Source organism: Gopherus flavomarginatus, chromosome 12, assembly GCF_025201925.1.
Source record: "Gopherus flavomarginatus isolate rGopFla2 chromosome 12, rGopFla2.mat.asm, whole genome shotgun sequence".
Classification (NCBI taxonomy): Eukaryota; Metazoa; Chordata; order Testudines; family Testudinidae; genus Gopherus; species Gopherus flavomarginatus.
In genome coordinates, this window is record NC_066628.1 from 21,883,364 (window position 1) to 21,955,268 (window position 71,905).

The 71,905-nt window shown below is 45.0% G+C and overlaps 3 protein-coding genes and 1 pseudogene across 3 annotated transcripts; all 4 read right to left on the bottom strand.

Annotated features, from left to right (window-relative positions):
• Window positions 1-20,335: 20,335 nt before the first annotated feature.
• Window positions 20,336-22,080, bottom strand: LOC127032560 (olfactory receptor 6F1-like; annotated as a pseudogene).
• On the bottom strand, window positions 20,480-36,322 carry LOC127032154 (olfactory receptor 6M1-like). The gene is made up of 4 exons (XM_050919164.1): window positions 36,118-36,322; window positions 34,280-34,555; window positions 21,105-21,285; window positions 20,480-20,912 (listed from the first exon to the last, which is right to left on the bottom strand). The coding sequence occupies exons 1-4, from the start codon at window positions 36,320-36,322 to the stop codon at window positions 20,480-20,482; spliced, it is 1,095 nt and encodes a 364-aa protein (XP_050775121.1).
• Window positions 36,323-40,362: 4,040 nt separating this feature from the next.
• On the bottom strand, window positions 40,363-41,322 carry LOC127033071 (olfactory receptor 14A16-like). The gene has a single exon (XM_050920877.1). It carries the CDS (start codon window positions 41,320-41,322, stop codon window positions 40,363-40,365), a length of 960 nt encoding a protein of 319 aa, XP_050776834.1.
• A 22,773-nt stretch (window positions 41,323-64,095) lies between these two features.
• On the bottom strand, window positions 64,096-65,052 carry LOC127032500 (olfactory receptor 14A16-like). Its single transcript, XM_050919811.1, has one exon. The coding sequence runs from the start codon at window positions 65,050-65,052 to the stop codon at window positions 64,096-64,098; it is 957 nt and encodes a 318-aa protein (XP_050775768.1).
• Window positions 65,053-71,905: the final 6,853 nt, after the last annotated feature.

The following is a 71,905-nucleotide window of genomic DNA, read 5'->3' on the forward strand; positions in this document are numbered from 1 at the left end:
ACACAGACGTAGACACACTGAGTGTCAAAATTGTATGGGCTTAGGCATACAGAATCATTGAAAATGGAGAAAAAGGGAGATTTCTTGTACTACCCTGACACTTAGAGGCCTCAGTCTCCTAGATGCTTCACAAGCACACAGAGAGAGACAGCCTCTGTCACATAGATTGTATAATCCCAACACACAATGGAGGGGAGGGGAAACTGAGGCACAGAGAGGAGAAGTGGCTTGTGCTAGGTCACAGGCCAAGATACCAGGTCTCCTGAGTACCAGACCTGTGCCCTGGATCACAGCCATAGAATATCAGGGTTGGAAGGGACCTAAGGAGGTCATTGAATCTAACCCTCTGCTAAAAGCAGGACAAATGCTCAGATTTTTAGCCTAGGTCCCCAAATGGCCCCCTCAAAGATTGAACTCACAACCCTGGGTTTAGCAGGCTAATGCTCAAACCACTAAGTTATCCCTCTCCCCATTGCTGTATGCACTACTACCTCTCTGTAAGTGTGATCACTTCAGTGTCTGGGAACATTTATGAAAGTACAATAAAGACAGAAAGTAATGTTGGCCTCTGGGCCTCTGATCCTGCGCTGTGCAGGGCTCCAGGGAGTGAGGGCCTGAAATCCCTTAAGAATAGGCATGGATAAATATCCTTCCAAAAGCACCAGAGTTAGCCACACTCAGCTCGTCTGCAGAAAGCAACAGGTCTTAATATTTTTCCAGCAGGTCAGCCTCAGTGTGAGGAGAGAACAGTTTCTCCTAATACAGTGGTAGATAGATAGATTAGATAGATAACTGAAAGGAGTCTGGAATTGGAGGAGAGAAGAGCTGAGAGGATTTCACATGCACTGGCACAGTAAGTCTGCTGTTGCAATGAAATGTATGTGGGGCTTCCAGAGGTGCCTTTTAAGGAAAAATTGGTAAATAGTTGTAAATGGACAATATGTATTTTTTTCAGATTTTCAGTCTTATTTCAATTTGGACATAGCTCATGCTGGATGGTGCAGTTGGTCTCAGGATCAGGTGAAAAGCCAAAAGGGAGGAAAATATTGGGGGTGGAAAGGGAAAGGGAACCAGAGCAGGATTTCACATGTATCAGTCAGTGGTCCAGCAGTGATGTCCAGGCATGCACACTGGTGACCTGTGGGCTGGGTGCATGATGAATTGATGATCCTCACAGCACATGAGCAAAGGACAGAGTCTCCCGAGTGAAGGGGAAGCCTGTTGAGATTTCACTTTAGAATCTCACAGGAGTCTGCTCCCTCTTTTACACTCCCCTGATCATTTTAAGGACTACAAAAGGGGGTGATGGGTAGACTAGCCCATCCGCTCATTATATTGTCCACCAATTAGACCTAGTTTGGTCCAATTAGACCTAGTTTGGTCTATGACTTCAATGAATTATAATGCAGTCTGTAATTGCACAATCACATATTGTTTTTTTCCACTGGACCCCTGGCTCATTCAGTGCACAGGATGGACTTAGTGAGCAACTATTCAGTACTTTGCTTTCTCCTCATTCTTCACCATTTACCCCCAAGACTTATTCACTGCACACTGTTCTACCCTGCTCTGAAGACAAAAAAGCCCATTTTATCTTAGGATTTTCTACAGTGCTGATCACTGTAATATCTGAGTGTTTCGTGAAAGGTCTGGGCAAGAATGAGCATGTGCATTTCATGGGATAGGCTTTGATGTCAAAATTTATTTTCATTCCAAATTGTAATGAAAAATTGAATTTCAAAATTTCCCATGAAATGATTTTTTTTAAATTTGGGAGTCAATTCGAACATTACATTTCAATAAAATTGAAGCATTTTGTTTCAATTTTGACTATATTTTATGTTGTTTTAAGTTATTTTTTTAGTTTATATTTTTTAAGAAAAAATATTTTCTTTTATAAAATGTCTCCTCATGCCAAATGTCAAGTCCCTGCTCCAAAGCATAGTCTCACTAGAGCTTAACATGAACAAAACAATATATTTTCCCCTGGTTCATTCTTGGAAATGTCTCAACTGTTTTGAGGCAGACACCTGGCATAGAAAATATCAGCCCCAATGGTTGAAGTTTGGTAAAGTTATAAGCAACAGAAAATACAGCCTTGTAATGGGAACATTAATAAGAGGTTGTGTTATCAACCCATCTAGAATAGCATCAGTCAGTACACAAATGCCAGATAATAACTTTGTGCACCCTAATGACTTTGACAGGGGTATGCATTGGTTGACCCTAAATGTGAGTTTTCCAGAATGAGAAATCATTAGTCCTGCATGAGGCCCAAATGTCATTTATCTTCTTCCTAGCCAACGCAATTTTTAATTTCTTATGGAAAAAAACCGATGATGCTAAATCCTGCAGTTCGTACTCATGACAGACCATCATTGGGATCAATGGCAGTGAAATACAGTACAAATAAAGAGAGCCCAACTACATGGTGTCCTGATCCTCACTGGATCTTGATCTTGCAACAGTTCTACTACAAATGCTATTACTGCTAATAAAAATTCTGTCCCGTGTTGCCACATTTTTAAACAGAGATACAGCATGGTGTACTGATTATGGTGGCTGGAGTCAAGGTTCTTGGGTTCTGTTCCCAACTCTCACCTGAGAGTTGCTCTAGTAATTATGGAAGGGTAAAGCACCAAGATTCCTGGGTTCTATTCCCAGCTCTGGGAGAGGAGTGGGGTCTAGTGGGAGACAGTCATAACTCTGGGGTTCTTTTATTCTGTTTTTGGTTTTGAGTGATGGGTCATGACTAGAACAGGCAACTGTGTTTCGAGACTCTTCCTGGGTTGTGTTCCTGATTCTATAGCTGGGTCATCATGTGACCATGAGTGAGCCCTTTCACCTCTGAGGGAAATGCTACTCCCATTCACAGCAGTGTAAATGCAGAGTAATTCCACTGCTTTCAATGAAATTGCTCCAGATTTACACTGGTGTGCCGGAGAGCAGAATCTAACTCTCTGGTCTGCAGTTTCCCTTGTGTAAAATGAGGATAAGATTTACCTAACTTTATACATCTTTGAATGAAAAAGTTATACAAAGATCAAAAAAGTAATTGGCCTTGAGTATAATCCCATTCAGTCAATGGGACTGATTATCCTCTCACTCAGCCAGTTTAAATCAGGAGTAACTCCATTGTAGTCAATGGGACTTATTCTCCTCTCTCTCACTCAGAGTAATGTAAATCAAGAGTAACTATACTGCAGTCAGTGGGGCTGATTCCCTCACCCTCATTCCCAGATTACATCAGTCTTCACAAGATAAGGATGTGATCTTAACTCAAGGAAATTACAGTGGTTTACACAAAAGGAGAGATATTTTACTAGTCTAATCCTGACCATTGTCCTTCCCTCTACAGACAGTTCATAATGTACTGAGAAAGAAAATGTCCAACCGAACCACCGTGACCACGTTTCTTCTCCTGGGATTCTCTGATGTTCCAGAGGTGCAGATTTTATACTTCATACTTTTCTTAGTAATTTACCTTGCAGCACTGATGGAGAATCTTCTTATCATTACAGCCATAGCACTTGACCACCATCTTCACACTCCCATGTACTTCTTCTTGATGAATCTATCTGTCATAGACCTTGGTTCCATCTCTGTCAACATCCCCAAATCAATGGCTAATTCCATAACCCACACTAGGTCAATTTCCTATGCTGGATGTGTTGCCCAAGTTTTTTTCCTTGTCTTCTTGTTAGGAGCAAATTTTTTTCCTTCTCACTGACATGGCATATGATCGATATGTTGCTATCTGCCAACCACTGCACTATGAGAGAGTGATGAACAGGAGAGCTTGTGGCCAAATGGCAGCCAGTGCTTGGATCTGTGGTAGTCTCAATTCTGCACTGCACACTGGGAACACATTTATGTTAACCTTCTGTGGAGGCAACATGGTGGATCAGTTCTTCTGCGAAATCCCGAAGCTACTAAAGCTCACCTGCTCTGAATCATATCTCAGTGAAGTTCAGGTTCTCACCTTTAGTGCATGCTTAGGCTTAAGCTGGTTTGTTTTAATAACTTTTTCTTATGTTCAGATCTTCAAAACAGTGCTGAGAATCTCCTCTGAGCAAGGACGCCATAAAGCCTTCTCCACCTGTCTTCCTCACCTCATTGTGATCTCTTTATTTGTTTTCACTTGCAACTTTGCCTACCTGAAACCCACCTCTAGTTCTACTTCGGGTCTGGATCTCGTGGTGGCTCTTCTCTACTCCATGTTACCACCAATGATGAATCCAATTATCTATAGCATGAGGAACAAGGACATCAAAGCTGCATTGAGGAGACTGACTGGGTGGACGTTATTCACCAAGGATTAATTGTCTGTCTGTAAATTTCCTTTTGCTTTGTTTCTCCTGATCCATGTCAGTTATTTCCATGACAACACAATTTATACACAGAGGGTACAGTTTGTACTCTTGGCTGCACCAATTCAAATCCAAATTAACTCCATGGATATCAACACACTTGGGCTGATTTACACCCGCAGAAGTTCTTGCTTAATAATAGAGTTAAACTGGTGTGAATTTTGTGGGATGGAAGAATTGGGCTTTAATTCTGTTCCAAAGCACAGCCTAGAGGGGAGGAATAGCTCAGTGGTTTGAGCATTGGCCTGCTAAACCCAGGGTTATGAGTTCAGTTCTCAAGAGGGTCCTTTAGGGATCTGAGGCAAAATCAGTACTTGGTCCTGTAGTGAAGACAAAGGGCTGGGCTCAATGACCCTTCGGAGTCCTTTCCAGTTCTAGATGGATATATCTCTATTATTAAACTGCTTTGCCACTTATACCCATTTCAGAGTCACTTAAAAACACAGAGCTTCTTTCCCTTATGTGCATAAATCAGGAGTGGTGTCAATGGAGTCTGACCTCTGCAAACCACTATAGTGCCATTGACTTTGATAAAAGTTAACAAATTTACACTACCTGGAGATCTGGCCTCTTGAGTTCAATGGAACTACATCCATTTACAGCAGGTTGGGACTGGGCTCATGAGTCCAATTGACACTAGCTGTGGATCTAACATCCACATTTTAATATCAAGGAGCTCGATCTATTTAGCTTAACAAAGAGATGCTTAAGAGGTGACTTGATCACAGTCCACAAGTACACACACAGGGAATAAATATTTGAAAATGAGCTCTTCAGTCTAGCTGAGAGGGTTGTACCAGGATCCAATGGCTGGAAGTTGAAGACAAATTCAGACTGGAAATAAGGCATACAATTTTAAACTTTATTTTTATTGTTTTTGTATAAAATACAAGCACGTAACAAAACAAAACATATAAATGCATGTACAAGATGGAAATACAATATGCATAACAAAATTCAATGTTCATTATTTGTAAAACCTGGAAAAAACATAACAAAACGAAACAAAAACCCTTATCTCATAGAGATCATGCATCAATTATTAAAGTGACTAAATAGATAAATATTAAATGAGTCATTTACTTCCATTAATGCAGTTGTAGAGAGCTCACCAGGATAGTCTGTGTATGATGGAGAAATTGCAGATTTCTGTTTTCTCAAAATAACTCTTTTGGACACTAAAATAGTTACTGAAATCCATTTCTGAATGTTAACTGGTAATACCAACGCATCCACCACCCCTAAAATACACAAACTTGGAGAAGGAAAGACAGCAATACATTTTTTGAGAGAACACTGAATATGGTGTTCAGAACACATGCATTGTTGAATAGGTAGAGACGATGTGTGAAAGGTTGGCATGTGGTTGTTTGTATCTCCAGCATTCACTGTGTGTTGCCAATCTCAGCTAAAACAAATGTTCTGGAGTTCAGACGTATCTGTTTACTATCTTGTTCTGGAAGAATTACAAGGATAAAAAACTTGAGCCAGATATCCTCCCAGGCTTCTGTTGATGATAAGTCTAAGTTCTTTTTCCCATTTTTCTTTGAGACTCCAATTTACAGGGTAATGCAAAACATTAAGCCATGCTGTGGTGGGGTTGTTCTCACCACTGCAGCGTCTCCTACTGGTTGTCTCCGGGAATTAGCTCAGTCCAGTGGAGCGCCCTCTCCTGGTGGTGTCCTGCCTGATGTCTTGCCCTTGGTTAGCGACGGAGCCCACGTCGCTCACCAGCTCACGGTGTCCTCTTCAGGACCACTTCCCTTTGGCAGTGCCCCTTAGTCCATCCACACCCCCATCCTGGAGGGGGGGTTGATCAGCAGTCTCTGCACCCCAGCCACCATGTTCAACCATACACCCACAAAGTCTAATCCCTCCTGTCAGGGATCTGGCATAGTCTGTGATGGCTGCTCCCCATGGCCAATGGCTGGGTGTACTGAAAGGGGGAAGGGGGGGACCCAGGTCTGCCCTCTACTCTGGGTTCCGCCCCAGGGACCCTCTGGCAACAGCCTCACCGTCCTCCTTCTCTTCCCTGGTCTGTCCACTTCCATGAGTCACTTCCCCTATGCCCCTTGCACCTACTAGACCCTTCCCTTCAGGGCCTGCAGCCTGGCAGGCTATGGGCTAGAGCTCCCTTCTTCTCCCCGAACCAGACCAGCACTGTGCTGTCCACAGTGCTAGTCTCCCACCTCTGGAGACTGACCTTCTCCTGTTGAAGGCCTGGGACAGACTGACTATCCTCTCCCTGAGCAGCCTTTTATAGGGCTGAGCCTGGCCCTGATTAGCTGTCTCCAATCAGGGCCCCGACTGGCTCCCAATAAGCCCTTCTCTAAATGGCTGCCCATCTGCACAGGTGCACTGGCCTTCTGCAGCCCACGCTGTTGGGGAGTAGGGTAGCTGCCCCGCTACATACCCATAAGTAATTCCTACAAATTGACTTTTTTCCCCATGTTTCTTAACATGCTCTTCTAGAGGTGAAAGAATTGACACAGACCGATTGTCCCCGATCCTTGCCTGAATCCTTCATCATAGTCACTGAAGGAAAGAACTGTGAGACAGTAGTAGCTGATATTTGTTACACTTGTAATCAAAGGCCAGTCTATCATCTTATATTATATCTTCAATTTTTGTTAATCTTTTTTCTATCCAAATTGTCTTAAGTTTGGAATTGACCTTGATCCTGAGGTATGGAGTATCCCATAGTGGTACAAAAAGAGAATTAGTAAGATCAGATGCTATAATCATCTTAATGCGTTGCAGGATGCCCCATGTAGAAGCAAAGATTGGACTTTTCCCTAAGGGTGCAGTTAGCCTAAGGTATTGTGACAAAGTTCCTCCTCTATCTTGGTGGGTCCTGTGCTTATTGGCAGATTTGCTCACTTCAGTGATCTTCCCCACAGTCTGGATCAACTCCTCCTGTTTCTGATCAGGAGTTAGGAGGGTTGAGGGGAACCCGGGTTCGCCCTCTACTCTGGGCTCCAGCCCAGGGCCCTGTGGATTGCCGCTGTCTATAGTACTTCCTGTAACAGCTGCATAACAGCTACAACTCCCTGGGCTACTTCCCCATGGTCTCCTCCAAATACGTTCTTTATCCTTACCACAGGATCTTCCTCCTGGTGTCTGATAACATTTGTACTCCTTAGTCCTCCAGCAGCACACCCTCTCACTCTCAGCTCCTTGTGCTTCTTGCTCCCAGCTCCTCACACTCTCTGGCTCCCCCCTCCCTGACTGGAGTGAGCTCCTTTTTAAACGCAGGTGCCCTGATTAGCCTGCCTTGATTGGCTGCAGGTGTTCTAATCAGCCTATCTGCCTTAAATGGTTCTAGCAGGTTCCTGATTACTCTGGTACATCCCCTGCTCTGGTCACTCAGGGAACAGAAAACTACTCATCCAGTGACCAGTATATTTGCCCTCTAATGGACTCCTGTACCCCATTGGCCTGGGTCTGTCACAGTATATAAAAGAAGTGAGGGATCCAAATGGCATGACTAAGCTTTTTCTGATCTCAAACCAGGCCGGTGTGTATACAGAGCTACTGGAGGAGATCCAACTTACAATAGGACGCATTTGAAATGCTAGGTAATATAGATACAAATCTGGCAACCCCATACCTCCAGTTACCCAGGATTTTTTAAGGATCTTCTGTGACAAGTAAGACTGGTTTTTTATCTCATCTAAATTGCGTGGTAAGCCTATTTATTCAAGCAAAGAGCAAGAGAGAGACTTTGAAAGACAATAAGCAAATGATATAAGTAATTGTTGGCAAGACATTCATTTTGGATATTTCTATTCTCCCCAGCAAGGCTAGAGGGAGGAGATGCCATCTCTCTATAAACTTGGAAATTTCTTTAATATATAGTCCACATTTGTAGAAACAATTTTGGGAAGATTAGGACAAATTTTAACAACTAAATAAGTTATTTCCTTACATATTTGAAATTAAACATGCCAACACTGAGAAGAATCTGGTCTTTGGATATATCCATTGCTGTGACTTATTCCAGTTAATGCAAAAACCAGAGATTTTTCCAAAAATATCAACTACATTCAATAATGATGGGATTGATGAGATGGATTCTTCACTGGTACAAAAATATCAGCGTATATGCGGATTTTGTATTCTTACCTGTTTATAATCACACCTTCAATGGCTTAGTGCTGATGTATGTACATTGCCAATGGTTGAAGAGAGAGAGATTAAAAAGGAGGGGTGTCCTTCTTTCTAGTTGAAATGTGGGAGAAAAAATTCCATAAGTTACACAGCATGGAATGGACTCTGTGTCCTTCGTTCTGAAATGTTCTGAAAACAGAGCTTTTTCATTCTTTCTTTTCTTTCCTTCTTGGAAAAAAACTTATTTTTTCTCTCTAAAGACATCAGATCTGATTTGTACTAAATAAGAGGGGAAACTGTTTTATTTTGGAAAGTGTAGAGTCTGCATTATTTACAAGACTACAATTATTCTGCAAGAAAGAAAGAAGGTGAAACTGATCCGAAACTGACTATAAACACAAGAGAAATTGCTTAACCTGCTTTTATATTGTAGTGTGAGAACAATGCAGAACCATAGGCTGGCATTGTCAAAGAACCCGGAGGGAATTGGGCACCCACATACATTGCATTTCAGTGGGATTTGTTCATCTAACTCCTTTAGACTCGTGAAAATCCTAGCTTAAAACCCCCTAGTGCAAACAATGAAAAGAAAATCAGAAAGCAAAACTTGTTCTGTTCAGGGAATCTAAACTAGTATTAATTTGAATGTTAGGAATAATAATAACAAGAAAACATTCTGATTTCCATTTGTAAACCTTCTGCCCCTCTGAACTGGCAGCAACAAGGGCCAGGTTCAGTATCCAGGGTTCCGTTTCAATAACATCATGCATAACCGGCTCAAGCCCCCATCCAGTGACCTGGGACACTTACATACCACACACCCCTGCGCTCCTCTGGGAGGCAATACTTCCCTTCTTGCAAGCACAGAGTCTGAGTGTAGCAAAATCTTTTTAATAAAGAAAGGAAACAATGCGGCATCCCACTGGAGAAACACCACAAACAGGATTATAACACAAACCATAAACAAACAAAAAAAAACCCCACCCCCAGGTACATTTGGCAATGTCCTTTTCCCCTTAGAGTCTTAAGTCCAATCACCCCAAAGTCCAACAACCCAAAAGTCTCTGGTCAGTGCCACCCCAGAATTCAAGAGTTTATCTGCAGAGTTTTAGCCCCTCCCAGCCTTGGTGGAAAGGGGAGGGAAGTCCACACAGGGTGTTAAGGGGCAACTTACATGGGCCAGGGCCAACTGCTCCTCCTCTCCATGGAGTTCTGCTGCAGTCTTCACCACAACCAGCTCCACCACATCAGCTGTGCCTCTCCTCCAGCTGTCCCTGCAAACCACTTCACTCCACTCACTGTTCCATGGGCTGCTCCAACACACTGCAAACTGCTCTGCCAGCTGCTTAACAATAGGTCTTCAGGCTCCCCCACTAGTTAACACAGCACTCTGTGACCTCAATTCAGCTCTTTCAGTGATTTCAGCTCTTAGTAGGGGAGCCCTGGTGCTGGTGCACCATTGGCCCAACATGAATTCAGCTCAGCAGTCTCTAAATAGACTCCTAGTAGAATCAAAATTAGCTCTACTCTTTAACACTGGAGAGAGAAGGATGTGCAATTGGTGTTGCGGGCCTTCAAAGGACACCCATACCATCAAGTACACACACCAGTCCCCCACCTCTCTCAATTCATGGGGTTTTGGAACCCATGTCCCATGTTTAGCAAGTACAACCCAACTGAAGTTGAGTCATTTCTGTCACAAAGCAGCTTGCAAGGATTTCACTTTAGTCACTGTACCTTTTAATTTCTGTTTAACTAACCCCCTCATTTTTACATGGTTCCCCTTTTTGAAATTAAATGCCACAGCATTGGGTTGTTGAGGTGTTCTTCCCAGCACAGGGATGTTAAATGTTTTTATACTATGGTCAGTATTCCCAAGCAGTCCTGTTATAGTTAACTCTTGGACCAGCTCCTGCGCTACTCTCAGGACTAAATCTAGAGTTGCCTCTCCCCTTGTGGGTTTCCCTACCAGCTGCTCCAAGAAGCAGTCATTTAAAGTATTGAGAAATTTTGTCTCTGCATTTTGTCCCAAGGTGACATGTTCCCAGTCAGAATGAAATGAGATGTAGCTTGCCCAAAATAACTATTTAAGAACTGTGGCCCAGATTCTCAGGATATTTAAGCATTTAACTCCCATTGAAATCACTGGGAATTAGGTACCTAAATACCTTTGAGGCTCTGGGCCTGCATTTCTGATTCACTTCTATGTTTTTGGTTTGTGTGACTCCAGGTAAATATTTCCCATCCCCTCACCCTCTCCCTCTCCCTCTCCCTCAGACTCATGCTGACATTATTGGAGCCATTTTATAGTCTCCTTTCCCTGCTGTTACTTCAGAGGAAAATTCTCCCTAAATATTAGTGGATCTAACACAAAACAGAGCGTCTGAGCCAGATCATCCACTCATTTGCACTGGTCTGACACAGTTATAACTCCGCTGATCAGAATCTTGCCCCATGTGTACACAGTATGTGTCTGATTTTCAGAGGAGCTGTGAGAATCACAACCGTGGTCAAATCACGTGGATCAGATCCTCACCTGATGTAAATCAGCACTGATTTGAATTGAGCATGGTAGTTTACACCTGCTGGGGATCTGGCCCAATTTGACTTGGGAAATCAGAGACTGTAGATGCCAGTTTTTAATTTTCTTGCCCTGGACTGCAATCTAGTAGACATTGTGTTTCCTTCTCAAGATGCTTTACATTTACGTTCTTAAAATAAGTGCTAAAAAAACCCTTTCCTTTTTCAGAAGATTTGTTTCCCTGAGTCAATTGAGTTTCTAAGGGTTTCACTGTCTTGAAACACAGGGAAATAAAGTAAAGTACAAAGTATCTGTCATTCCTTCCTCATGCACCAGACATCCTCTGCAGGAGCAACAGCAGCCAGACCTCGAGGTGCCCACTCACACTTTCATCTTGTAAACTTTGAGGCCAGATTTCCAAAGGTGATTAGGCACATAAAGATGCAGCCTAGTGGGCTTTTCCAGAGCACCTAAACTGATGAGGTGCCTAACTCCCATTGGATGGTAGATGACTATCTTGAATAGGCACTTCTGAAAATCCCATTAAGGCTCAGTTCCTCAAAGGCATTTAGACACCTAACTCTCATTGACTGCCATGGAAGTTAGGTGGCTAAGTGTCCATGCACATCTTAGGCACTTAAATTCCTTTCAAAACATAGCCCTCCATCCATTTACCTCAGGAGAGAATCTTCATTTATTTCTTCAATGGAGCAGGAGTAATCCAATGCATAGGGATTGTTTCCAGTGTACTCAATTTGTGGACTGAGGGTTGGATAGCAGGAGTTCCACCCATGGGCACACCCACTTCTGGCCCACCACCTAACCCCTTGTTCCCTATTCACACCTGTTCACTAGTTTGGAGTAGGATAGGATTAGGGCAGGACCCAATCTGTCTTTGAACCTGCTATGCCAGTAACAAGTCAGACCAGCTAAAGATCATCCTTCAGATGGGAAAAGGTTTCTTCAATGTCTCAGAAGGAATTTCCAAAGGAGCTGACTAACTGGATGGTGATTTTCAATGGGAATTGGATGCCCCTTTGAAAATCCCAGCAACTATTTCCCAATGACAAACCCAACTTTGCCGGGGAGCCCCAGTCATGCATTGATGGACCAGGACCCCATTGTGCTAGGTAATTAACCAAACAATAGTCCCTACCCCAAACAGTTTACAGTCTAATTAAGACAACATGAAATCCACAGTATAAAGACATTATAGGAAAAAGCAGAAAATCTCTGGAGTTCACTAGGCCAGACTGCAATGATCTTACTCACATGAATAGCACCAAGGACTTAAATTTCACCCTGAGTCGGTAAAGTTATATACATTGGCTTGGCAGAATTCGATGGAGAACATCACTGTTTACTTTTAAGTATTTTTTTTTCATTTTAATCCATTTAAATTTTCACAGTTATAGTAAACTATAGAGGGTGGGGGTGTTGTTAAGCAACATTTTCCTTACTTTCCCTACTTATCAATTTCAATTATTATCAATGAAAGTATTTTGTCAACATTTTATGTGTGTATGGTGAAATAGGATTTATTGACATTTCCCAATAAAAATCTAAGCCGTCCAAGCCTATTCAGAAAACTTTTATAAATAGTGCCCTAATACAAAGTGTGACTCCATTTTCTTCAGTTTAATGAGCCCCTCTGCAAACTACACTGTCTTTAGTATGTTTTCACAAGTGTAACTGAGGTGAACTTAGTAAATAATTATGTTGATGGTACACAGGATGGAATGGACTTTTTTTCTTTCTTTCTGAAATGTGCTGACCACAGAGCTTTTTCATTCTTTCTTTTCTTTTCTTCTTGGCAAAAACTTATTTTTTCTCTCTAAAGACATTAGACCTGATTTGTCTTAAATAAATTACTCTACAAGACAGCAAGAAGGTGAAACTGATCCAAAACTGACTATAAACACAAGAGAAATTGTCTAACCTGCTTTTATATTGTAGTGTGAGCACAATGTAGAAGCACATGCTGGCATTCTCAAAGAACCCTGAGGGAACTGGGCACCATATACATTGCATTTCAGTGGGATTTGTTCATCTAACTCCTTTAGACTCTGGTGAAAATCCCAGTCTAAAACCTCCCAGCACAAGCAGTGAAAAGAAAATCAGAAAGCAAAATTTGTTCTGTTCAAGGAATCTAAACTAGTATTAATTTGATGTTAGGAGGAATAATAACAAGAAAACATTCTGATTTCAATTAAACTTGTGAAAATCCTACAAATTCTGGGAAGATATTCAAACAATTTTCAAAACATACTCACTGTGCTGGATTGTGGATGTATCCAGAATTGGGTGGAAAAATGATATCACATCAGATGTAGAAATAACTGATCTCTGAACATGCAGAGAAAACCAATACTGTTATTATTTTTCTTTTAAAAAAGCAGACAATAATGCTGTTTCTCTAACACATAACCTTTGACACTTGTCAAATGGTTCTAGCTGTCAGCCTGCTCTAATGGAGTCAACCATCAACTGTCCTTAATAAATTGTTTGCATATCTCTTTATATACCTATAACTGAAAATAAACACTCTAATCATATATGCTACTGTCTTCTTAATTGCTCTGTTCAGGCAAAACAAAAATGTTTGCTTCACGGAGGTTTATTTCACCTGCTCGGAGGCAGCCTTGAGACATGATCTTCAGAGAAATCCTTAGACTTTCTCAGGAACTTTGAGTACTTTGCTTGTGGGGTCATTAAATAAATAACTCAAGGGCCAGTCCTCAAATTCCTATGTCCCCATGTGGGTTTTGTGAACTCATACACCTACCTTCATAGAGTTCTTCTGCACCAAATTCTGAACAACTTTCACATGCTCATGCCTTGTGTCAAATCTCCATTGATTATTCTTGGATTTTGTCCCAAAAAAAGTTGACTGAACAACAGAGCACAATGAGACATATTCTTTTGCTGGCCAAAGAATAACAATAATACTTAGCTCTTATGTGGTGTCTTAAGAACATAAGAATGGCCATACTGGGTCAGACCAAAGGTTCATCCAGCCTAGTATCGTGTCTGCTGACAGTGGCCAATGCCAGGTGCTCTAGAGGGAATGAACCTAACAGGTAATTATCGAGTGATCTCTCTCCTGCCAGCCATCTCCATCCTCTGAAAAACAGAGGCTAAGGACACCATTCCTTACCCATCCTAGCTAACAGCCATTAGTGGACTTAACATCCATGAATTTATACAGTTCTCTTTTAAACACTGTTATAGTCCTAGCTTTCACAACCTCCTGAGGCAAGGCGTTCCACAAGTTGACTGTGCACTGTGTGAAAAAGAATTTCCTTTTATTTGTTTTAAACCTACTGCCCATTAATTTCATTTGGTGATCTCTAGTTCTTGTATTATAGGAATAAGAAAATAATTTTTCTTCCTCCAGTTTCTCCACATCACTCATGATTTTATATACCTCTATCATATCCCCCCTTAGTCTCCTCTTTTCCAAGCTGAAGATGCCTAGCCTTTTTAATCTCTCTTCATATGGGACCCGTTCCAAAACTCTGATCATTTTAATTGCCCTTCTCTGAACATTTTCTAGTATCACAATAGCTTTTTTTGAGATGAGGAGACCACATCTGTACGCAGTTTTCAAGATGTGGGCTTACCATCAATTTATATAAGGGCAATAATATATTCTCAGTCTTATTCTCTATCCCCTTTTTAATGATTCCTAACATCCTGTTTGCTTTTTTGACTGCCTCTGCACACTACATGGACATCTTCAGAGAACTATCCATGATGACTCCAAGATTTTTTCCTGATTCTTTGTAGCTAAATTAGCCCTCATCAAGGCCGGCTCCAGGCCCCACTGCACTAAGCACATGCTTGGGGCGGCATGCCCGGGGGGGTGCTCTGCTGGTTGCCGGGAGGGTGACAGGCGGCTCTGGTGGACCTCCCGCAGGTGTCCATGCAGAGGGTCCGCTGGTCCCACAGCTCCATGGAGCATCCTCAGGCACGCCTGCAGGAGGTCTACGGTGCCGCGGGACCGGCGAGCTGCAGAGCGCCCCCCGTGGCATGCCGCCGTGCTTGGGGCAGTGAAATGGCTAGAGCAGGCCCTGGCCCTCATCATATTGAATGTATAGCTGGAGTTATTTTTTCCAAAGTGCATTACTTTACATTTATCCACATTAAATTTCATTTGCCATTTTGTTGCTCAATCACTTAGTTTTGTGAGATCTTTTTGAAGCTCTTCACAGTCTGCGTTGGTCTTAACTATCTTGAGCAGTTTAGTATCGTCTGCAAACTTTGCCACATCACTGTTTACCCCTTTCTCCAGATCATTTATGAATAAGTTGAATAGGATTGATCCTAGGACTGACCCTTGGGGAACACCACTAGTTACCCCTCTGCATTCAGAGAATTTATTCCTACTGTGAAAGTTGGCTAACATCCCCCTTAACAGATTACAAGCGGCCAGTAGGTGGTGGGGGGAGTAAATACTGCTCATGGACACAGTAGCCTGCATCTCTTTTCCTCTGCTTCAAAGCAGGAAGATCCTGCTTCAAACCAGTTAGTTCTACTTAGATAAGGGAAACATGAGATTTTACACTTAGCAATCAAGTATTAACACTCAAAAGTTTTTGTCTGAATGTGTATAAAAGGTTTGTGAAATTTGTGTAAGACAGAGTCTTTTGTACCAGGCTCTCCTTTTTCTGCAGAATAAAGCATTTTTCCTTATCCCTGTCAGGCTGATAATTGCCTGTCAGCTAGGCAGATCCGATATTTCGGTAACACTAGTCTTTACTCCCTGTCTTTTAACCAGTTCTCAATCCATGAAAGAACCTTCCCTCTTATCGCATGACAACTTAATTTATGTAAGAGCCTTTGGTGAGGGACCTTGTCACAGGCTTTCTGGAAATCTAAGTATACTATGTACACTGGATCCCCCTTGTCCACATGTTTGTTGACTCCTTCGAAGAACTCTAACAGATTAGTAAGACACGATTTCCCTTTACAGAAACCATGTTTACTTTTGCCCAACAATTTATGTTCTTCTAGGTGTCTGATAATTTTATTCTTTACTATTGTTGCGACTAATTTGCCAGGTACTGACATTTGACTTACCGGTCTCTAATTGCCAGGAACACCTCTAGAGACCTTTTTAAATATTGGTGTTACATTAGCTATCTTCCAGTCATAGGGTGCAGAGGCCGATTTAAAGGACCCTAGCTAATAGTTCCGCAACTTCATCTTTGAGTTTTTTCAGAACTCTTGTGTGAATGCCATCCGGTCCTGGTGACTTGTTAATGTTCAGTTTATCAATTAATTCCAAAACCTCCTCTACTGACACTTCAGTCTGTGACATTTCCTCAGATTTGTCATCTACAAAAGCCAGCTCCGGTTGGAGAATCTCACTAACATCCTCAGCCGTGAAGACTGAACCAAAGAATTCATTTAGTTTCTCTGCAATGACTTTATCATCTTTAAGCACTCCTTTTGTATCTCAGTCATCTAGGGGCCCCACTGGTTGAAGTTGGGTCTCTATTATGATGTCTTTGAAAAGTGCCCACGCAGCTTGCAAGGATTTCACTTTAGTCACTGTACTTTTTAATTTCTGTTTAAGTAACCCCCTCATTTCTGCATGGCTCCCCTTTTTGAAATTAAATGTCAAAGTTTAGATGTTCTTTCCACCACAGGGCTCTTAAAAGTTATTATATTATGGTCACTATTCCAAAGCACTCCTGTTATAGTTAACTCTTGGACCAGCTCCTGCTCTCCACTCAGGACTAAATCGAGAATTGCCTCTCCCATTGTGAGTTCCCGTACCAGCTGCTCCAAGAGGCAGTCATTTAAAGTATCAAGAAATTTTGTCTCTGCATTTCATCCGGAGGTGACAGGTTCCCAGTCAGAGTGATAGTGGACGTAGCTTACACAAATTACTATTTAAGAACTGAAGCCCAGATCCTCAGGATAGTTAAGCATTTAACTCCTATTGAAATCAGTGGGAATTAGGTACCGAAATACCTTTGAGGCTCTGAGCCTGCATTTCTGATTCACTTCTATGTTTTTGGTTTGTGTGACTCCAGGTAAATATCTCCCACCCCCACACTATCTCCCTCAGACTCATGCTGGCATTATTGGAGCCATTTTATAGTCTCCTTTCCCTGCTGTTAATTCAGTGGAAAATTCTCCCTAAATATCAGTGGATCTAACACAAAACAGAGCGTCTGAGCCAGATCATCCACTCATTTGCACTGGTTTGACAAAAGTATCACTCCACTGATCAGAATCTTGTCCCCTGTCCACATAGTATGTGTCTGATTTTCAGAGGAGCTGAGAGAATCACAACTGTGGTCAAATCACATGGATCAGATCCTCACCTTGTGTAAATCAGCACTAATTTGAATTGAGCAATGCTAGTTTACACCTGCTGGGGATCTGGCCCAGTTTGACCTGACAAACCAGGTACTGTAGATGCCAGTTTTTCATTTTCTTGCCCTGGCTGAAATCTAGTGGACACTGCATTTCCTTCTTAAAGATGCTTTATATTTACTTTCTTAAAATAAGTTCTAAAAAAAACACTTTCCTTCTACAGAAGATTCGTTTCCCTGAGTCAATTGAGTTTGAAAGTGTTTCGCTGTCTTGAAACACAGGAAAATAAAATAAAGCACAAAGCATCTGTCATTTCCACCTCATGCACCAGACATCCTCTGCAGGAGCAACAGCAGCCAAACCTCGAGATGCTCACTCACACTTTCATCTTGTTAACACTTAGGCCAGATTTCCAAATCCATTTAGGCACATAAAAATGCAGACAGGTGCCTAGTGGGATTTTCCAAAGTACCTAAATTGATGAGATGCCTAACTCCCATTGAATGGTAGGTGGCTAATTTAAATAGGCACTTTTGAAAATCTCATTAAAGCATCTATACACCTAAGTCTCATTGATTGCAATGGGCAACTTTAGGCTCCTAAATGCCTTTGGAAACCTAGTCCTCCATCCATTGACTGCAGGAATGAATCTTCATTAATTCCTTCAATGGAGCAGGCGTAGCCCATTACACAGGGATTGTTTCCAGTGCACTCAATTTGCAGACTGAGGGTTGGATGGCAGGAGTCCCACCCATGAACACACCCATTTTTGGCCAACTGCCTGACACCTTGTGCCCTATTCACATCTGTTCACCAGTTTGGAGTAGGATAGGATTAGGGCAGGACCCAATCTGTCTTTGAACCTGCTATGCCAGTAACAAGTCAGACCAGCTAAAGATCATCCCTCAGACAGGAAAAGATTTCTTCAACTTCTCAAAAGGAATTTTCAAAGAAGCTGGCTAATTGGATCATGACTTTCAATGGGAATTGGATGCCCCTTTGAAAATCCCAGCATCTATTTCCCAGTAACAAACCCAGCTTTGCCAGGGAGCCCCAGTCATGCATTCGTGGACCAAGACCGCATTGTGCTAGGTGATTGACAGCATGAAATCACCAGTATAAAAACATTATAGGAGAAAGCAGAAAATCTCTGGAGTTCACTAGGTCAGACTGTAATGGTCTTACTGTCATAAACAGATAGCTAAGGGTTAATGTCTCTTTCACCTGAAGCACCTAACCAGAGGACCAATTAGGAAACAGAATTTTTTCAACTCTGGGTGGAGGGTTTTTTGTGTGTGAGTCTTTTGTTCTGGGTCTTCTGCCTGTATACTCTCTCGGATGAGAAGTGATTTCTGTTTCCTGCTTTCTAATCTTCTGTTTCCCAGCTGTAAGTACCAAAGATCAGATAGGGGATTTTTATGTTCTTTTGTATTTACATGTCTATAGTTACTAGAGTGCTTTGAATTGTATTCTTTTTGAATAAGGCTGTTTATTCAATATTCTTTTAAGCAAATGACCCTGTATTTGTCACCTTAATACAGAGAGACCATTTTTATGTATTTTTCTTTCTTTTATATAAAGCTTTCTTTTTAAGACCTGTTGGAGTTTTTCTTTAGTGGGGAACTTCAGGGAAATTGAGTCTGTACTCACCAGGGAATTGGTGGGAGGAAGAAGTCAGAGGGAAATCTGTGTGTGTTAGATTTACTAGCCTGACTTTGCATTCCCTCTGGGTGAAGAGGGAAGTGCTTTTTGTTCCAGGACTGGAATTAGAGAGGGTGAACTCCCTCTGCTTAGATTCACGGAGGTTGCTTCTGTGTATTGCTTAGGAGCACCTGGAGGAGGGGGGGAAGGGAAAAGAATTATTTCCCTTTGTTGTGAGACTCAAGGGATTTGGGTCTTGGGGTCCCCAGGGAAGGTTTTTGTGGGGACCAGAGTGCCCCAAAACACTCTAATTTTTTGGGTGGTGGCAGCCGTACCAGGTCCAAGCTGGTAACTAAGCTTGGAGGTTTTCATGCTAACCCCCATATTTTGGACGCTAAGGTCCAAATCTGGGACTAAGTTATGACACTTACTCACATGAGTAACACCATTGACTTAAATTTTACCCCATGTGGTTAAAGTTATATACATTGGCTTGGCAGAATTCGATGGGTAACATCAATGTTTACTTTTAAGCATTCTTTTTATTTTGATCCATTTAAATTTTCACAGTTGTGGGAAATTATAGGGGGTGGAGGTGGGAGGAGGAGTTGTCAGGCAATTATTTAATGGCAATAGACATTTAGATTCAAAAAGTTAAGCTTTAAAAGCTATTATAATACAAATTGTCAATATCACATGTCAAACTACCCACACCTAGACCTATGAATATATTTTATTGTTGTTTAGGTTGCAACTGTTAAAGGTGCCTAAGAGTTAGGCCCACAAATCCCATCAAAACTGAATCAGGTTTTGGTGCCTAATTCCTGAAAAATCTGAGGCTGATTTTAGCACCTAAATACCTTTGGCTTCTGGACCATAGAGCCTTGTCAAAATGTTGTAATAGAGCTAGATATATGTCAAATCATGTGAAAGATAAGAAGCTGTGTAATTTGCATCATTGTGTTGACAGATGTGACAAAGTATTATCACAGCTTTCCAGTCATATCCAAGTCTTCTCCAAGTTTTCAGAGAGCCTTATCAACATTTTCTGGATTGTAAGAAAAGTGATGTCAATGCTTGTGAAGCTACATCAAAAGTACTAGAGTGCTAAATGTCAGAAGCAAGCATCTGGGTAAAATGGATAAATATATCACATCAGACTAGTTTATATACACAAACAACGAGGAACTGATCATCACTGAAAATAAGACCCCCTTTCCATCATTCCAGCAGTGTAAAGAGGTCTTTCAGACCTTGCAAATTACAATCACACCCAGTTTAAGGCCCATTTACACTGCCAAAAGAATTCAGAGTTGCCATATTGTAAATGAGACTCAGTCCTGGTAATATAGTTTCCAAATTCTGGGCCAAATTCTGCATTATTATTATTTGATTATATTTAGATATCTCTAAGGATTTATTTAATGTTAGTATGCTTTGATAGTTCACTTGATTTCACATCGCTGGCTGCCTAAATCAATGATATCCAGACCATTGGACAATAAGATCATGTCCTACTGAAAGCCTTTCTCAAGATGTCCTCGACTTCTTTATTCCTTAGAGTGTAAATGAAAGGGTTAAGCAATGATGTCACAATAGTATTGAAGACAGAGACAATTTTGTTCATGTCCAGTGAGTTCTGTTTAGAAGGTTCGACATACAGGAAGATGGCAGAACCGTACAATATAACCACAACGGTGAGATGGGCAGAGCAAGAGGAAAAGGTCTTTTTCCAGCCTTGGGCAGATGGGATTCTCAGGATGGTGGAGATGATGTAAATGTAGGAGACCAGGGTGACTGCACACGAGCCCAGGATGACAATAAAGCAGATAATAATGTACACCATCTCAAAAAGGCGCGTGTCTGTGCAGGAGAGCTCTATCCAAGAATCTATGTCACAGAAGAAATGGTTGATGACCGTAGGGCCACAGAAGGACAACCTGGTGATCAGAAATGCTGGCACAGAAATAGTCAGGAAGCCACCTACCTATGAGCCAATGGCCAACTGAATGAACAAGGTGCTGTTCATGGTGGAGCTATATCGCAATGGTTGGCATATGGACAAATAGCGATCATAGGCAATGATAGCCAGGAGTAGAAATTCAGTGCAGCCTAGGGAGAAAAAAAAGTACATCTGCAGGAGGCAGCTGAGGAAGGAGATGGTTTTGCTTTGGGACATGAGATTGGTAAGAGTCTTGGGGATGGTAGCTGTGGTGTACCAGATCTCCAGGAAGGAGAGATTGCAGAGGAAGCAGTACATAGGGGTGTGGAGGCGACAGCGGGTCCCCACTAAGGATATGATGGTGATATTTCCTGTGAGTGTCAGGAGTATGTGAACAAGAATAGCATGAAGAGTGAGATCTGCAAATAACGAGAGCCAGGGAACCCAAGCAGAATAAATTCCTTCACATTGGTTTGATTTCCCTTCACCATTGGGGCCAGGTGGTGTACCTACCAAAACACATGAAACCATAAAGGGAAAATGAAGAAATACACAGGTGATTTTGTTAGATGCAGGTCATTGTTGACAGACAACAAACTTAGCAGTCACTTATATATCAGGATTCTGAACACAATTTGTATGGTGTAGTGAACATTTAACTTTCAATGAGAGCTGGGAACCCTCAGCATGTTGTCGGCTCAGGGCATTAGACAGATATGGGCAACCATTCACCTACCAAAGCTGGAAACAGAACCCGAGCATCCAGATTCCCAGTTCCTTTTTCTGAGCTACTAGAACACACTCCTCACCCTGACCCTGAAACAGCACCCAAGAGTCCTGGCCTATATTTTCACAAGAGTCTATTGATTTGGGGGTGCCTCTGTTTGTAGATGTCTGCTCCGAGACATTTTTAAGGAAGGGCCTGATTTCTAGTGGGCAATCTGGGCCCCTGACTCTAGCAACAAAAGGACAGTCCACTGTTGTCGCTGTTGATGATGATGGTGATACCCTCGTATTTGACTTATACCTCCTCTGAACCATTGGTAATTGTGATGGTACCACAGACTTCCAGACTCCATTCACCTCTCATTTTGGTCATACTTTATAATAGGGTTCTATTAATAAATAATTGATGCTTTAATAAATGCTTGAGCAATTTGTATTGTTTCCACTCATCAAAATATGTTGCTTATAACCCTGACATAATCATTTGTAAAAACTTTCTATTGAGGCACATATAATCGTCTGGAACATATATTGCTCATGTTTCTAACATACTTGTAATTTTAATTGCTTATAAGAAGGGTTGGAAAAATTCATTTTTTTAAATAATTTCAACAGATAATATCAATGTTTATTTTTAAGCCTTGTTTTTGTATTTATGCACAGTCGTGCAAAAGTATGGGTTTTAAACATTTTTATTTTATTTGTATCAATTAAATTTCCACAGTGCGGGAATTTATAGCAGGGGCAGACAATGTGGAAAGTACATCTGCAGGAGGCAGCTGAGGAAGGAGATGGATTTGCTTTGGGACATGAGATTGGTAAGAGTCTTGGGGATGGTAGCTGTGGTGTACCAGATTTCCAGGAAGGAGATATTGTAATAGAGCTAGATATATGTCAAATCATGTGAAAGATAAGAACCTGTGTAATTTGCATCATTGTGTTGACAGATGTGACAAAGTATTATCACAGCTTTCCAGTCACATCCAATAATTAAATAATTATTCAATGACCATACTTGATGAGATTGAAACATTTAAAGCTTTATAACTGTTAAAACACAAACTGTCAATATCATGTGTCAAAATACACAGAGTAAATAGTTTTTATTCAAACCCTAATAAGTTCTCAAGCAGCATTTGCCTTATTTTGGCTACCTATGAATTTCAATTATTATCAATGAAAATATTTTTTCATCGGTTTGTGTGTGTATGGTGAAATAGAATTTATTGACATTTCCCGATAAAAATCTAAGCCGTCCAACCCTGTTTAGAAAGCATTTGTATATAGTGCCCCAATACAAAGCGTGACCCCATTTTATTCAGTTTAATGGGCTCCTCTGCAAACTGCACTGTCTTTAGTGTAACTGACGTGAACTTAATAAATAATTATGTTGATGGTACACAAGATGGAATGGATTCCATTTCCTTCTTTCTGAAATGTGCTGACTACAGAGCTTTTTCATTCTCTCTTTTATTTCTTCTTGTCAAAAACTTATTTTTTCTCTCTCAAAACATCAGATCTGATTTGAACTAAATACAGGGGAAGACTGATTTATTTTGGAAAGTGGAGAGTCTGCATTATTTGCAACACTACAGTTATTCTGCAAGACAGCAAGAAGATGAAACTGATCAGAAACTGACTATAAACACAAGGGAAATTGTTTAATCTATTTTTATACTGTAGTGTGAACACAATGCAGAAGCACAGGATGGCATTCTCAAAGATGATTGAGGGAATTAGGCATCCACATATATTGCATTCCAGTGGGATTTGTTCATCTAACTCCTTTAGACTCTGGTGAAAATCCTAGCTTAAAAAAACCTGGCACAAACAATGAAAAGAAAATCAGAATGCAAAATTTGTTCTGTTTAAGGAATCTAGACTAGTATTAATTTGAATGTTAGGAATAAAAATAAGAAGAAAACGTTCTGATTTCAATTAAACTTGTGTAAATCCTACGTATTCTGGTAAGATATTCAAATACTTTTCAAAACATACTCAGTATGTTGGATCTGTGGATGTATATCCAGAATTGGGAAAAAAAATGATATCACATCAGATGTAGAAGAAACTGATCTCTGAACATGGAGAGAAAACCAATACAGTTATTATTTTTCTTTTAAAAAAGCAGACACTAATGCTGTTTCTCTAACACACACTCTTTGAAACTTGTCAAAAGTTTCTAGCTCTCAGCCTGCCCTAATGGAGTCAACCATCAACTATCCTTAAGAGATTGTTTGCATATCTCCTTATATACTTATAATTGAAAATGAATGATCTATATCTTGTATGCTGCTGTCTTCTTAATTGCTCTGCTCGGGCAAAACAAAGGCGTTTGCCTCAGGGAGGCTTATTTCATCTGTTCAGAGGCAGTCCTGGGACATGATCTTCAGAGAAATCCACAGACTTTCTCAGAAACTTTGAGTGCATTGCTTGTGGGGTCATTAAATAAATAACTCAAGGACCAGTCCTCAAATTTCTACATCCCCATGTGGGTTTTGTAAACTCGTACACCTACCTTCATAGAGTTACTCTGCACTGAATTCTGAACAACTTTCACATGCTCATGCCTTGTGTCAAATCTCCATCCATTATTCTTGGATCTTATCCCAAAAAGAGTTGGCTGAACAACAGAGCACAATGAGACATATTCTTCTGCTAGCCAAAGAATAACAATAATACTTAGCTCTTATGCGGCTCTTTAAGAACATAAGAACATAAGAATGGCCATACTAGGTCAGGCCAAAGGTCCATCCAGCCCAGTATCCTGTCTGCCAACAGCGGCCAATGCCAGGTGCCCCAGAGGGAGTGAACTGAACACGTAATAATGAATTAATCTCTCTCCTGCTATCCATCTCCACCGTCTGACAAACGGAGGCAAGGGCCACCATTCCTTACCCATCCTGGCTAATCGCCATTAATGGACTTAACCTCCATGAATTTATCTAGTTCTCTTTTAAACCCTGTTATAGTCCTAGCCTTCATAACCTCCTCAGACGAGGAGTTCCACAGGTTGACTGTGCACTTTAAATCAGTAGATCTCAAAGCACTTTACCAAGGAGCATTATCCCCCTTTTACAGGTGGGAAACTGAGGCACAGAAAGGGGAAGATTTACACCAGGTGTTTGAGATGGGACTCAGCTCCACTCACTCCAGTGGAGTTACTCTTGATTTACACTGGGGTGAGTGAGAGGAGAATCAGGTTCACTGACATCAGTGATTCATAGATTTTAAACATGAAGGCACCATTATGATCATCTCTTCTGACTTCCTGGATAACCCCAACCAGGGAATTTCACCCAATGATTCCCTCAGCAAACCCATAATTTGTGTCTGAGCTACAGCATCTCTTTTGAAGGAAACATCCAGTCTTTATTTAAAGACTTCATGTGATGGAGAACTCAACACACCCTTGATAAGTAGTTCCAATGGTTAGTTACTCCTATGCTGAAAAAGTTGCTTCTTATTTCCAGGCTGAATTGGATCTCATTCTGCTTTTATCTGCTAGATAAAGGACACCTCGACTATCAGGAATCTTCTTCTTTTGCAGGTGCTTAGGGCCAGATTGTTAAAGGTATTTAGGCATCTAAAAATGCAGTTAGGCACCTAGTGGAATTCTCAAAAGTGTCTAGACAAATTAGGTGCTTATCTCCCATTGAAGTCAATGGCAGTGAGGTGATTTTTAAAGCTACACTACATGTCTATCTGCATCTTTAGGCACCTAAATCCCTATAAAAATCTGACCACTATAGGCCATGTTCAAGCCACGTCTTAAGCTCTTTGGTAACTTAATAGATTGAACTTCAAGGAATAACTCTTGCTTTACACTAAGACTGTAACAACATAAGAACAGCCATACTGGGTCAGACCAATGGTCCATCTAGCTCACTATCCTGTCTTCAGACAGTGGACAATGCAGGATACTTCAGAGGGAATGAACAGAGCAGGGCAGTTATCAAATGATCCATTGCCTGTCATCCAGTCCCAGGATCTGGCAGACCAGCAATTTTAATATTATCCCACCTAGAGTCATGGGCATTCTTTACTGCCTTATGCTTAGGTCTCGGAAAGAGAAGTCATCTCCAGCGAATAAAGGATCCTCCAGCTTCAGATCTTGACTATTTAGGTAAACTAAATAGTTATTGTTATTTTACTAGATTCTACCATGATATACTAAATCCTCAACTGGGGTAAATAGGTGGACAGTCCCATTCACTTCTTGGATTGGTGCCAATTTGTGCCTACAGAGAAATAGGCCCAGCATTCTTAGCGGTGCTTTGATGTATAAACCAGCTGAGGACTCTATATTATATTTTTGAGTGAGTATTTTTGACCTCGGGTGTACAGTGGAGCTAGATTCTGCTATGATTTGCACCATTGTCAAAACAGAGGACTCCCACCGCTTGCCCAATAAATCAATCTACCCACTTGATTTAGCATTTGGGCGGCTCTTCTAGGAAGCCCATCTAGTTTAGTGATTGCAGTGCTATATAAACTGAAGCTAGAAGTTTCAAAGGGGACTAAGCCAATGGGAACTGGGCACTTATCTCCTTTTGACTCATTTAAAGTTGCAACCTAAAAAAATCAAAATTAAGTTGCATTTGATTTATTAATAGTGGGTTGGGTTCTTCTCTCATATAGAACCAAATAAGCAAGTAGATTACTCATGATTAGGTTGTGGAAACTCCAGTGGAATTCTTCCCAATTTAAACCAACATAGCTCCATTCCCTTCAGAAGAGCTACTCCTCATTTACATGGAAAGGAGAATCATGCCTATTGGTTTCAGCACAGTAGCTTGTGATTTAGGCCAGTGACAATATGATGAGAATGAGACTCAATGTACTAGGGGCTCATGAGAAATGACAGATTAGACAATTGAGGCCTTCCCCGCATCCACCCAAAATGAAGAGCACAGACTCTTGGCAGAAACTTGACTGGACTTTGGTTCAGTAAAGTCAATGGGCTATCATGACCCAAGTAACAATATTGCCCCAGAAAGCTGGGATTTTTAAAGGGGCCTAAGGAAGTTAGTTGCTCAAGTCCCACTGAAAACCTAACTCCTATAGGCTCCTTTGAATATACCAGCCTAAGTGCGCACTAAGCAAATAATGAATGAGAAGAAAATAAATAACGAATAAGGACTGAGTACACACCAAGTAAACTTTCTCTTTACCTCAAAGTTTCCCCACACTGCATGCTTTTTTTGGCGGCATGTAGAGTACAGAAATGGGCAGCCCTCTAGCAGGGGAATAAATCACAGTGTAGATGGTGAGGCACAGCTTAATGGAGTGAAGACACTCCTGAAGCCTCTTTGTGTATTCTCAAGTTCAAACCCCACACATCTCTATTCACCCAAGGAGTGCTGTCTACACTGCTATTTTCAGATGTGTTGTGTCCTGCTGCCTCCCCACTACTGAAGGGTGGGGAAGGGGCAGTGTAGCCATGCAGACTCATCCCTGCAGCACCTCCCGCTGTTCTCTCAGGGAATTAACTTGATTTCCAGTTCCGAGTACCCTCTGAAGGCCAGTGATCCACCTTACTGTTGGTGTTAGCCCCCGTGTCCCTCCCTGGACCAGGTGCCCCTTTTACCTGGGGTGCTGCCCCTTGACAGTAACTCCTTTCTGTCAGGGTCTCCCCATCCCAGGGGAACCCCCACCCACTATCCCCACTTCGCCTCAGTAACAGGCTACTGCCAGTCATCGTCTAGCCCCCGCACCCTGGGGCAGACTGCAGTATCAGCCACTCATCACTGGCAAGGCTGGGTTTGGAAATGCTGCCTTGGCCTATGCCTGGGCTGCCCTCTGCAACCCACAGTGCCTATTGGCCTTGTGCTAGGCTGCTGCCTGGGTCTTTCCAGGCTGGAGCATCCCCAGATCCTCTGTCTTTCCCCAGACCTGCTCCACTCAGGTTCTCTGGCTCCCTGCAGCCAGGCCCTTCTCCCTCTACAGGCAGAGGTAGACTGTTTGTTCCTGGTGCCCTGGCCTTTTTATACAGGCCAGCTGTGGCCTGATTAGAGCATGGCCGAGCTGCGGCGGCTTCACCAATCAACCCAGCTTTTAGAGCTGCAGCTTTCAAGCCCTCCCAGGCAGGAGCAGTGGTCCACCCTGCTACAGGCAGCTATACTGTATAATGGGCACTAGGGGCAGCAGAGGGTAGGGGCAGGGAAGGGGCGGCTATACTATGTAATGGGCATTAGGGGCAGCAGAGAATGGGGGCAGGGAAGGGCTATACTTTATAATGGGCACTAGGGGTAGCAGAGGGTGGGGGTGGGGAAGGGGCGGCTATACTGTATAATAGGCACTAGGGGCAGCAGAGGGTGGGGGCGGTAGGGGCGGCTATACTGTATAAGGGGGAATAGGGGCAGCAGAGGGTGGGGGCAGGGAAGGGTTGACTATACTGTATAATGGGTACTAGGGGCAGCAGAGGGTAGGGGCGGGGAAGGGGCGGCTATACTGTATAATGGGCACTACAGGCAGCTGAGGGTGGGGGGGGGGAAGGGATGGCTATACTGTATAATGGACATTAGGGGCAGCAGAGAGTGGGGGCAGGGAAGGGACAACTATACTGTATAATGGACACTTGGGGCAGCAGAGAGTGGGGGTGGGGAAGGGGTGGCTATACTGTATAATGGGCACTAAGGGCAGCAGAGGGTGGGGGCAGAGAATGGGTGGCTACACTGTATAATGGGCATTAGGGGGAGCAGTGGAGCTTGTATCCCCAGTGAGCTAATAGTCACTTTATCTAACTGTCTATCCATCCAATTGTCCATCTAACTCTCCATCTGTATATTCATCTGTCCATCCACCTATTTTTTTTTCTGTCTATCTGTCCATCAGGATGTTTCATTCTTCCTCCTTTCACTATTTGTCCATCCAATTATCTATTATTGTCAGATGCTACCAGTGTGGTGCTCTGCTCTGTTCAATGTTGATAACAGTCTGCTCTGTGCGTGTGTTCCCCCTGTGTGCTGCCCCGGCTCTGCAGATAGCTGACACTGCAGACTCCGAGAGAACCCCAATGACCAAACTCCGATAAGGTATGAAGGGACTCGGCCAGGTTAATGTCAAATGAAGCACAGTAATAGTTTCTCGCAGGCTCTACAGAACATACTACGAATATGTGCCCCCTGACAATACACCGGCTCAGTCAGTGGAGGGACTCTCCACTGTCCCGTAGGCCAGACAAAGATGTCCACTCAGGAATGCATTCTTATACAAAGGTACAAACAGGTTACGCATCACTGAACGCAGTGAGGTACAGCCCTTCTACGCATTAGGGTGCTGCCTATCTCTTGGTACAGGATGGTTCAAACAAATAAGTCTATCCATCATATTGTCTATTCACCATATTGTCCTTTTGACCCTGTCTTTACGCTGGGTCTGCCTGTTCCTTGTTATCTCTGTGGGATGTGCTCGTATCAGGCTGTTCTGGTGCCGTCCTGGCACACATTCTCTAACAGCTTCCTCTTGCCAACTTCTGTGAGAAGGGCCTGCCTCTGGCTCACAGCCTAACTTTGCTTTATGTTAGCAAAGTCTTGGCCATTACTTCAGTTCAGGCCTCAGCCTCATACCGGGCCTCTGATACCAAAGGTTTATGTCTCTGGGCCTCATATTACTACACATATCATTGGTCTGTCTAACTGCCCGCCTCTACATCTGTGAATCTGCCTTGCAAGCCATTCATCTGCCTAATCACTCTCTGCTTGCCTGGCTAATTTATTTTTTGTTTTTACATTTCTATCTATCTATCTATTATCACTAATGGACCCCTCTGTGGAAAGTGGACTTCAGTGGGAAGCAGCTGTTGAGGGGGTACATGTTACAGTCATAGGCATTAATTTCACTTTAAAGTTATATCCTGATTTTTGGAAACTAAGGAATATTCCTTCTCATTCTGTGTGCTGCTAATTTCACAGGCAAAGCAGGTGGGAATTGGAGCTGACAAGAAGCTCACAGTGTGAATGTAACACTCTGACAAGGGCAGAATTGGCAAGAGGATAGACCTTAACGAGCTATCTCAGTCCCTGGTAGTTGATCAGACAAGTGGCAATGAAAATTCTGCCCATAGGGTATAAGATATTTGACCTTAAGGATGCAGCTATTTCTATATGTCCGATTACAGAACTGGAGTGATGGTTCCCCAGCCTGAAGGAACCCTGATCAATTTCATTTGCAGCATGTTAATTTCACTGATGCTTTGCTTAGGATAAAAATACTAATTTAAAAAACAAAACAAAACAAAAAAACCTGTTTCACTGTGTGCTCATTAAAAACATCCCTGTTAGCAACATAGCAACTAAAACAGTCTCTCCAATTGGCTATGTAGCACCTGTGACTCTGTAGAGATTTAGAGGAGGACAAATGGGTCATTATAACTTCACATGCCTTAATCGAGAGTCTGAGAAATATCAGTTTAGACCTGGATGCTGCCTGGGGATCTGAGAAATCTCTCAGGGAATCAAGGGCCAGTGGCAGAAGCAAAGTTACTCTCATTTTAATAGGTCCCAGTGAGGTCCATTAGAATGGAAATATTGGGAAATGCAGGTCTCAGTGGCAATCTCATCAAGGCTGATTAGAAAAGAAAGTCAGAGGCATTGATTGAAGTTTAACAAAGGAAGGGAAGGGTTTGTTCCTATGTCAAATAGATCCCTATGGGTAAAGTGAATGGGATCAAACTGTTCATTCCCAGTCCCTGTGAAAGGTGATCCCTTCCTTCATCAATTCCATCAGACTCCTAGGTAGTGAGGGAATGTAAGCGGAGGTGGTGGTGGGGGGAGTTTGCAGTGAAACTGACATGTAAACAAACCTCAGATTCCCACTAGGTTAGCAAAGGCAGCCCAGCCCAGGGGCAGGTAGCAAAAGGTAATTCCAGGTTTCTAGGCCTCAGTGACAGAGATCAGCCAATGCACCAGGGTTGTGACAGGCTTTACTGTGCTGTCTACAACCCCTAGTTCTGCCGATGCCCTCAGTCCTAACCCACACCTCCACCTCTACTCCCCACCCCCAATATTCCATCTCTGGATTCCCCCACACACAAAGCTCTGTGTGTGCACACCCATCCTGACCCGCAGTCCCCCTTACTATCCGAGCCCTGGGCTCCCCGCAACACACAACTCCGTTCATATGTTCAACCCTGATCTGCAGCACCCTGGGCTCCCCCTGTGATGGAATGCTAAACTGCATTGTACTGCTCAGCTGGGATGTTGCCCTGTGTGTGAAATAACTTGTTTAAGCTGACCTCAGCCATATCTGGCAGAGCATTGAAGGATCTTACAGTGAGCACACCTGGTGTGTGCCTTGCTCTGAAGGAAGCTCTGTAGCCAGCTGTACCTATTGGGATTCCGGGAACTGGGCAGGAGGAAGCCCGCCCATTGGTAACAGACCCCCACCCAGCCTAAGGGAAGATCTACAGGACCTCAGAACCCCACTGATTTCAGGGGAAAAATAATAAAAGAACAGGGGAAGGAGTGCAGTCAGAGGGTCATAAGAAGGGAGCCTGATGGGGACACCGAGCAGAGAATCCCAGACAGCGCCCACTGCTCCTCAAAGGCATCAAGGGAGCCAGTGGACGCCGCCTAGAGGAACTCCGCCCAGATACATGAACGGACTAAGAATCGGAAACAAGCCCCACAGTCACAGAAGTCTCTACTGGCCAACCTCCTCTCCCTGGTTGTGTAGATGGTCATTTTTGCCAGGGCAAGGAGGAGGTTGACCAGGAGGTCCCATGACTTTGTGGGGCAAGGATAGGGAGTGCATAAGGAAGGAGGTGAGGGGAAAAGTGCAGCCAGAAATGTAAGAGGATATTGGTGAGGAGCCGGCATAGGGGCTGCAACCTGGTGCACTCCAAGTACACGTGCACCAAGGTCTCTCTCACGCTGCAGAAGGGGCAGGTGTCTGGGACAGGGGTAAACCGCGCCATATACACGCCTGTGCTCATGGCCCCATGAAGGAGCTGCCAACTGATATCCGCGGCGGGCCTCGGGACCAGGGTAGAGTATAAACTGGCCCACTGGGGCTCCTCACCCTCCAGAGGTTGCAGAATATCCCTCCACTTTGTGTCAAGGCGGGACACGAGGGTGAGGAAGTGAAGGATGTGCAGCACGAGCATGTAGAGATGCTTCCTTGGCGCGGTTTGGAAGAGGACTGGTTGCAGATCGTGCAGTCGGCTTGTGGAGAAGGGGGAGGGGGGCTGGTCAGGTCCACGGGGCAGGGGTCCGATGAAAAGGTCCAGAGGGCTTGGGGTGGTGGGTGGCAGGGCGTGTCCTCCCGCAGGTTCCGGTTGAGGTAGGCCTGAGCAGCGGGCAGCAAAACGGCCTCCACCTCCTGGAGTACGAGCCGGGGAGTACAAGGTCTGGAGAGCCCCATATGGGGAGTGAGTGTCAGGGGAGCCAGCCAGTCTCCCCGGTCGCAGTCCAGGAGGTCTCCGACCCTGGTAGCTTCTGCCAGGATCAACCTCTGGTGCACCGCGGGGGACTCCGCCACCTGCACACAGAGCTGCGAGTTGTGTAGCAGGGGCTCCGCTAGGAGATCTGCCCCCTCGGGCGCCACCACGGACCTAGATGCAGAGAACAGCTTCCAGGTCCAGAGGAGGTCCTGGTAGAAGACCGGCAGCCCGGAGAGGTTTCGCAGAAGACCCCTCGGTTCGAGATAAAGGAGCTGCCGGTCGTAGCGGAGCCCTCAGAAGTGGCGCAGGAAGGCGTGCGCCAGGGCTCTCCACGCTGGACTACCCGCACCATAAAGAAGCCTCTGCAGTGCCTGGAGGCAGAAGACGTGCACCTGAGTGTGCAGGCACTTCAGGCCCTGCCCTCCCTCCTCCAAGGGCAGGTGGAGTACCCCTGCAGGGACCCAGTGCAGTCCTGGCCAAAAGAACTCCAGAACCACCTTTCAGAGGTTGGCCAGGAAGCCCGGGGTTGGGACCAGGGTGTTGAGCCGGTACCAGAGCATGGACAGGACTCGTTGATTGAGCACCAGTGCCCTCCCTCGAAGGGAAAGGCACCGGAGGAGTCCTGTCCATTTCCGGAGCCGCTCCACCACCCTGCCCTGCAAACCTTGCCAGTTCTCCGGCGGAGAAAGATGTGTGGCAGAAAGGTAAACGCTGAGATAGAGCAGCGGACCCAGATGGCCTGAAGCACGGGGGGGAAGGAGCTCGCCTGCCACCCATCCTCGACCATCAGGCCAGAGCTCTTGACCGAGTTGAGCCGGGTGGAGGAGGCCGCGGAGTACATCGCCTGGCAGGCCTCCACCCGCGCCAAGTCGCCCGGGTCCTGGACCACGAGGAGCACATCGTTGGCGTACGCCGACAGGACCAGCCCCAGCTCTGGCTCAACCTCCTGCAGAGGAGAAAGAGGAAGGGCTGGATGGCCAGAGAGTACAGTTGGCCCGAGAGGGGACACCCCTGCTGCACTCCCCTCTCAAAGCTGACCGGCTCGGTCAGGGTGCAGTTGAGCCTGACCAGACACTCTGCGGAAACATACAGCACCTGGAGAAAACCCACAGACTGGGACCCAAAACCTAACGCTTGCAGCATGCCCAGGAGATACCTGTGGTCCACCCTGTTGAACACCTTCTCCTGATCCAGGGACAGGAGGGCGAACGACAGATCATCCCTGCAAAAAGCTCCAGGAGATCCCAGACCAGATAGAGATTATCAAAGATGCTACAGCCTGGAACGATGTAGGTCTGGTCTGGGTGGATCACATCCTCCAGCACGGACCCCAGCCGCAGCGAGATGGCTTTGGTGACGCTTTTGTAGTCTGTGCCGAGCAGTGGGATGGGACGCCAATTCCGTAAATCGCGGAGGTCCCCCTTCTTCCGTCAATAAGGCGAGCACAGCTCAGCTGCATGAGAGAGGGAGGACCCCGCCCTGCAAGGACTCGGCCCAGACGCTGGCCAGGTCCGGGCCAAGGACGTCCCAGAACACGCGGTAGAACTCCATGGTCAGCCCGTCCATGCCCAGAGACTTGTTGGTGGGCGTGCGACAGAGGGCTTCCGAGAACTCAGCCAGAGAGAGAGGCAGCTCTAGTCGGTCTCGGTCGCCCGTGCTGAGCGTCAGGAGCCCGTCCCAAAGCACTCTGCAAGCAGCAGGATCAGTTGGCTCCGGGGAGAAAAGGTGCATGTAGAAGGGCTGGGCCCTCTTGCACATCTCCACCGGATCGGTGAGGGGGGTGCCGTCCTCTGCTAGAAGGCAGGTGACGTGCTTCTTGGCCCCCCTCCTTTTCTCCAGGGCATAGGAGAAGCGGGAGCTGTGATCTATCTCCCGAAAGAGGCGGATGCAGGAACGAACAAAGGCGCCATGAGCCCGATGGTCTTCAAAGACCCGGAGCTCCTCCCGCTTCTCCCGGCATGCTCCGCAAAGGGATGGATCCTCAGGGCTGGCGGTCAGACGCCTCTCCAGCTCTAAGACCTCCCGTTCCAACTGCCCTATCACCGCATCCCTCCGTCTGCTGACGCCCCGGGTGTAGTCACAGCAGAAGAGCCGGGCGCGCACCTTCCCCACATCCCACCAGCGTCGTGCCGAGAGAAAGGCACGCCGCTGCCCTCGCCAGGCCAGCCAGAACTCCCGGAAGGACACCACATAGCCCGCATCCTCCAGCAAGTTGTTATTGAAGTGCCAATAGGCCGGCCCCAGTCTCTCCGCACTGAGAGAGGCCATCACAGTGACAAGGCGGTGATCTGAAAAAGGGGCTGGCCGGACGATGGAGGACTGGACCCGTAAAAGGTGGAAGCGTGACATGCAGATGCTGTCCAACCGGGAGTGGCATGACCGACGGGTTCCCACCTGGACATAGGTGAATGTGGAGACATCGTCTGGGTGGTCGTCGCGCCAGACGTCCACCAGAGAGTGATGGTTGACCATCTCCCGGAGGACTTCCGCGGCAGCCGGGCTCTGCTCGGTCCCCGAGCGGTCCCACTCCTCTAGGACGATGTTGAAGTCCCCGCCCAGGACCAGGCACTCACGAGGATCCAAGGAGCCGAGGAAGGCGGACACCTGCTGACAGAATGGCAGCCTCTCCAGGGCCGATGTCGGGGCATAGACGTTCACGAGATTGACCATGAGCCCCTCCATGCAGACCTGGAGGTGCAGCAGGCAACCCAGCAGAGCCTCGGCGACCCCCAGCACCTCCAGCTGTAGGTCGGGGGAGAACAGGGTAGCCACTCCAGCCCTATGGGCGATGAGATGGCTGAAGTAGACCCTGTTCCCCTACTCCAGCAGCCAGCTGGCTTCGGCGACCGGATCCGTGTGGATCTCCTGCAGGAAAACTACAGAGTACCCCCCCTCCTGAAGGAAGGAGAGCACCTGTCTCCTGCGGAAACCCACCCTACAGCTCCGAGTGTTCAAGGTAGCAAAGGTGATGAGTGCCATGAGGAGGGCTGGGGGGGATCCTCGCCAGCAGGGGTGCTCATGGCCCCAGTTGGGCCACACAGCAAATCGTGACCCACCCTGAAGGTGAGCAAGGAGTCACGGAAACTGCGGACCCGGTGATAAGTCGCGGCACCCTGCTTCCCTGTCCTCTTGCCCTCCCCCATGAGGGCCCTCGGCCCGGAGGATCTTGTGGAAATCCCCTCATTGCTGGAGAGCAAGCGCTACCTTGTTGCGAGAGCCCCTGATGTCTTCCAGGAACTCCCGCAGCAACTCTCGCAGCATATTAGGGGGTGGGGTCACTGGCCTCTGGTGATCCACCAGCGGGGCCTCTGGCACAGCCCGTGGCCAACTGGGACAGGCAGGCAAGGGGCGGACCCGCAACGTGGCACCTGATAGGCCGGCGCCACATGGTCTGCCTCAGACCCTGGCTCAACGGGGGACGGCGGAGGGAAGAGTGCAGCCCCTAGGGGGTCGGAACTGTGAAACGTAAAGGCTGCTCCCTGGGGGTCACCCTCTGGGAAAGGGAAGGAGACAGCCCCAGAGGTGGCAATAACATTGTGGGAGGTGGAGGGAATAGGGATGGGGTCAGGAGTAAGGTCAAGGCTGGGGTCAGGATGAGGGACATAGATGGGACCCTGGGCTACAGGAGCTGAACTGTCAGGAGGCGGCTCCTCACGGCCAGGTGCGGGGGTTTGAGGGGTAGGGAGGGGGTCCCCAGTGACACCGGGCTCAGGCTCAACCGCAGGGAGGGCAGCCTTGGTGGTGAGGGATGCAGAACCCTCAGTAGGTCCCCCACCCGGGAATGAAATCGGTTGCCCCATGCCACCGAGGAATACTCCTGGTAGCTCGCCTCCCGGCTGCGAGGCACCGGCTGTCGCCTCAACAGGCTTGGCGGTCGTCAGTGGGGTGCCATCCGTGGCCGGGCAGGTGAAAGAGTCCAGGGGGCCCCCGGAGGCTGGAGCAGACTCAGCAGTTGGGGCGATGGAACACGGGGAGGGGGAATCCGGGGTGAGGTCTGCTAGGTCAAGGCCCGCTGACAGAGGGTCGTCCTCCCCCTGGGTAACTGGGGTCAGACCCAGGGCCTCGATCTCCTCAAAGATGGAGGGGAGCTCACCGCCCACCACCCCGGGGTCGTCCCCACTCTCACCCGAGGTGCTGCTCACTGCGGGTGTTGCAGGGGGCACAAGTGGAACGGGGATAGGAGGGGCCTCATGTGGGGCCTCCCCCGGGAAGGACTGCGGAGGAGGAATGGTGGTACTCTCCAGTACTGCCATGTCTTCCCCAGCTGGAACTGGATTACGAACCGATCCCACGGGCATGGCGGAAGGCTCGGTGTCTGCAACCCCTCCACCATTAACAGTGCTCCTGAAGGGATGGACCATGACACAAATATACCCAAGTTCAGGGTCCACATAAATCCTTTAACTCCAGCTTCTATTTAGTAACTTAAGAAGCTGCTAAATGGAAAGGATACTCATGTGATCAAATTCAGTAACAGTATGACCCAGTCTGAGGAACAGCTACCAGAGTGATTTAATTCATGATGACAATCAATAGGTCATATGAGGTTAGAGGCAGGATTTACAGTTTTTTAATTAATGATATTAGTTGTATTAGCTCTGTTTTGTCTCTTACAATTTTTAATGCAAAACTGTACACTTCTTCTTGAAGCACTATCGGCAGCTACATAGATGAACATTTCCAATGAAGGTTAATCAGATAAGGGCAAATGGGGGAAATGTTGCCACATGGACCGAAAGGCTAAGCATTTCTCATGGCTGTGCTAAACAATTGACAAACAAGACTCCCATTAATCTTTGCGATGTTAGGATAAGAGAGACAATAAAGAATCGTTAGCAAGCAGATATTCCATGGCTTATAGAAAGGAAAATATATCTAAAAGTCATGACCTATTTTTAAGCTGTTTTGTGCTTTGTGATTGTCTGTGCTATGTGACTAACAAGTTCGAAAATTATAATCAAAACCAAAGGAGTGAGTCTTGCTGGAGCATAGGATGTTCCAACTGCAAAGGGCCAAACAAGGCTGGTGCAACCATTTAGGCAAATTAGGCGGCTGCCTAGGGCACCTAGTGGTTGGGGGACCTAAAAGTCCCCTCAGGTGAGGAGGTGGAGTGGAGGTGAGCTGGGCGGGGAGGCGCGTGAGGGGGGCAAGCGGGGAGGGTTGCCCGCAGTAATGGGGGGTGCGCACAGGGGAACGGCTCCCCGCCCCAGCTCACCTCCACTCTGCCTCCTCCACTGAGCACACAGCCCAGCAATAAGTCTCCTCCAATCAGCTCCACAAGCCTGGGCGGGGAGGAGAATTAGAGCAGCGCCGGCATGCTCAGTGGAGGAGGCGGAGCTGAGATGAGCTGGGGCGGGCTACCTAAGCAGGGTTCGCTGCCGTGGCGGGGAGGGGAAGTCTCCCTGGATGGGGTTAGTTGCCGTGGGGGGACGTGGGGGGGAGAAGGGTTATCTGTTGGGGTGGGGGGGTAGCTGCTGCAGTGGGGCTCCCCGGGTCGGATGCTGAGTTATCTGCTGGGGGAGGCAGGGTTAGCTGGGTGGGGGGTGCAAGGTGGAAGTTTCACCTAGAGCACAAAACTTCCTTGCACCGGCCCTGGGGCCAAATAAGTGTTATTGTCTCCACTGGCCAAAGCTGCTGTGACCTGTTGTCCTCTGGAGATTGGGAGGTGTATTAGGGCATAACGGAACACATGCTATCTAGATGATTGGCTCCAAGGTAGGCATGTAATGGTGACTGGATTAGAAGTGTGCCCAGGGCTGATTTTTAGGCTGATTTTTAGGCTAACCTCATTCGTGCAGAGAAGACACCCATTTTTTCATACGTATTGAGCTCTTGCAAACTCCTTCAGCACAGAGGGATCACAGAACACTTCAATAATCTCATGGAATTTTTTTGATTTTGTGAGCGAGAATTTTTCATTGGAAAACCATTCCAGTGGAAAATTCCCAACCAGCTTTCCCTGAAGACATGGCTAGCCTATGGACTCCAATGGGTCAGTCCTATGGACTCCAGACTGGGACACTGCTGGGATATAGCATCTAGGCTTACTCAGACTGAAAGAAGAAACATTCCCCTTAACAGGAATGTGTCCAAATGATAGAAAAGCAGAGATGGACCCAAACCAAGACTCTAAACCATGTTGGGATCCCAGATTCCTCAAAGTTCAAGAGAGGAGATTTGGGATATGAGGTCCTGGATTTGTTCTATTACTACAAAACTCACCATTAGCTGGATGGGCAGACAATGTCCTCAATGCTGGTTGGCACAATCTCTGTGGAGAGGTAGGTCATGAATGGGTCCTGGAGACTCAACTTGCCTTTGCACCATCCAGATGGGCTTCATAGGTCGGAGCTGGCCTATTGGTCCTTCTGAAGACTGCCTAGTTGGAGACCATTAGCAACAGCTCATATGTGTGGAAATCATGAAATCAATGGGAGTTAGGCACATTTGAGGATCCCACTAGGCATCTATATGAATATTTAGGTGCTTAAATATTTTGAACATTTGTCAGTTAGCCGCTTTCCAATATTTCACACCTCAACTCCTCTGTTGCCCAGCAAAGGTTAATATCAGAACATGTAATCGTTCCTCAGGACACTTTATCAGGCACAATCTTTTCCCATTCCATGTCCCCATGGGCAGTGGATATAATAGACCAGGGGAGGCTAAGTCTCCTCTGGTGCAGCAGCCAACTACCTGCCTCCGGACACCTGGGCCATGGTGGGCCTCTCCCTGTCTCTGCTCGGCCTCTTCCCCGAGGCCCCCACCACCAGCCGCTGCCTGGTGGCAGTGATCCTCTCCTCCCCTCCACTCCCCTTCTCCGCAGGTTCCTGCTCGCTATGTGCTTCCCTCCTCTCCTTCACCCTTCTCCCCTGCAAGACTCTTCCACCTGCCACTCTTGCAGCCATGGAACTCTCATGATGTACCACACTGGCTCAGGAAGAAGGAATCCTGTGGTGCAGATGTTGTCCAGCCAGAGAACTTGTTCATAGAGGAGAACAGGGGTTTGAAGCACATAAATTGCAACTCTCAAGAGACACAGCAGTGCTATTTCCAAATAGAAATTTGCATTTTCAGCTGAAACTTGGGGAGAGGGATTGTTTGTCATAAAGTCAAAATTTTCTACAGAAAAAAACATATTTTCTGCTCAGCCCTAATCAAAAGGGCCTCATTCCTCAATGGATAGACTGAGGAGATCGGTAGATGAGCACCTACTTCCTCTGTAGGCGGTGAAGAGGAACTGGAGCTGGGGTGTAAATAAGGCCACCTGCAGGCCTCAGCCAGGTTCTCCCCACTGGCCCTTTTCCCTCCTCAGTTCTTTCCCCTGAAGTTTGGAGAGGTCAGCAGCCTGCTCCTTGTAAAGTCAAAGTGAGAATGTTGTTAGTGTAAAAGCCTGGGGTTTACAGCTAGTTGGAAAACAGAAACTTCTGTGAGAAATTCTGGTATTTTGATATTTGTTTTCATTTTAGCTAAGATTGATGAGTAGAAATATCAAACATTGTGACAGAATGAAAACGTCTGAAAAACTTGATTGGGAAATGTCAAAACCAACATTGCTGATTATTCTTTTAACCAGAATGAAACGCTTTGACATTCTATTCACAATTCTTTTATTTAGAAATGTTAGCTGAAAAATGAAAAATGTCATTATGGATTAGACCAACTTCTGTTGGTGCAAAAGACAAGCTTTCAAGCTACACAGTTCTTCTTCAGATTGCTCAGAAACTTGTCCTTTCCACCAACTGAAGTTGGTACAATAAAAGATACTACCTCACCCACATTGTCTCTGTCATATCCTGGGACCAACATGGCTACAAAACAACACTGAAAATAATCATTATGAATTGTCAGTTTGATTTAAAATGCCCATTCAAAACATTTCATTTTAAAAAAATTGGAATTAGCATTTTGAAATGAAAAAAAATCATTGTTTTTATTTGGAAATGACATTTTGAAATTAAAAGGACATTTTAAATGGATATTTTAAAATAAAAAATGAGAAAATTTGCAATTAACTATCCCTTGGATTTTCAAAGGGGTCAAAAGATAAATAGACTCACACATTCTATCACTCAAGAGTAAAATTTGAGCACTCAAGAGTAAAATTTTCAAAAGTGCCTCACTCTTACTTGAAAATGGGACTTTGGCTCCTGGGAAACTTAGATGCTTTAAATATTTCCCCCCATATTTCTTTCAAATTTTAAAATCTTTCAGCCAAAATCAGAAAATGCGAAACACCAAGTTCTAACCCTAACATGAACATAGGCTAGTCCTCATACAAAGTAGCCTGGCCCATTCCATAAGGTAAATCTTGGGAATACTTTGTTCCAGTCAGACGCTAAGAGTTCAGTGTGAGGAATTTGCTTTTGTTGGGAAAAAATATCCTGCCTATCATTTTCCACAGAGAACTTTTTATCTCTTTGTTTCTTAGACTGTAAATGATTGGATTCATTAGTGGTGGCAATACACAATACAACACAGCAGCCATCAGGTCCAGAGATGTGGAAGACATCGACCTGGGCCTCATGTATGTAAATGATGCTGTACTGATAAACAAACAGAAAACAACCAGGTGAGGGATGCAGGTGGAGAAGGCTTTGTACCTGCCCTGCTCAGATGATATTCTCATCACCGTGGAGAAGATGTGAAAGTAGGACGCAATTATCAATACAAAGCAGACCACATCTAGAAGTGATCCAAGGGCAATCATGACTATTACATTAACATGTGTATCAGAGCAAGAGATCTTTAGCAACTGTGGGATATCACAGAAAAACTGAGAGATAACATTGGATTCACAGAAATGTAACCTAAAAGTATTAGCTGTGTGTAGTACAGAGGAGATCATGCTGCTGATCCATGATCCAGCTGCCATCTGGGCACATGCACCTCTGTTCATAGTCACCGTGTAATGCAGAGGGTGGCAGATTGCAATGTAGCGGTCATATGCCATCACTGTGAGAAAGGCCAGTTCAGCTACTGCAAAAGTTACAACCAAAAAGACTTGGGTGACACATCCAGAGAAAGAGATGAGTCTGTTGTTGATTAGGGAGTCAACCATGGCCTTGGGGATGGTGACTGAGATGTAGCAGAGGTCTAGGAAGGATAAGTTGCCCAGAAAAAAGTACATAGGGGTGTGAAGGTGGTGGTCAAGAGCTACCACTGTGATGATGAGAAGATTCCCCAAGACGGCTGCCAGGTAAATCACTAGAAACATCAGGAAGTGTAAAATTTGCTGTTCCCGCACATCAGAGAATCCCAGGAGAAGGAACTCAATCACGGTAGTTCTGTTGGACATTTCTTGTGTAGCTATACACTGCAGAGGGATAGCCAATGGGAAATGGTCATGGAACGAGAAACAGAAGGTAGACAGAGACTGGTTTTACATATTATGCTGCAGGGCATATATTGCAGCTCAGGAAAATAACAAGACTCTTCCTTTTCTTCTCCATCACCATGTACAGGAGTAGCAGGTTTGTAGAAATTTTGGTGATGCCCAGAATCTGCCCCCCAGGCTCCCCACCCCCAAACTCCACCGCCCGCCACCTGCCTAAGTCTCTGTGAGGCAATTTGGGTGGGGGAAGAAAGTCTGTGATGCAAGCCCTGGGCTGGGGCAGGAGAGTGGATTGCAGGATAGGTGAGATGTGGACCCTCGGAGGGAGTCTGTGTGGGGGAGGGGGTCTGGGGTGCAGGCTCTAGAATAGAGTTTGGGTGCTGGGTGCAGGAGCTGGGCTCTGGCAGGAGGTGGAGGTGGAGGAGGGGATGAGGTATGCAGGCTCTGGGAGGGATTGTGGAGGGGTGGAAGTGCAGGCTCTGGGATGGAGTTTGGGTGCTGTGTGCAGGCTCCTGGCTGGGAAAGGGGCTGCGGGTGCAGGAGGGGATGAGGGGTGCAGGCTCTGGGACTGAGTTTGGGTGCAGGCTCTGGGCTGGGGGTGAGGTGCAGGCTCTGGAATGGAGTTTGGGGACGGGAGGGTGTGTGGAGGGATGGGGGTGCAAGCTCTGGAATGGAGTTTGGCTGTAGGCTCTGTGCTGGGACAAGGGGTGGGGGTGAGGGGTGCAGGCTCTGGGAGGGAGTTTGGGTTCTCTTTGCAGACTCTGGGCTGGGACAGGGGCTGGGAGTGCAGGAATGGGTGAGGGGTACAGGCTCTGGGCTGGGTTCAGGCTCTGGAAGGGAGCTTGGGGATGGGAGGGGGTACAGAGGGAGGGGGTGCATGCTCTTTGAGAGAGTTTGGGGACTGAAGAGTAGGTGCAGCTTCTGTGACGAGGTGGGGGTGGGGAGTTGCATCGCTTACCTGGGAGCTCCTAGGCAGGGCAGGCCAGGAGTCTCCGTGCGCTGCTACCCCAGACACTGCCCACACAGCTTCCCATTATCTCCAGGGGCACTTGGGGCAGGACACAGACCCACTCCATCCAGGGGCTGCAGGGAAGGGCTGGCAGCCATGTGGAGGGAGCAGGCAGGAAGCCACTCAGCTTTCCTGCCCTGCCAGTGGTGAATGCTGGTCCACCCCACAGGCCCATAGAACTCGTCGCCTATGAGCATGTAATTACAAGATTTACAAAACAGGTTCACAAGGTGCTACTTTAATGGCATCTTTTTATTCAACAGACCTGTTGCTTGTGTTTATTTTAAGCCCTGTCCGGTCACTTTGCTGATTAAGGTCTTGATTCACAAAGGGGCTTAGGCCCCTAAATGCCATTTTAAGGCACCTCAGTCCAACATTTATGCCCCACAGACAGTCACAACCCCCCCGCTCAGCTCCTGCCACCTTACCCCATAGATGGCCAGATTGTTACAGGTGTTTAGGTATCGGGTAGGATTTTCAAAAGTATAAAGATGCCTTCCTGATGGACGTCTCATTGAAACTGGTACATTTTAGCAAAACAGTTTGGTTTTGACAATTGGTGTTTTCCAACAACAACAAAAAGGTTAATTGAGAAATTCCTGGCCAGCTCTAATTAGAGCTAAGTTCTTTCTGCCACTGGATCACACAGTGGATCAAGAATGAAGGGCCAGGTTTTTAAAGGTGTTTAGGTGCCCAGTGGGATTTTCAAAAGCATCTAGATGCTTAACATCCATTGATTTTAATGGTTTGGACATGTCTAGGTTCATCTCAGAATCCCGCTAGGCATCTTTAAAAATCTGGTCCCAAGTGTCTAAGAGAGTCTAAAAGACCTGAATCTGACCTCACAGACGACAGCCCAATCCCACTGAATTTAGTGAATTTGTTCCTTATTTCCACCCTTTCGACAAATGGGGAACCAGAAAGCCATGAATGTTAAGTCCCTTGCCCAAAATTACACGGCAAGACACTGGCAGTGCAGAAACTGCACTCCAGGTCTCCATTCAGATCCCATGTTCCCCATTATGTAAAAAAGATAAAAATTAAGCAAAATGAGTTTGCCCCTGGGTGCCATGGAATTGGCTATACCAGGCTGATTGAACTCATAGCAATAAGTGGACATTGTCACTCACATTTATATGGATAAATTCAACTCCTTAAAAATCCCAGATATTTAACGATAACAGTCAACTTACTGTGCTGAGAAGTGTGGCTTTATTCCAGCTGAAACTGTTTCTTTTTCAACATCAAAGCACTGCTGAGAAAGAATCTCTGAAGTTCATCTATCTATCTATCTATCTAATCTACCTCTGATGCCCCTATCACAGTAGGATCTGGATGCCAAATGTTAGATAACCAAAGGACCCTTCCACTGTTCTCAGTGAGACTGAATATCAATAAACTCAGACCTCTTGCTGGATGCCTATGAGCTGTGTGGCTGACTCTGGGCTTCTCTGGCAGCAAAGAGTTGGCGCTGTGGGTAGATTTATCCATGTCTGTTCTCTAAGGGCGGTTGGTGAGTCACTCTCTGGAGCTCTGTTAATCAGATATAGCAACTCCTTCTCAGCTCACCCTCTGTTGCCCTTAGTGCCCATTATACAGTATAGCTGCCCCTTCCCTGCCCCCACCTTTTGCTGCCCCTAGTGCTCATTAACAGTAAAGTTATCAGAGGTCTTTGTCTTCAGGTGTCTTTTTTTTGCCAGTCAATGGCTATCATCGGAAATAAATACCCGCTTGTCAAGCTTTACTTGTTGCTTGCACCTTCTGTATTATCAGGGGCAGAAATAGTCATAGGAGGTTCACGAATGAGAATGGATAGGATTTATAACCACATGGGGTGGAAGGATTGCCTAGTGGGTGGGGATCCCCTTAGCCATTGCAATGCCCTGTATTGCAGTGCATAACTTTTAGGTGACCTGCCACCCAGGAAAAAACACATATCCTCTGTTTGGTGCCCCAAATCTCCATACAATGCCTGGGAAGAGGTAGATACCTGAAGGGGGATGCACAAAGCCAGCACACTAGGTAGGGAGAGGCCTAAGCCAGCCAGTAGCAGATACCAAGGAAAGGGATGTTTTCTAGCAGAGAATTTTGTGCTTAAGTCCAGACAGAAAGGAGGTGCCTAGCTCTTCTAGCAATTTACTGCTGGGAGCCCTTCTGGAGCCAGGCATCTAAGTTGTTTCTTGCAAGACTGGTGGTGGCACATACCTAACCGCATAGCAGATGGCCAAGGGGCTGGGGGGTGAGGGAGAGAAAGGACTGCACCCACTGGAGTAGTACAAAGGACTAGGCCAGGAGTTTGAGATATCCCATGGAGATCCCAACTCAGCTCCCCCTCAGTGTGGTAGGTAGCAGGGTTTGAACAGGTGTTCCCCCCTCAGCGGGGTGCCCCCATCACTGGACTATGAAACAGGTCCCACATTCTCTTAGGACCAAGGCAATTTTAATTATGGATGCAGAGTCAAAAAGCTGGAGCAGGAAAGCTGGAGGGAGCCTCATGTCTATCCCATAGCCCAGTGGTTTGGGCACTCCCCTCAGAGGGGAAAGATCCCTGTTAATGGTCTTCTCCTCAGGCAGAGGAGGGACTTGAAGTGGCTACTCTCATATCCCAGCTGAGTGCCTTAACCAATGGCTTGAAGGTGACTTTTGCCTCCCCATCCCACCAGCTGTGTTAGGTGGAGTGACATGTGCTCTCAAGACACCTACCGGATCGGGCCCTGCAGGTGAGCTTGGTGGCGAAATGTCCAAGTTCACCTGCTTTGAGGTTCCCTCTGAGGCTTAGCAGTGGGCTAGACATCTGGGTGCCTGCCTGAGGCAGAAACTTAGATGCCAACACGGTTATTCAGCAGCTGAATGGAGGCAGGGGTGGCTCCAGATACCAGCACACCAAGCGCATACTGAGACAGCAAGCCACAAGAGACGACCTGACTGTCGCTGTGAGGGCAGCCGTCAGGCTGCCTTTGGCGGCATGCCTGCGGGAGGTCCGCTGGTCCCATGGCTTCAATGGCAATTCAGCAGCGGGCACGCCAAATCTACCTTACCAAAGGACCTCCCGCAAGCATGCCACCAAAGTCAGCCTGATTGCATGCTTGGGGCAGCAAAATACACAAAGCAACCCCTGAGTGGAGGGTTCTGTGGATCATGGGTGTGTCTAAGGCCTGGTCTACACTAGACAGTTAGGTCGACATAAGTCAACTTGCATCGATCTACTTGTGCCCGCGTCTACACTTTTGTCTCTGGCTGATGTAAGCACCTCGTTAAGGTGATGCAGTAAAACCACCTCCCTGAGTGGCACTGAGCCATGGTTGACCTACAGAGGTTGATGCTGCATGAGTGTAGACAGTTCATTGCCTATGTCAACCCTAACAGTCCTCCAGCAGCTGTCACACAATGCCCCATTCCATGCAAGAATGACTCTGCTGGTTACAATGGTGAACTCAGCTGCCTTGGGCTCATGGAGACCAGAAGTCACACACCCTTTTAAAATCCCTGCATATTTTTGAAATGCCTTTTCCTGATTGCCCACTTAGGAGCTTTGCCTTGTTGCGTGCAGCTGCGGGCCTCAGGGGAAGAGGAGGAGAAGGAGGTGGGGGCTCGGGGGAAAAAGGAGGTGGGGCCAAGGAGGGGCTTGGTCTCATGCATGTGTCCCACTTTTGCCTTTTGAGAAGGTGGTCACTCTACTACTAGCTGTGGCAAATAGTGTCAATAATCAGTGCCATTGCCCTAGAATCATATCCCTGGAATGAGGCCTGAAATATTATAGCTTCAGGCAATGGAAAATCTTCTCTCCCACCACCCCAGTAGGCCCTACTCCTCCGCATGACCGGAGCTGGAGAGCGGTGTGGTACCAAGGTGCTCCAAAGCTGCCAGTGTCATGAAGCAGGTCATCTTAAAAGTGTGGATGGGAATAAGAGAAGGTAGTTTTGAAACTTTCCTTTACCTTTCCACGGTGACTGTAAATGATACATCTGTCTCTTTTATCAGCAGCTTCTAGCATGGTGGCCTTTGAGATGTGCCCCCTCTGCAATCACAGAAGGCCTGACCCTGATAAGGAGGTGAAAGAAGAGGACAAGGGAGGACATGTTCAGTGAGATCCTGCAAGCCAGTGCTGTACTGGACCATAAACAGAGGGCCTAGAGTGCCAACATGGCAGATGGCATGGAGAAAAGCGGAGTGAACAGGATAATGGCCCAGGAATCCCAGCAGGAAAAGGAGAGGGAGATGCCCCAGGACATAATGGGCCTTCTCAGGCCAGGGACGGCTCCAGGCCCCAGCTTAACAAGCAGGTGCTTGGGGAGGCCAAGGGGAAGGGGCAGCACGTTGGGCTCTTAGACAGCAATTTGACGGTGGATCCCTCAGTCCCTCTCAGAGGAAAGGACCCGACATCAAATTGCCGCCGAAGAAGAAAGTGGCGCAGTGGAGCTGCTGCCGATTGTGATCACAGATTTTTGTATTTATTTATTTTTTTTGCCACTTGGGGAGGCAAAAGTCCTAGAGCCGGCCCTGTCTCGAGCAGCAAACCCAAATGCTGCAGACTCTGGCTGACATAATGATCTTCTGGGAGGGAGCAGGGGGTCCCCTGACACTGTCTCAGCCTCTCTTTGAGGGGCTCCCACCACTGCCATTCCATGTGGGGTTCAGGGTCGAGGGGGTAGAGCCCCATGAATTGCACTGAAGTGTTTGAATCCAGCCCTGAGAGTCAGTAGAGCTTTATGGGACTAAAAGTGCCTCTTTCCACATTCTCCTGGGAACAGCCTTGCTCAGAGCAGTGACCCCTGGAGGGACCAGCACCAGCTGCTGTAGAGGAAGGGGCAATGCCCCCAGTGAACAGTTCTTCACTGACCTCTGCGTCAGGGAAGTTCCCTGTGAGTTAGTGGCTGGCTGGAGACCTGCATCATAGCGGTTTAATTCATTCTGTGATCTGATGTAAATGTGAAGGCTCTTGTGATTCCTGTCAATGATTCACCTTGCTGGACTCTTTGTCTAAGTGATACCTTGTTCCCCAGCTTAACTGTGTATTGGGCAGGATTGGGCGGAGCCCACCCTGCAGTCACTGTTCAGAAAAGCGGAGGTGGTCCAGGCAGAGGAAGGAGGAGAGTGGGGAAGGAAGAAAGTGGTGGCCTGGGTTTGCAATGGGGAGATGGAGTAGAGAATGGGCTGGTGTTTGGAGGGAGGTGAAAGGAAGCAGTGGTGGGGGGCTGTTCCCTGTGACTGGAGCCACATCAGGGGAATAAGGCTGATCAGAGGAGGGGACTGATGGGCAGAGAAGTTAAGTAGGGATCTCTGAGGAAGCTGAGTCACAAAGTCTGGGTGGGGAAATTGGCTCTGGCCAATGGAAGGGGGAAATCTCAACAGACAAGGGCTGAAAGTTTCTGTGGGGTGGAAGGTTATGAGTGGGGAATGAGGGGATTAGGGGCTGTGGGTGTTTGTTTGGGGGATCTGGGCTGTGTAAGACAGAGGGAGGGACATACTCAGGGACTAGGGTATGAGGGGTTCAGTGGATGGAGGACATGGTGGGTGCTGGAGTCAAAAAGCCTGAATCTCCTCTTCCTTAGACCAGTGGTACTACATCATAACTCCTCCAAGTTACCCTGGGTTGAGAGGGGAGTCAGCCCCAATGAATTACTCCTGACTACATGTGAGTTGGGTCAGCCTCATTGACTGCAATGGAGTTACTTCTAACTTTTCTTAAAGTTAGGGTATTTTGGTGCTGATTTTTTTTCACACACAGTGAGATCAAACCGGGGCTCAGATCATAAACAGAAGCAGGTTCTCCAGTGCTTGATGGTTACCGCACCAGAGTGCAAGCCAGTGCCAGCCCTTTGGGGGAAATCAAGTTACAGTGCTATTAACCATAGTGTGTAGCTCTCTAGTTAGGCACGTCAGCCTTTGAAGTGGTTGGTGTGGCGCTAAACAGATTATACAATGCATGTGCATGGAGAGAGTGTGAGCTGGTTGAATGCTACATCTGGATCACAGACCTAAGCTTCTGAAGGAGGAATGATCTGGCCATCAAACCTGAGCCCCACTCAGGCACTGAGGTTTGACTCTAACAGTGGGCCAAAGTCTGAAAGTAAAAGAAGGTGGCATCTTCCTCTGTCCAAGGGTTTTTAATTTTTGGAAATGTCACCTGAGCACAGCAGAAAATTTGGAAGGTGCTGAAACTGCTTTTGGAATGGAAATAGGTTACGCATGCACATTCCTGCTGGGTAGAGAGGATGGGGGGGGGAACAATAGGAGAGGGCGTTACCCACCGGCTTTCTGAACCCAAAGCTCTCAGTAACTTTACTCCTTATGAGGCAATGTCAGGAAATAAATCAGTGGGGACACAGAACACCCATCTGATAAGTGGTTGATATAAACAGTGCAAACAAGAGTGCTTTCACTTAATGCTTTTACTTTATTTAGTCTCCAGCATGTAGACACACAAGCAACAGGTTATGTTGGAGCACCCCAAACTGTAGTTACCCCAAGGTCTGGAGTGGTCCTCGAGTGTCCAGCGACAGATTTCCAGTGGCCAGCCTGCCGTCTGCTGCTGGGGAACTTGAGATGGGTTCACAGCAGAGTTCACTTAACCCAGATCTTGTCCCCTTCTTATCCTTACAAGTGTTACATAGCTTATCAATCAAAACCAACCATTAAGTAAGAAGCTGGTGTTAAAAACATGTCACTTAAAAAAAAACATGAGCAAGCAATTCTGAGCTGTTAGCCTTGTAGCTGTATTTCCACATAACAGCAGTCAAAACTATAGCCAGACTTCCTGTTTTTCTAAGATGCAAACTTCAGCAATTTCAAATGAGAGCTTACCAAGAAGGATGCAGGCTCATGTTTACGTCTTGTGATTGCTCAACCCTTGAGCTGCTTTTAGCAATGAGCAAGATAATCAGGATTCCAGCTACTGGAAGTGGCCTAGGCATTTTGCTAGTTGTCAAAAGCTCCCCAAATAGGGGTTTTGGGGGTAGCAACAGAGGGGTGATTAAAGTGGAGGATAAATGGGGTGGTGGGTCAGTTGGAGAGGAATAGGAGCTAGGTGGAGTGGAGGGGAAGGGTGGGGCACTGTGAAGGGGGACGTGATAGTGAGTGACAGGGGACTAGAGGGAAACAGAGGTAGAACAGGTATGGCTGACAGCCCCTCTTTCCCTCCTGTGTGTGTGCCAATATCTGCCTTTACCATTCAATACAGCAGCAGTGGACATAGTCAATGCTGCTAGTATGCAAGCAAATGATTACCACTAGCTATTGCCAGCTCCGGGAGACAACCTTAACTAAACTACAGTGTTAACTAAAGTTTTGTTTTGGTTTGTTGCAACAGAGAGAGAGAAATAGATAGATAGATAGACCTTATCTAATTTACACTGGTGTAAGCCTAAAGTAACTCTATTCACTTTAGTTAACTGAGTTTTGATCATTACCACTCATTTTACGTAAAGAGATTGCACGTCACATTCCTGTGGAGACAATAATTCTATCTATAAAGACAGACAGAATGAAGTCATGGTCGTGGGAGAAATCTGGAAATTTTATTCTTGGTTAATAATGTTCACCGAGTCAGTTTCCTCAGAGCACCTTTAATTTCCTTGTCCCTCATGCTGTAGATGATTGGATTGATGATCGGTGGCACTACAGAATAGAGCTCACCCACCGCAAGATCCTTTCCTGATAGACAGATGGAGGGTGGTTTCACATAGGCAAAGGTCCCAGTGCAAACAAACAAGGAGACCACAATTAGATGAGGGAGGCAGGTGGAGATGGCTTTATGCCGGCTCCACTCAGAGGGGATTCTCAGCACCATGGTGAAGATCTGAACATATGACACAATTATTAAAATAAAGCAACTTATAGTTAAACATGCAAAAAAGGCAATAACCCCAACTTCATTGAGATATGAGTCAGAACAAGTGAGCTTGAGTAGCAGTGAGATTTCACAGAAGAATTGATCCACCATGTTGCCTCCACAGAAGATTAATGCAAATGTGTTCCCAGTGTGCAGTGCAGAGCAGAAAATACCACTGATCCAAGCACTGGCTGCCATTTCAATACAAGCTCTCCTGTTCATCAGAGACTCACAGTGTATTGGTTTTCAGATGGCGACGTAGCGGTCATATGCCATGATGGTGAGAAAACCAAAGTCAACCACAGTGAGGAAAATGAAGAGAAAGATCTGGGCAACACACTCAGAATAAGAAATTGACCTGGTGTTCAATAGGGAATTGGCCATGGACTTGGGGACAGTGACGGAGATGGATCGGAGGTCTATCATGGACAAATTCATCAAGAAGAAGTACATGGGGATGTGAAGATGGTGGTCCAGGGCCACAGCTGCAATAATGAAGAGGTTCCACATCATGGCTGCCAGGAAAATCCCTAGAAACACCACAAAGTGTAAAATCTGCAGCTCTCGAGCCTCAGAGAAGCTCAGGAGAAGGAACTCGGTCACAGTAGTTTGGTTGGACATTTTCCTTCTCAGGACATCGTGTGCTGCCTGTGAAGGGACGGGCAAGGGCAATGTCAGGATAGAGCACTTCTACCTCCTCACCTCTGACAATCACATCACGAGTCAGGTGCATTATTATCACACCAGTGTAAATTGGTATGGTGCCCCTACAGTCAAAGGATAGCTCCATTTCCACCATCTGACTATCCATCCAAGATGTGGATTAAAAAAAAGTAGTGTAAATATGGAATGAGTCACAACACAAATCGAACAATCTTAGGAATGATAGTCCTGCTATTGCGACAATGGAGATCTATTTTAGGAGAGGAGAATGACGCACTGCCTGCACTATGAGCTAGGAGTGTGATTCTCAGCTTGCACACACACTCACAGTAGCTCAGTGAGAGCTGGTGGGAGTATAAATTGCAGTGTAACCCCATAGCATGGGCAGTGGCAGGGGAGGCACAGCTGAGCACTTTCCCGCAGGGCACAGAGGAGGTTGTAGCTGCGCCCATGGCCCCACAGATACACTGCTATTTGTACTCGCGCTAGCACTCATCAAGCTAATACATGTATGTAAGAGGGAAATTACACCACTAGCCCTTAGTTTAGACATAGCCTAGGAGAGTTTGGCTTGTGTAGCCTAGCAAAACAGCAGCTGAGAGGGGATATGATCACTCTCTGTAAATAGATCAGGGAGGTAAACACCAGCGAGACAGAAGAGCTGTTGATGCTAAAGGACAATGTTGACATAAGAACAAATGACTATAAACTGGCCATGAGTAAATTTAGACTGGAAATGCAGAGAAGGTTTGTCTCCATCAGAGGAGAGAGGGCCAGGAACAGCCCTCATAGCAGAGAACCCAACTAGATTAATATGGGGATGGGTCAGTTTCTGATGGAGATTATATGATGGGGTTGTCAGTGGTAGCAGAGGATTGGACTTGATGACTCAGGTCCCTTTCTGTCATATGGTCTTATGACAAACAGCAAGTTTACCACTTGGACAGGAAACTAAACTTCTAAACCACCAGCACAGCCTGATTCCCTTGTCCCAGGGAAACGACACAGACATGCCCAGCGCCCTGAGCACCAGCTCATCTCTAATAGTTCCTTTCCCTCCTTGTCCAGGGCTGCTGAGAGCGGGTTCGGGACCTGGTGAAAAAAAAATTTCGGGTCCCCCAGCAAGGGTGGACTGGCTAAAAATCTTTGCTCGGAATTTGTATTGATGTTCAGAAAAAATAAATGCCCTGCCTGGTATACAAATGAAACATGGAATAGGAAAAGAAAACATTTATTCTTAAAGAACATATAAAAAATTAAACATTTAAAAAAAACTTAAATTAAAGTCACATATGCAACATAGTAGGGCCCCCTTCCGGACCACTGGGTCCCAGTAATTTGTACTGGCTTCCTCCCCTCTCATCAGCCCTGGCCTTGTCTAGTTGAACTGTGAGCGCCTGTGAGGAGTGTTCATGTCTTACTGTGTCTGTCTTCTGTACCCTTGTCAAGAGTATTGGTGTTTAGCTGGCATCAGTGCTGGGCAGAGGCTCTGATGCTAGAACAGGAAAGCTGGGTTCTCTTCCTGTTGACCTCCTTTCTCTTCTTGGGTTGTGTCAGGATAGCCAGACCTTAGCTAGCCAGTTCAGCTCCTACTCTAAGTTGAAAGGTACTAGTGGTTGTAAAACACATTCTGTGGCTAACAGCTTTGCTTGTTACTTAATTTTTATCGTCTGCTCTCTATTCCTTTAAAACAGAAATAAACACAGTTGCAATAGCACAAATGGGTTGGAAATCATGGTATTATTCAAAACTATTGATGTTTACCACTTTTGCTAACAACTCCATTTCCAATAAGGGGCAGTCAGAAATTTTTGTTCGAATTTTTGTTTTCAAAAACAGGATTTTAAACTAAACAAAAATGGTCAGGGAAAGTGCCTGAGATATTATTTTTTTAAAAAATTGGAAACTCCAGTTTTCTTTTGTTTTCAAATTAAAATTTTTAGTTTTCAACAGTTTTCAGCTGAAAAAAAATAGTCTTTGGCTGTCAAATCTCCAAAACTTTTCTGATTTCGGGTTTCTGGTGCAAAGTCAAAATTTTCCACTGATTTTTTTTTCTGATTAGATCTAGATGTATGACTAAATAGATAGCAAAAGCCTTACAGAGTTCAAAATGTAATTTATATGTAGGGTCTTACGTATGCTCTGTATATTAATCCCCAACTATATTTAATTGAAATAATGAACTTACTATGCAGGTCATTGTCGATTTTTCCCAAACTTGTGATGCATTCGATCCTCCACTGCCAGGATTCTTTGGTCATTATCTATCTAACTCCATTGTTAACACCACTGGAGTATCTAGAAGCCAAAGGCTAAGCCATGTAAGAGTAATTTCTCCTCTCACTCTTAGACTGATCTGACAGAGCTAGGCACAGACTTGTTGCCCTCAGTAGATGAGCAGTGTGCAGCTGGATTTGAGCTTCACTGATATTAAAGAACTGATGCTGTGGAAGGTGACTTATCTATGTCTATTTTTAGGCTTATGGGACTCACTCCCCGGACCTCTGCACAGCTCAAAAGCAGAGGCCCAGAGGCAAAAGTTCAAAGAGTCATAGAGAAAGCAAAAAGGAGCCATTATAATCCTATAGTTTGACCCTCTGCATAGCATAGGCCCTAGGAGCTCCTGCAAAGTTCCCCAACTCCAACCGAGTTCTATGTTATCTGTGGGTCAGGATTACAAAGGCATTTAGGCACCTAAAGATGGAGACAGGTGTCTAGTGGGATCTATCAAAGCTCCTAAGTGAGCCAGGTAGCTAAGTCCTATTGACATTCAATGGGAGTTAGGAGCCTAATGTGCTTAGGTGCTATTGTAAATCCCAATAGGTCTGTATCTCCATTCTTAGGTGCCTAAACCCCTTGCAATCCTGGTCTTGTGTCTATCTCATGAAATTCCAAGGCCTGGGCTTCTCCTGAATTTCAGAAACATTAAGTCTGAGTTTTGCAAAGGAGTCTGAGAGAGTAAGAATGAACTCCCTTAGACTCCTTTTAACACCCCAGCCTATGATAACAAGTACAGCCAGGTAACAGTGGCTAGAAAGGTGATCAAGAAACTAAGTTGGCTCAATTCTTTGTGCCTCAATGTCTCCAGGCCTAACATGGGACTTATAGTGATTCCTTAATTAGGGCCTGACCCACAATTTTTTTTCTCTAGGTAGGTGCTGTTAAGCTATGTGTTGATATATTTTGTTTGCATGTTTATTTTATGGAAAATTGAGTTTTCAGCTAAATAATTTTTTCTCAGAATATTTTCTTGGAAATATTGATTATTCTTGGAAAACTGAAAACTAAAAAAAATGGTTTTCATCTTAAAATGTGCATTTTTCAGCTGAATTTTTTGACAGACAAAAAGTAACAAAATGAATGCATAAATAAAAGTCATATTTTGGGGCTTCAGTGAAAATTCAAAATTTTGCAAAAAGGAATAAAAATTCCAACCAGCAGTAGATATTTCATTACATTGATACCAAAAGTCAAAAACAGGTCAGATTGTAATTTCATATTTATGTTCTTAAATTTCCCCTATATATTAATCCCCCAAAATATATTTAACTGAGATAGAAAATTTACTGTGCTGGTCTTTGTGGAGTTTGTATCAGCTTGTGATTCCTTCAATTCTCAACCATCAGTATTGTTTAGTCTATCTAACTGTCATGCACCCTCATTGTATTAGCCCACAGTCATTTCAATGTGTTCAGTTGAGTTATGCTGATTTACACAGGCTGGGATCTGGCTCACTCTCTCCAATGGAGCTATGCCAATTTACATCGGCTGGGGATCTGTCCCATTACAGTTTCAAATCCATATTCTGTGCCTGTGAATCTGAACTGAAGACAAGTCACAAGTTCCTAACTCTTCTGCACGTCCTTAATTCTTTGCCTTTGAGATTAATTAGAAGTGTAACTTCTAATGGTTAAGGATTGATTCATTCAATCCTTGGGACAGAACTTGGAGGAATTCAGTGTTGCTAAGATTTTCTGTATCTAGTCTTCCTCTTCTATTGGGACGAATGGCCCAACTTTCTTTCTTTCTTTCTTTCTTTCTTTCTTTCTTTCTTTCTTTCTTTCTTTCTTTCTCAGCAATTCCATTTTTTTTCTTACCTCAGACAACAGCTCATCAAGCAGCAGGTGCAATGATTCATGACATTAGTATATATCGGCCGTAATTTTATTGAAGTCAGTGGGACCTGATCCCCAGTTTGTGTAAATTGGCATAGTGCTAAGGAGCCCTGTTGCTTTGCCTAAGATGAGATTTTGAAGAACTTGCAAAAGAAACAAAAATTAACAGCAAAATAATAATAATAATAATAATTAATAATAATAATAAACAACAGAAGCAGAAAGCCTGTCAAACAGTCAGTGGACCAACTGGATGATTGAGGTGTTAAAGGAGCACACAAGGAAGACAAGACCATTTCAGAGAATCTAAATGAATTCTTTCCATCAGTCTTCACTTCAGAGAATGTGAGGGAGACTCCCACACCTGAACCATTCTTTTTAGGTGACAAATCTGAGAAATTGTCCCAGAATGTGGTGTCAATACAGGAGGTTTTGGAACAAATTGATAAATTAAACAGTAATAAGTCACCAAGGCTAGATGGTATTCACCCAAGAGTTCTGAATGAACTCAAATATGAAATTGCAGAATTACTAACTGAGGTATGTAACCTATCGCTTAAATCAGTCTCTGGATCAGATGACTAGAGGATAGTTAATGTAACACTGATTTTTTAAACGTCTCCAGAGGCAATCATGGCAATTACAGGCCAGTAAGCATAACTTCACTACCAGGAAATTGGTTGAAACTACAGTAAAGAATAGAATTATCAGGCACATAGATGAACACAATATGTTGGAGGAAGAGTCAACATGACTTATGTAAAGAGTACTCATGCCTCACCAATCTATTATAATTCTTTGATGGTGTCAACAAACATGAGGACAAGGGTGATACACTCAACACAGTGCGCTTGGACTTTCAGAAAGCCTTGACAAGGTCCCTCATCAAAGGCTGTTAAGCAAAATAAGCAGTCATGGGATAAGAGGGAAAGTCCTCTCATGGATCAGTAACTGGTAAAAAGATAGTAAACAAAGAATAGGAATAAATGGTCAGTTTTCCTATTGGAAAGTGATAAATAGTAGGGTCCCCCAAGGATCTGTACTGAGACCAGTGCTGTTCAACATATTCATAAATGACCTGGAAAAAGGGGTAAACACTGGCATGGCAAAGTTTGCAGATGATACAAATTTACTCAAGATAGTTAAGTCCAAAGCTGACTGCAAGGAGTTACAAAGGGATCTCACAAAATTGGGTGTCTGGGCAACAAAACAGCAGATGAAATTTAGTGTTGATAAATGCAAAGTAGTGCACACTGGAAAACATAATCCCAACTATACATACAATATTATGGGGTCTAAATTAGCTGTTACCACTCAAGAAAGTGGAGTCATTGTAGATATTGTTCTGAAAACATCTGCTCAATGTTCAGCGGCAGTCGAAAAAAGCTAACAGAATGTTAGGAACTAATAGAAAAGGGATAGATAATAAGATAGAAAATATCATAATGCTTCTATATAAATCCCTGATACGCCTGCACCTTGAATACTACATGCAGTTCTGATCACCCCATCTCAAAGAAGATATATTAGAATTAGAAAAGATACAGAGAAAGGCAACAAAAATGATTAGGGGTATGGAAAAGCTTCCATATGAGGAGAGATTTAAAAGACTATTTTAAAAGGGCCTATTCATCTTAGAAAAGAGACAACAAAGGGAGGCTATGATAGAGGTCTATAGTTCATGTATGGTGTGAAGAAAGTGAGTAGGGAAGTGTTATTTACTCCTTCATATAACTGAAGGACCAGGAGGTCACTCAATGAAATTAATAGGCAGCAGGTTTAACACAAACAAAAGAAACTACTTCACACAACGCACAGTCTACCTGTGGAACTTATTGCAAGGGGTTGTTGTCAAGATCAAAATTACAATGGGGTTCAAAAAAGAATTAGATAAGTTCATGGAGGATAGGTATATCAGTAGCTATTAGCCAAGATTATAGGGGATGCAACCCCATGCTCTGGGTTTCCATCAACCTCTGACTGCCAAGAGCTGGGACTGGACAACATGGGGATGGATCACTCAATGGTTGCCTGTTCTGTTCATTCCCTCTGAAGCATCTGGCATTGTCCACTAGTAGAGACAGGATACTGGGCTAGATGGACCATTTATCTGACCCAGTATGACCGTTGGGGAATACATCACATGTCTCTATGTGAGACAGATGCATGTATATCTATCATTCTCTATAGAGATAGAAAGATAGTCATGTACCTTTATTTGCTATTTTTCTCACTGTCTCTGATACTATGGGATAGTATTAAAATGGAAAAAAGTCAATGATAGTTATGAAGGAGATTAGAGAGATACAAAGTCAGATAGTAAACAGTCAGTCTGAAAGTTTTAGAGTTGACTTAAATAGCTGAAAGCTAAGATATAAAAATGATGACACAAGATGACAAAGCTCCAGTTTTAACTTTTAAAGCAAATTTTACTTAACATTTTCAACTGATGCTCAGGCAAATTTCCATCTATGCAGAGCCCTTCCCTTCTACGGTGACAATGAATACATGATGTCAAATAACACGCAGACCGGGGCGGCTCTACACATTTCGTGGCCCAAAAGCACGGCGGCATACCGCGGGGGATGCTCTGCCTGTCCCGGGGCTTCGGTGGACCTCCCGCAGGCATGCCTGCGGAGGGTTCGCTGGTCCCATGGCTCCACCAAGCTGCGGGACCAGCGGACCCTCCGCAGGCAAACCTACGGGTGGTCCACTGGAGCCGCGAGACCAGCGGAGCCTCTGCAGGCAAGCCGCCAAAGGCAACCTGCCTTCCGCCCTTCAGGCGACTGACAGAGCTCCCCCACTGCTTGCTGCCCCAAGCATGGGCTTGGCGTGCTGAGGCCTGGAGCCACCCTGACACAGATGGAAAAATGTTAATGTCAGCTTTTGCCTTTTGGCCCTGCTACACTGTCGAAGCCCCGCAAACCCACGGCCCCGCTCTCTCAGCCAGAGCCCCGCAACCCCGCAGTCCCGCTACCCCGGTAGCAGCACGGCAGGTCCCGCAGCCCTGTTACCCTGGCAGAGCCCCGCAACCCCATGGTCTCACTCCCGCGACCGCAATGCAGCAAGTCCCGTGGCTTTACTACCCTGACCGGAGCCCTGCAACCCCGCTCTCCCTTGCGGAGCCCCGCAACCCCGCAGTCCCGCTCCCCCGGCCAGAGCCCCACAACCCCGCTCTCCCGGTCGGAGCCCCTCATACCCGTGGCCCCGCTCTCCTGACCGGAGCCCCATAACCCCGCGGCCCTGGTTCTCTGGCCCAAGAGTGGCAAGTGCGGCTGTCCTGATCCCACAGCAGGAGCCCTGCAGCCCTGCTTCCACCACCGGAGCTCAGAAATCCGAAGTGCTGCAGGGAGAGTACATGCCCCATGAATCGGGCCACGCGCTGGCTAAAGCCAGCCCTGACCGTTCTTATGAACTGTACACAGATCACCAATCCAGTTCATACAGCTTAGATGCTTGTGACAACATTGCCACTAGTGGACTTGAGGGGTTAATGGTCCCTGTGCGCGCAGTGATGAATGCAAGGTGGGCGTTGAACACTCCAAAGCTCAGGCTTGATTCTTTCTGTTGTTTTTGTATGGCCAATGATAAAGGATAGACCAACTGTAAAATTTGAGGCTGGGTAAATTTCCACTTCCCAAAGCCTTCAGCTGGCATTTTCAAAGGGGCTTAATTTTCAAAGGTGCCCAGCGACCATGGACTGTCAGATATCCAGCGAATGGAATAACCTTTAACTGATACCCAACTGGGAGCAAATTGATCTGTGTGAGCTAGAGGTGAGAAGGTCCCTGTCTCAGATGAGATGGGAAAAGCCCTACACTTTCAAACCCCCAAACTCCTATTCATCTAGTTCAACCTCCTACTCAAAGCAGGACCAATCCCCAATTTTTGCCCCGGATCTCTATAAATGGCCCCCTCAAGGACTGAACCCTGGGTTTAGCAGGGAAAATGCTTAAATCACTGAGCTATCCCTCCCCTTAGGGTTTGTGCTAAGCCCTACCCCTGTTACAGTACTAGGTGTTTTAGTCCAGGCTGGTGGAAGGCATCCATCTCGGCTTGTGATCCAAGGGTCAGGCACATATGGTATTTTTTTGCAATGTGGCTCAACCTCTAGCTCATAACTGTCTGACCCATGGCTAGGATACTCAGCTGGTATGTGGGAGAGCCCTGTTTCAAATCCCTTCTCTGCCTGATGAGGAAAAGGGACTTGAAGAGGGATCTGCTATCTCTCAGGTAAGTCGACTAACCACTGCACTGTCGTATATTCTGATATGGGTGCCCTCAATTTGATCTGTTCCATCTTGGATAAAGACGTCATTGGGACAGAGAGAAAGCAAGCATCAGAGTGACTCTCTAGCTTGGTGGTTAGTGCAATCCCCTGGAAGGTGGCAGACCCTGGGTCCAGTCCCCTGCTCCAATGACTCTGTAGTTATTTATTGACAGGGAGCCCCTCCTGATAATACCCCATAGCACTGATGATGTGGACAGTGGCACTACATCCTTTCTCAGAACAAGTTCTTGTCAGTGTTTTTCTCTCTCTGCTCATCCACACTTTTGCCCTGTTATTCAATATCAGGTGACAGGTCTGAGTTTGGGGCTGTGGCTGGGTCAGGTGACCAGCAATCACAGGAGGGAGCCTGATCCATCAGAGCGAGGAGGATCAGTGGGTAGGACAGACTCAGCAGAGGTCTCTCTGGAGAAGCCCAGAGTCTGGAATGGGCCTGAGAAGCAGAGAGAGCTGAACCTGATGCTCTGATCCAAGGGTAAAGACTAGAAGAATTTCAGGGCACAAGAAGTCTCCTGAAGAGGACCCAGAGGGGACTCAGGTCAGAGAGGACTTGGGAAGAAGCTCTCCATAGCAGCCAGAGGGGAGGAGAGGCTGGAGTGACCTGTACTGCAGGGTAGGAACAGAACCTGCAGAGGGAATAAGGAGCGCAGGAGGTGATCCTGGAGAAAGCAGCCTGGAGAGACTGGCTTTGAGATAAACTTTTATTTTATGTCAATAACCAGGTCCCAGAAGCAGAGATACATTTAAATGCAAAAATTGTAGCAATTGAGAAGCCAAGATGGATGCCTGCCACCAGCCTAGACTGAGGCACCTAGTACTGCAATAGGGGTAGGGCTTAGCACAAACCCTAAGGGGAGGAATAGCTCAGTGATTTGAGCATTTTTCCTGCTAAACTCAGGGTTCGATCCTTGAAGGGACATTTATAGAGATCTGGGGTAATTGTTGCAATTGAGAAAGGGGAGAAACTGAGGCAGGGGCAAGTCTGACACCAGTTGGCTCTATCCCTAATCCAACAAAACACTTAAGCATGAGATTAACATCCAGTTTTCAATGGGACTACACACGTATTTAAAGTTAAGCATGCCCTGAAGTGGTTTGCTGGGTCAGGGTCTTAGTGCAGAATATTCAATGGAGGAGAGTTTCGAATTCACAACCATGGGTGTTCTGAATAGATCCTCAGGTTGTGTAAATTCTCAGACCTTGTGACTTCAATGGAAATAAAACAATTTACACCAGCTGAGGATTTGTCCCTTCCTTTTTAAGGAACCTGCATAGTATGGTTAATGTCAGGATGGCAGAGTGGTCTAAGACTCTGTCTTTCCACCAATTATCAGTTCTGGTCTTTCTATGAAGACTTGGTTTCAAAACCCACTTATAACATATTCCTTTCATGTAAGCAGGAGCATCGTCAGCAGATTGAGAGAGGTGATCATTCCCCTCTATTCCGCATTGGTGAGTCCTCATCTGGAGTACTGTGCCCAGTTTTGGGCCCCACACTACAAGAAGGATTTGGAAAGAGTTCAGAAGAGGTCAACAAAAATGATTAGTTTCAGAGTAGCAGCTGTGTTAGTCTGTATCTGCAAAAATAACAGGAGTACGTGTGGCACCATAGGATATGTCTATACTACCTGTCAGATTGGTGGGTAGTGTTCAATGTATTGGGGATCGATTTATTGCATCTAGTCTGGACATGATAAATCGATTCCTGAATCAATGCCTGTACTCCACCTTGGTGGGAGGAGTAAGCGGAGTCGGTGGGGGAGCCATGGGAGTTGACTTACCAGTGTGAGAATGGCCAGGTAAGTCGAACTAAGATACTTTGACTTCAGCTACATGAATAGCGTAGTTGAAGTTGTGTATCTTAGTTCGAACCTCCCTGCTAGTGTAACCCAGGCCTTAGAGACTAACTAAATACATACAGAGAACATGAAAAGGTGACAGTTGCCCTACTCACTCTAAAAGGCTAATTAATTAAAATGAGCTATTATCAACAGGAGAAAAAAAATTGTAGTGATACTCAAGAGCCCACTTGAGACAGTTTGACAAGAAGGTGTGAGAATACTTAACATAGGGAAATAGATTCAATGTGTGTAATGGCTCAGCCATTCCCAGTCTCTATTTAAATATAGTTGATGGTATCTAGTTTGAATATTAATTCAAATTCTGCAGTTTCTTGTTGGAGTCTGTTATTGAAGCTTTTCTGTTGCAAAATTGCCACCTTTAAGTTCTGTTATTGAGTGACCAGAGAGGTTGAAGTGTTCTCCTACTGGTTTTTGAATGTTTTGATTCCTGATGTCAGATTTGTGTCCATTTATTCTTTGCGTAGAGAATGTCAGGTTTGGACAATGTACATGGCAGAGAGGCACTGCTGGCACATGATGAAATATATCACATTGGTAGATGGCTGGAGCACATGACTTATGAGGAGAGGATGAAGGTACTGGGATTGTTTAGTCTGCAGAAGAGAAGAATGAGAGGGGATTTGATAGCTGCTTTCAACTACCTGAAAGGGGTTTCCACAGAGAATGGACTGTTCTCAGTGGTACCAGATGACAGAACAAGGAGCAATGGTCTCAAGTTGCAGTGGGGGACATTTAGATTGGATATTAGGAAAATCTTTTTCACTAGAAGGGTGGTGAAGCACTGGAATGGGTTACCTAGGGAGGTGGTGGAATCTCCTTCCTTAGAGATTATTAAGGTCAGACTTGACAAAGCCCTGGCTGGGACGATTTAGTTGAGGATTGGTCCTCCTTTGAGCAGAGGGTTGGAGTAGATGACCTCCTGAGGTCCCTTCTAACCCTGATATTCTATGATTCTATGAACTGATCCACTCAGGGAAGGGAAACAGAGCATGTTAAAAATGTACCCAGTTGAAACAGCTTGAAGTTCAAACACCAAATACTTAGGATGAACTGTTTGTAGATGAGCTGTGGAGTAAGGTATTGTGAGAGAAATTCTTTGGTAAATAATGTTTAATATTTAATTTTTATAAGAAAATCATGTTCTGGACACAGTCTTGGATAGGAAATGAGTCTCAATAATTTGCATAAACTATTCATTATCTATCTATCTATCTATCTATCTATCTAACAAATCACAATCAAATATAAATCTATCATTATGATACAATTAGGTTGTGTGTTAGAACAAAGAATGGTCCTCTCTCTCTGTCTATCTAATTTCAGACTCTGCCTTTGCCTGTCATATATGCAGTGTACACAACCATGCACAAAAACAGTGTTCTTATACTAATAACAGGCCAACTTCTTTGATTCTTTCTCAGTTTGGATGTGACTAGATTTACACTGGATGGCATATGGAATACCAGATCAGTGCATGTGATAGCATTTTCCCATTCACACCAATATTATAACAAAATGACCCCTGACAAATAACTTGCACCAGAGTTTGTTACTACTGAACTTAGTCCCATGTGTTTGGTCCAAGACTTTGTCAGTATTAAACTAATGGTGTCAATGGAGCTACTCTGCATCTGCTCTGATTTAGGTGAGATGAGAATCTCACCCTTATATCTCTGTTGCATTCATTTTCTCCAAGCTGCCTGGATCCACACTTGGATCCTTGTGTGTATTGGCCACTGACCAAATCATGATTCCTTTGAAGTGAGTGGCTAAATTCCAGACCACTTCAATGGTCTAAAACTTGGCCTCATTATCCAGAGTGTGATTGTCTTTAGGAAACATTGCAAAACCTTCCTCTTAAATAAGCCTTTCAACAACATCAAGAATAACACAACACTGATTTATACCGTGGTGTTGTAGCCACGTTGGTCCCAGGATATTAGAGAGACAAGGTGAATGAGGTAACATCTTATATTCCTCAACTACTGTTGGTGAGAGAGAGAAGCTTCTTCAGGTCTAGGAAATATACTCAGAGTGTTACAGCTAAATACAAATTGGAACAGATTGTTTAGTGTAAACAGTTAACATATTTCAAGGGACCATTCAAGGTGAATTGGCCTGTTGATGACACAGGGTATCATCAAACAATTACAATCCATATTCAATGGGTACCACGTCCTGAAAGAAATCTTTCCAGAACTCCCTCTTCTGGCCCTCAGAAAACCTTCCAACTGCTCCAAGCTCATCCTCTGAAGCAAGCTCCCCACAGAACAGGACAGACCAATGCAGCCAGAATAACAGATATAAAACTTGCAGACATATCTCCACTGCTATGATGATCAGCACCCCAACAAAACATCTGTCAAGATCCATGGGTCCTACATACACCTATTACAACATGTGGTGTGCCTAATTCAGTGCACTAAAAGCTCCAATAACAATTATGTGGATGAAACCAAACAATCACTATGCTCTTGAATGAACTCACACAGAAAAATGATAAAAGACAAAAACACCCTATTGCCTGTGGGTGAACACTTTTCATAAAGTGATCATTCTATACCTGCAAAAAAAAAATCTATATCTGATTGCTCAGTCCTTCTCCCAAAGGAAACTTGCACAACACCTTCAAGGGATTGGCCTGGGAGCTTAAATTTATAATGTTGCTAGATGCCAAAAAGCATGGACTGAATAGAGATGCTGGATTTATGGCTTATTATAACAATCCATAATTCACTAACCACCCCACCTCCCACCTCCTTCCCTATGACTGGAGATGTGTTAATGGACATCTTACTTACGCTGGTATAAACCTAGAATAACTCCATTGACTTAGTGGAGCGAGTCTGGATTTACCACTATAAATACAGCATTTTGCATAAAAAATCACACAGCATATTCTTATGGGGACAATAACAAAGTATCATCAATTGATTGTGTTTGTAAAGAAACACAGATAAAAACCATGTTCATAAGAGAAATATAGATATTTTATTCTTGCTGAATAACCCCCACCCAGTGAGTTTCTTCAGGGAAGCTTTGATTTCCTTGTTCCTCATGCTATAGATGATCGGATTCATCACTGGTGGCAGTATGGAATAAGGAACAGCCACCAGGAGATCGAGACCTGATGGAGAACTGGAGGGGGGTTTCAGGTAAGCAAAGATGCCAGTGGAAACAGACAAGGAGACCACAATGAGGTGAGGGAGGCAGGTGGATAGGGCTTTATGCCTACCCTGCTCAGGGGGGATTCTCAGCACTGTTTGGAAGATCTGAATGTAAGACAGAATTATAAAAACAAAACAGCTTAAGCCTAAACATGCACTAAAGATGAGTACCTCGACTTCACCAAGGTACATGTCAGAGCAGGCAAGCTTGAGTAGCTGGGGAATTTCACAGAAGAACTGATTCACCTCATTGCCACCACAGAAGAAGATTGCAAATGTGCTCCTGGTGTGCAATGAAGAATAGACAATTACACTGATCCAGGCACTGGCTGCCATTTGGACACAAGCTTTCCTGTTCATTATAGCCTCATAGTGCAGTGGTTTGCAGATGGTGACATATCGATCGTATGCCATGACGGTGAGTAAGACGAAGTCAGATACAGCAAAGAGGACGAGGGAAAAGACTTGGGTAACACATCCAGAATAGGAAATGGACCTGGTGTTCATAAGGTAATTGGCCATGGATTTGTGGATGGTGACAGAGATTGTACCTAGATCTAGGATAGACAAATTGATCAGGAAGAAATACATGGGGCTGTGAAGGTGGTGATCAAGCGCTATGGATGTGATGATAAGAAGATTCTCTGTCAGGGCTGCCAGGTAAAGCACCAGAAACACCAAGAAGTGCAAAATCTGCAGCTCCCGAACATCAGAGAATCCCAGGAGAAGGAACTCAGTTATGTTGGTTTGGTTGGACATTTTCTGTCTTAGTTCATCGTGTCCTGCCTGTGGAGGGAAAGAGAAGGGCAATGGTCAGGATTATACTGAGAGAGAGAGTGACCCTGATTCCCCTCTCCATAATCTCTCATGATGTGAATGTCAAAGGTGCACAGCATTGGTCACTACTATTGACTGGAGTAGCTAGTGTTCCTCACCGCTCACAAACAGAGCACTATTTTGCTGTGTTATCACAGGAGTGTAAATTGGCATCGCTCCCTTAAAGTCAATGTAGCTTGGTCAGTTTATATCATCTGAGGATCTGGCCCAATATGTGGCTTGATCAAATGCAGTATGGAGGATGGAAGAAAGTACAATCCAAATCCAACAGTGTTAGCCAATGTTTTGCCCCTATTGCTACAGACACCAGGCTCATAACTTGTCCCTGAAACTGAAATGCCCATACATCCTGATTCCCACTAGGTGACCAGACAGCAAATGTGAAAAATTGAGATAGGAAGGTGGGGGGTTATAGGAGCCTATATAAGAAAAAGACCCAAAAATCGGAACATCTGCTGATCCTAATTCCCACTTTCCTGGGAAAAGCAGCATAAACTTATCATGAGTCCCACTTGGCAGCTCCTCTATGATGATTCCATCCCAACACCACACAGGTGGCCTGCTGCCTGTTTACACATTGATTTATGGCACCAAATCGTAGCTACATTTCCATCTCTGGGCGATGATGGGCTAGTAGAATTGCTCAGTTACTGCTAGGTCGTATTGTTTCCCTCTGTGATTTTATGTCTGTATAATGCGAGCCAGTGACAGTCAGGAGACTTGGGTTCTACTTTTGGCTCTGTCACTGACCTTCACTGTGACCTTGGGGCTGTCACTTCTGCCTCTCTTTCCCCTCCTTCCATTACTCTGTCTTGCCTCCTTTGAATGTAAAGTCTTATGGGGATGGACTGTTTCTTCCTAGGTGTATGTTCTGTGCACGTGTGGACAGTATTTTTGTACAACTGGCAGCAGTATGGGACAGAGGCTATGATGGTAGAAGAGGAGAGCTGAGTTCTAGTTCCACCAACCTCCTGCATTTCCTTGGGTAAGATCAAGACAGGCAGGCTTTGTCTGGGGGCTTCAACTCCCTGGGCTTCAGTTTAGAGAGGTTAGTATGTTTAAAACATATTGTGTGGGCTTCCAACTTTGCTACTTACTTAGTTTCACCATCCTGCAGCTACCGCTTTGAAAGATATAAACACAGTTGCAATAGAGGGAATGGGTTGGAAACTGCGGTGTCATTGGACAATATTCATGTTCCCCAAACCCTGGCTTAAAGCTAAGTTTCCAGTAGTCAAACAATGTTTGCTTTATTTCAAAGGAAAATTGAGTTTTCAGTTGAATACATTTTCATGGAAAGTCTCTGCTAGCTGTAAAAATGAAAACATTTGTTATTATGACTAAAATTTTTTAGTTTCCAACTGTTTCAGGATGAAATTGTTTGGTTCTCACAACCTCAATGAAAAGTCATTTTTTTCTGATGAATTTTTTTTTAAATCTTATCATCTCTAGATGTCTGCATAATTTGATAGTTAAAGTCTTAAAGAGATCTAATGGCAATTTATATTTCTGATATTAAATTTTCTCTGTACATTAATACTCTAACATATTTAATTAAAATAGAAAACTTACTTGCATAGACTCATAGAATCATAGCACTGGAAAGGGTCTTGAAAGGTCAACTAGTCCAGTTCCATGCAATCCTGGCAGGATTAAGTATAATCTAGACCAGGCTTGTACAACTCTTAAAGAGGCAAGGGTCATATTACTCCAAAGAAAACTGCTGAAGGCTGAATCCCCCCGACTCCACTGAACCCCCTCCAGGTCCGGCAAGCCCCCAAAATACTCCCCCGCCCAGCACCACCCACCCCACAGAAACAAACCCACTTCCCCAGCACTGCCCCACCGAAACAAAGGTATTAAACCTTGGTAATATGTAATAGCGGGCCCCTAAAGTAGTATAATTACAGTAAAAGAAATATGTCTTTTTGCTAGAAGTAGAATAAGATCTTCCCCCAACTTTGTAATCAATTGCCTTGTTGAATGAATGAGGTGTGAATGAGGAAGGTGTAGAAGGCAGCACCTCCAGACAGCTGCAACCCTTGGAGAGGGGATGAGAGACAGACCAGTTCAGTAGAAGAAGTCAGACACTGACTCCTCGCTCGCCTCGTCAGCCCCCCACCCACCCTCGGCTCACCTACTCACTCCCTGCCACTGCCCGTCCACTTGCATCCTCAGCCCCCAACCCCCTCCAGCTTGCCTCCACACACCATGCCACTGCCCACCCACCTCCTCAGCCACCCTCCCTCACCCGCCGCTCACCTATTCACCCTCCGTGGGCCGCACAGTGAGCTCACCTACTCACTCCCCATGGGTCACACAGTTAGCCCACATGGGCAGCATGCAGCCCCCAGGTTGCATGCTTTGCAGGCCTGATCTATACCATCCCTGACAGGTGTTTGTCTAACCTGCTCTTAAAAATCTCCAATGAAGAAGATTCCACGACCTCCCTAGGCAATTTATTCCAGCACTTAACAACTATGACTGTTAGGAAGTTTTTCCTAATGTCCAACTTAAACATTCCTTGTTGCAATTTAAACCCATTGCCACTTGTCCTATCCTCAAAGGTTAACAATTTTCTCCCTCCTCTTTGTAACAACCTTTTACGTACTTGAAAACTGTTATCATATCCCCTCTCAGGGCTCGTCCAGACTAGGGGGGGGAAATCGAACTTAGATACGCAACTTCAGCTACGTGAATAACATAGCTGAAGTCGAATATCTAAGATCGAATTACTCACCCGTCCAGACGGCGCGGAATCGATGTCCACGACTCTCCATGTCGATTCCGGAACTCCATTCGGGTTGATGGAGTTCCGGAATCGATATAAGCGCGCTCGGGGATCGATATATTGCGTCTAGATTAGACGCGATATATCCATCCCCGAGCAATCGATTTTAACCCGCCGATACGGCGGGGTAGTCTGGACGAGGGCTCAGTCTTCTCTTATCCAGACTAAACAAACCCAGTTTTTTCAATCTTCCCTCCTAGGTCATGTTTTCTCAACATTTAATCATTTTTGTTGCTTTTCTCTGGACTTTCTCCAATTTGTCCACATCTTTCCCAAAATGTGGTGCCCAGAATTGGACACAACACTCTAGCTGAGACCTAATCAGTGCAGAGTAGAGTGGAAGAATTACTTCTTGTTTCTTGCTTACAACACTCCTGATAACACATCACACAATGAGGTTTGCTTTTTTTGCAACAGTGTTGCACTGTTGACTAATATTTAGCTTGTGATCCATTATGACCCCCAGATCCCTTTCTGCAGTAAACTTTCCTAGGCTGTCATTTCTCATTTTGTATGTGTGCAGCTGATTGTTCCTTCCGAAGTGGAGTACTTTGCATTTATCCTCATTGAATTTCATCCTATTTACATCTGACTATTTCTCCAGTTTGTCCCGATCATTTTGAATTATAATCCTATCCTCCAAAGCACTTACAACCCCTCCCATCTTGGTATCATCTGCAAACTTTATAGGTGTACTCTCTATGCCATTATCTAGATCATTGATGAAGACCTTGAACAGAACAAGGCCCCAAACCGATCCCGGTGGAACCCCACTCGTTATACCTCTCCAGCATTACTGTGAATCACTCATAACTACTCTCTGGGAACAGTTATCTAACCAGTTATGCACCCACCTTATAGTAACCTCATCTAGGTTGTATTTCCCTAGTTTGTTTATGAGAAGGTAATGCCAGAAAGTATCAAAAGCCTTACTAAAGTCAAGATATACCACATCTATCACTTCTTTCCTATCTGCATGGCTTTTTACCCTGTCAAAGAAAGCTGTCAGGTTGGTTTGACATGATTTGTACTTGACAAATCCATGCTGACTGTTACCTATTGCCTGATTATCTTCTAGATGTTTGCAAATTGATTGCTTAAGTATTTGCTCCATTATCTTTTCAGGTACAGAAGTTAAGCTGACTGGTCTGTAATTCTCTAGGTTATCCTTATTTCCCTTTTTATAGATGGGCACTATATTTTCTCTTTTCCTGTCTTCTGGAATCACTAATGGCTCAGATATCAACTTCTTCATATTCATCCTTTGTAATTCTACCTAGTTTCCACTTTTTGTAGGACTCTTTTTTGAGTTTTAGGTCATTGAAGATCTGGTTGAACCAGGGCGGTCTCTTGCCATACTTCCTATCTTTCTTACTCAGTGGGATAGTTTGCGCTTGTGCCCTTAGTAATGTCTCTTTGCAAAACTGCCAATTGTCTCCAATTGTTTTTCCCCTTCGACTTGCTTCCCTTGGGATTTTGCCTATCAACTCCCTGAGTTTGCTGAAAAGTCTGCCTTCCTGAAATCCATTGAATTTATTGTGCTATTTTCCCTCCGACAATTGTTTAGAATCATGAACTCTTATCATTTTGTGATCACTTTCACTCAATACACCTTCCACTTCCAAATTCTCAACCAGTTCCTCCCTATTTGTCACAATCTAATATAGAACAGCCTAGTAGCTTTCTCCACCTTCTGAAATTAAAAAAAAAATGTTTCCAATTCATTCCAAGAACTTGTTGAATAATCTGTGCTCTACTGTGTTATTTTCCCAACAGATATCTGGGTAGTTGAAGTCCACCATCATGACCAAGTCCTGTGTTTTGGATGAATTTGTTAGTTATTTAAAAAAAGCCTCATCCACCTCTTCTACCTGGTTAGGTGGTCTGCAGTAAACCCCTACCATGACATCATCTTTTTTTTTACCCCTTTTATCCTTACCCAGAGACTTTCACCAAGTCTGTCTCCTATTTTTATCTCAACCTAAGTTCCAGTGTATACATTTTTGATATATAAGGCAACACCTCCTCCATTTTTAACCTACCTGTCCTTCCTGATTAAATTGTACCCTTCTGTACCAATATTCCAGTCATGTGTATTATCCCACCAAGTCTCCATGATGCCAACTATGTCACAGTTGTGTTTATATACTAGCATTTCAAGTTCTTCCTGATTATTCTCCATACTTCTCACATCAGTATACAGACATCTAAGATACTGATTTAATCCCCCTCCCACTCCCACAGTTCTGTCTCGTCTCTCCCTTATTTCTGTTATAGCAGCCCATGCTTCCCCCAGATTCTGACCCTTCTCCCAGATCTCCATGTTTATGACTTACCTGGGGGCTTTGGTCACCTGCCCTCGTTGAACCAAGCCCTCCTCACTAGGTTAGCCAGTCTGTATCCAGATATGCTCTTGCCCTTCTTCGTTATCCCAATTTGCAGTGCATTTGATCTTGCAGTGTTAAGAATCATTGGTCATTATCTATCTATCTATCTGTCTATCTATCTATCTATCTATCTATCTATGCGCCCACTGCCAGGATTGATTGGTTCTCTCACTCTCTTCCATGCCCCCATCACTGTTTTGTCCACCAGCTGTTGTTGTGACCCTTCACTGTATGTTCTGAGTTACAGCGTCTCTCTGCAGTTCCTAGCACAGACAGGTGCTCCTTGCTTCCCTCCTAGGGCAGGCTTGGGTGAGAGGCGATGGACTGATTGGGATCTGGGACTGAAAGCCCCTCCCAGCTCTAGAGATGATACCAGCTTGTGCACACTTCAGACACAGTCGAAGCCTAGGATGTTCCTGTTGGGTCTAAATAGCTGAATCCAGTCTCCAAGGCTGTGAGCCCAGCTCTGATCTCACCTCTGGAGCAAATCACTCTGACAACCTGCACTACCTGATCCTACCCTCTACCCCCTCCGAGGGCTAACAGCACCTGCCCTGAATCTCATACGATGGCAGCATCCCTGGAAGTAGCCTTGGCTAAAAACAAGGCAGGGTTGAGTCACAAAGGAGGTCCCCACAGGATGGCAAAATAAAATATAAATTAGTAGCACAGACATGTGACCTACAATAGCTGAGAGCCTAATGGCACCAGAGTCTCAGCTGGCCTGGAATGGCCTGTTCCTTCAATAACTTCACATAATTACTTCTGAGTGAGCAGAGATGGTCTTCTGCATTGCACCAGCAACTCTTGGGATGCAGCCACCAGAGGAACCCTCAGCTCAGGCTATCCTGGCTGTTTGAAGTTGGTCACAAAGAGGTACCCAGAGACAAACACTAAAAACTAAGGATCAGGTCCTGAGCTGGTGTAAATGGATGGTGTAAAGTTCCATTGACTTCAGAGTAGCAAGGGCTGTTTACACCAGTGGGGATCTGGCTCACTGACTTCCATGGAGCCACATCCTTTTATTCCATCCGGGGATCTGGCTCATGAGGCAGTTTCCAATCCATATTCTTTGCTTGTGAAACTGAACCAAAAAAGAGTCAAAAGTTCGTAATCAATCTACTCTTTCCTAGTGCTTTCTCCATTGATATTAGTTGCAAGTGTAATTTGTAAGGGTGACAGAATGATTCATTCCCACTGGGGACAGAACTTTGAAGGAATTCCATGTTGTGGAGATTTTCTGTATCTGATCTTCAACTTCTACTGGGATGAATGGCCCAACTGTTTTTTTCTTTTTTCTTTCTTTCTTTCTTTTTTTCTTTCTTTCTCAGTAGTTACATTATTTCCTTTCTGCAAACAACACTAAAATAAAAGGCTCCTTTGGCTGCAGATGCCCTGTTTAAAAGTGTTATATTCACATTCATGTCAGAGAATGAAATATGAAGGGCCATATCCCCAGTAGGAATAAATCAGCCCTAGATCTATTGGAATCAATGGTTCCAATCTCCAGCTAGTTCAAATCAGGGTAGCACCACTGGAATGAATGAGTCAGAGCCCCAGTTTTTGTAAATCACCTGTAGCTGCCTTGGCGTCAAAG

Bases quoted from the DNA above. Each gene is read 5' to 3' on its own strand.
- LOC127032154 (XM_050919164.1), bottom strand. From the start codon at position 36,322: ATGCCCGTGGGATCGGTTCGTAATCCAGTTCCAGCTGGGGAAGACATG. The intron at 34,556-36,117 runs GTGAGCTCCCCT...ACATCGTCCTAG, and splicing joins CGACCCCGGGGTGGTGGGCG to AGGAGTGGGACCGCTCGGGG. The intron at 21,286-34,279 runs GTGCGGAGAGAC...TGACACTCACAG, and splicing joins CACTGTGATGGCCTCTCTCA to GAAATATCACCATCATATCC.
- LOC127033071 (XM_050920877.1), bottom strand. From the start codon at position 41,322: ATGTCCAACAGAACTACCGTGATTGAGTTCCTTCTCCTGGGATTCTCT.
- LOC127032500 (XM_050919811.1), bottom strand. From the start codon at position 65,052: ATGTCCAACCAAACCAACATAACTGAGTTCCTTCTCCTGGGATTCTCT.